Source organism: Oryza glaberrima, chromosome 6 (assembly GCF_000147395.1).
Source record: "Oryza glaberrima chromosome 6, OglaRS2, whole genome shotgun sequence".
Lineage (NCBI taxonomy): Eukaryota > Viridiplantae > Streptophyta > Magnoliopsida > Poales > Poaceae > Oryza > Oryza glaberrima.
Window position 1 is genome coordinate 14,003,308 of NC_068331.1, and position 72,089 is coordinate 14,075,396.

The window sequence follows — 72,089 nt, forward strand, 5'->3', positions numbered from 1 at the left end:
GTCCGTTGTTCCTCCGCCGCTATTTTGGTCACCTGTGAGTTCGCCGTGTCTTCCGCAACGCGTAGGTGTCCTCCGTTTGTGCTGCCACGCCGTCGATCGCCGGCGAGCACGTGAGGCCGAGCCGTCGCCGGTGATGACGTCATCGCCGACGTCATCGTTGCCATCCGCCGTGGTCCGGTCGTGGACCGATCGATCTCGGCCGTCCGTTGTGGATAGGATAGATCTCGACCGTCCAATCTCGTGAACCGCCGCCGTGCACCCGGTCCACCGTGAACCCTAGATGCTGACGCAATAAATCCCTTTTTCTTTTCAAAAATAATTCATTATTGCGTTATAATTCAATTAAAAACCATATAAATGATTTAATCCGATTTAATCTTTGAAAATTCATAACTAATTCATCTTAGCTCGGATTTAGTTGGTTCAAGTCTCTACACTTTTCTAAAATTAATATCTACATGTTAAAAATATCCACATGTACTGTTCATGCTTGTTTATGTACTGTTTTGGTGATTTTGTTCTTTTCTCTTTAGATTCCGACGTTCCGGGAGAGTCCGAATTTGCAGGAGAAGATTTTGAGGAATTCCAAGGCCAGCAAGGCAAGTCACACAGATCCCAAACAACCCTTTGAGAGTGTTGATCCCGTTTAAAGCTATTGTTTCTATTCAAAGTCTGCATTTATTTTCGAATGTAATTGGGTGGAATTAACCTATTGATTGTTATGGCTCTTTTGTTCTTGATTACCTTATTCCTTGATACCTTGGGTTATTATAACTTGACTAGTTGAGCTTTATATAATGGTTCAGCTAGATATTAGATATTATTGCTTAGCCATGCTTAGAAACATTAGCTCACTATTGGGATAACTGATGAATCATTATTATTTAATGATGGCTTAATGATAGCTCATGATGGTTAATCATGATTGGTTAATTAATTAATTTGCCAACTAAAACCTGATAATGGTGGGTTGTGAGCATATGGTTTTGATGGTTGTGCTCATGATAATTAAGGACCGGTTCACGATTTTCGGTTGTGAAACATTTACCGTGCCAACCACAAGCCAGCGTGGGCAACGGCTTTACTTTCTGTATAGTATGGTTCATAGTAGAGCACCAGACTGTGAAGTGGTGGAGATAAGTCCACGGGGGTCGCTGGGGAGTCCATACCTTGTTTAAGGGGGTGATTATGATCCGGGAACGGTGCACTGCTTTGAATTGTATTATATAGAGGGTATTGTCACAATCTCTATTCGGATACTTGTCAAGTATCGCGACGCATGGTTGACATGATGTTGAGGTTGTGTCTTGTGGGTACAGTGGTACACCTCTGGCCAGAGTTTAAACTATTCGAATAGCCGTGCCCGCGGTTATGGGCGGGTCTAACAATATCTTTTGTGATTAGTCTCACACTTCTCACTTTATTAAATGATGATGTTAGTGACTTGTTTAACTCCTGGTTTGGAATGGTTAATTCCTGGTTTGGAGATAGCACTGTGTAGCCGGGATTGGTTGTTCAGAATGGTTGGGCCTATGCAACAGGGTATGTTGTATAGCGTTGGATTAATACTGTTTATTTAATACTCTGCTGTTTTATTAAATTCTGAAATATTTATTAAATGCTGTTTATGCAAATGAGACTATACTATGCCATCCTTTGTTATCCTGTGCACTTGCATATTTGCTGCGTGGCTTGCTGAGTATGTTATATACTCACCTTGCAATCATTCATCACAGGTGGAGTTCTACAGTGATGCCGATGGAGTGGATGATTAGGCGTAGCCCTGGTCAAGCTGCCTGTGGAGAGGAGTCGCCTGCGCTGTTTCTTTTATTTTTCCGCCGCTTAGAACTTTATTGATTGAGAGGAACTATCTACCTCTGTAATGACATTTTATTCGAATATTTATTAGAGTAATAATTGTACTCTATTATCAATTTGTTATTGTGTGCCTCGGCTGATTCCTGGACGAGGGTTTATACACATGTAAGCGTTTGAATTTTGGATAGAAATTCCGGGCGTGACACTAGCTCAAGTGATTCTCCATGCTAGAAATGTCTTTTCACCCGGATGAATGTCTTAGTGATAAGAGAGTTAGGTCCCGATCTTCCGATAGGTATTGATAAACAGTCGATTTGGATGGAGTCACGACACAACTCGATCCGGCTTTTGAACGAACACACTACTGAGCCCCGCAATTGTATCACCACGTCTCCTCTGGTTATCAACCGTGCCGAAACCCGGTTGACCTTACCGAGAAGGCTAATCCCTGTATGCGAATCGAAGAACACAAGCAAGAACAAGATAGCTTGCAACCAAATTGCATATGAAGGATTAAGCACAAGAATTTGGGGTTCCACAAACCGATCTAGCGGCGAAACTGTTCTTGACAGATTAATCTAAGCAAAACCCCACTCTAAACGATGACGGCTACTGATTAAGTATGATTAGGGACGTCCTAGGGTTGCCCTAGGGTGCACACCCCCATGGGCTAAGCCCATGACACAATTAAGGCCCAAAACCCAAATCAGATTCGGACTAGATGAGATACGTGGCTTGTTTTGCAGATTCTCGGCAGCTCGGTAGGAATTTTGACGTGGGACCAAAACCATCTGAAAGTAGACTCCATAAGATCTCCAACAAGTACTTATAGGCCCCGAAATTCCTTCTAGATCACCAGGTAGGTCCGTTTGAAGTTGATGCTGTCAGGAGGCCCGAATCCGAATCCAAAATGTATAGAACTTCATCTCATGTCTTCTATGGACCAAAAGTGACGTGGTGAGGTAGAAGCAGACTTGGAGAAGGTCTTAGTTTGGTCCCCAATCAACTTCTTTGATTATCCATGCATTCGTTACGTTCGGTCTCTTTTCCTTCGCCCAAGCAAGTACCTCTACAAACAAAAACACACGAAACTCATTGTATAGGAACGTTTGTTCACATATATAACAAGTAAATCTAATATATAACATATACACCTTTAGTTGATTAATACATAAGGTAGTCATGGTTATATCTGAGCTAATCGTATCCTCATCATCTGTCTTAGCCTGTTCTCCAACAAAAAAAAAATATTCACGAAAGCACCACTATGCTGGTCAATTAAAGACTTGGATTTTTACATCAGGGCTCTTAAAAGTTCTTGGTCCATACCATACATACTTGGTTAACTTCAACCCACTATATAGTAAAACTAAATCCTAAAGATTTTAGGGATAATTTTGTTTCTGCCCCTACTTTGATATCTAATATTGATTTTACCCCTACTTTTTAGGGTTTTCATTTTTACCCTCACTTTTTTGAACTGAACGCTTGTTTTGCCCCTACTTTGGATGGTGTAGTTAACGGTGTTAAGTAATTGACAAAATGACATTTATACCCTCTCATGTATATTCATTAATTGTGTTTTTGTCCCCATTTTATGCATATAGCTTTAGAACTTTATTTTTTATGTATATTTAAAATTAAATGAAGCACATTGACTAATATCTAAAGGGAACAGATAATTACATTTTACAAAATGTTGTCAAAATTTTGTTTAAGTTCTATCAAAATGCTGAAATTTTGTCAAAATTCCATCAAATTCATAATTTGTCCAAATTGTTATATTAGTCAATGTGCGTCATCTAATTTTAAATATACTCCCAAAAATAAAGTTCCAAAGCTACATGTATAAAATGGGTAAAAAACATATTTAATGTACATACATGAGAGGGTATAAATGTCATTTTATCAATTACTTAACACCGTTAACTTCACCATCCAAAGTAGGGGCAAAACAAGCATTCAGTTCAAAAAAGTGAGGGTAAAAATGAAAACTCTAAAAAATAGGGGTAAAATCAATATTAGACATCAAAGTAGGGGTAGAAACGAAATAGCCCCAAGATTTTACAACATTATATGTCCTGAAGTAGGAGTAGCACTCAACAACGTTTATGGGTTAAAGTAATAGCATTTATTCACAGGCAAAAAATTAACCTGTGCGCCAACCGGTGTGCCCATTATCTAGTATATTTATAACACCTTCATGTTTGCTTAGCATGGCCAGAGATTACTCTGTTCCCTTACTCGCCTAAAATTGTTGCAAGGTGCCTGTGAGTTTCAACACGATAATCTACTACATTTTTCTTTTGAATGTAATCACACTGCAAGTCCTACTGTAATCAGGACAATAAAATTATTGCCCAAGATTTCATTGTTGCCCATAGTCAGGAGACCTAAGATGCCTATATGAAATCCATGTATACATTTGCTTCCATATGACTTGAAAACTGATATGGCTACTTTGGGTAGAATTTTGTACCCAAACTAGGAGAAAAACACTGTTATAATTCATCTGGAGTACTTTTCTTCTGTGAATGATATATGCATATAACAATTTTGCAATTTCACATGGTAGAGGTGGAGAGGAGTGAGAATGAATGGAATCTACATGCAAACCAAAAATTGATGGTTTACCACAAGTATCTGCCTTTCATTCTGTATGCAAGGATTATTAGTCTGATGATACAGTTTGACACAACCGGTTGTATAGAACTGTGAGTTGCAAACTGCAAAGCCCAACTAGTTGAGTTCATAACAATATAGGTAATGTCATTGAACATGACATTATAACCTGTACAGATTGTTTCAGCACATGTGTAAGTTGATAATAATTTATTAAATAGATGCTGAGATGCATATTTGAACAGAAATTCAATAATCATCAGTGAGAACAAAATTTCCCTTCAAAAGATGTTAACACGGAAATATTGCTGGTTATGCTTTTCATCAAACACATGGTGTGCATAGCTGTATCAGATAGCAAGCCACTGACACTTAACGAACCCTAGTTGATCATACTGACAGAAATAAGCATCAAGAATTTAGTGAGAAGGTACACAAACAGTAGGAAAAAAAAGTACTAAGAATTTAGATAGTGTTCTCACCAGTTCCTGCACTGCAAATGTATCATGTCCACGTCGCATCTGCTAGTAGATGCAATTAACCTTCATGTGCTTAGCTAACTGGAGCGGCCCAAATCCACAAAAACTCGCCAGTCACCTAGAATATGAAACAGAAAAGGCAAACTAAAATAAGATGTCACCGGTGTAGAAGATAAATTACCACACACTTGATTTGCAAGGGCACAAGTGTCAGGTATAAGTGCTTGTGTGAACAGAACAACAATCGAACAGTTCAAGTGCATAATAAATAAAGTGCTAACTAATTTGCTAACCTGCCATCGTCTCCACTCAATTGCCTCGGGGTCTTTGATTTGCTGATCGCCATAGAGCGTACCGCCTACAACACGGTTTACGCGTACGTGATGGCTGATATGCTATTTCGCGAGTCATGCACGCTCTACGCGTACGCGGAGATCGCTAGGTGCCTACAAGGTTCACCCCCGCCCGTGCCTACAAGGCTTTAACGCAACTCGCAAACCACTGTACTCTAAGCGTTCACGGCGTGCGTGGATGGTTTACACACACGATGGGATTCCGCACATAAACAGGCACGCCGAACGTATGAGTAGAATCGATGTGTTTACGTCCGTAATCCGAGGACGGTGGTAGCCCGAGGACAAGACCTTGACAAAATTATAAATTATATATATCACATTTTCAATATTTTGGATAATAATAAGGTGCTAACAATAAAATCGATGTTGCAATGTTGTGTTTGACTCATAATAGTGGAAATATAAATGACTATTATATAAAACAGTTACTGCCAAAATGGGCTTCATAATGGACTGACATTGGGATTTACTCCTATCGTTATTCAGTATACAGTTGAGAGGATTACCTGCTAAATTTAGGTAGGCCTGGCCCACCATAAAATTTTTTTCCTTCTCACAACGTATACCAAAGGAGTGCTATCGATCTTACATGGCTATATACTTTGTATTTTCTATTTGTAGACCAACGTAAATCGGATGTAACCACAATCGTTTGGTTTTCGCTAGGATCTTCTACATCAGATCATTTGTACCACTATTTATGTGTGCCGATGCAATGGCTTTCTCTAAACGCGATCTACAATAGCGGCGCGGTATAAAGCGTAAACCATAAAAACTAGCACGTAATTGAACTTTCCACTCGCCTCTTAGCTTTCCGGGGATTCCTTTGTCCTCTTCGGCGAACTCTAACACTGCGTACGTTCCTCCAGTGTGGAATCACGACCAGAGTAAACTAACGATTACAGTTTGCACTGGTGTCCAAATGACCGTAATACCCCTGGGGTAAATTAACCCCATTATTTACTCAGCTGACAGGTGGCGCTCCCTCATTGGTCGCGCCTACCTTTATGCAGCTTTATGCTGACTGCACTTAAGAAAAGCTCTTTGGAGTATTGATGGAGCAAAAGTTACCTCTTAGAGGTTGTTTTAGTGGTGCGTCGTATTGTGATGTCTTTTTTCTTTTCTGGTGTCCCTTGAGGATACTTTGGCTCTCTCTCTGTTGTAAATATTTCTCTTCTTAATGAAATAAGCGCAGTATCCAGCCTTTTTTAGGGCTAAGAATATGGGCATGAATTGCTTAGCAACTATGGCATCATACATGCTGAGTAATAATATCTTTGATTGTTTTTCACCCTTCTAACCACCTGCAAGGCTATAATCTGTTGAAAGGCTTTTAATATTTGAATTTTTGAATAAAAGTTCCGACAACTATCAGTTGAAATCATTTACTGAGAAATGAGAACAATAATTCAAACAGAGCAACACCTTTGTCAACAAAGTTTCGCCAACAGGTCTAGTGATCACAATCAACATACCGGTAGGTAGCAGGTCTGGGGATGCCAAGCGGTATTCGCCGTACTAGCCATAATAATTTTAAATTCAAATATGAAATTTGAACTTTAAATTTAAGATCATACGAATTGTGTATTTTCTTGCAACTTCATGTGTAGGTATATTTTTTGTAATAGAGAAATGAGGACTCAGCAGAGGCGCATTCAATGGAAGAAAAAAAAAAAAGAAAACTATTATGACCATCAGAGTATCACACACGGCAAAATTGTCGAGAAAATCAAGAGTTTGAGCTAGAAGCAACCAACAGATAGTTGGAATAGCCTATCTGCCTTTTCCTGACCATAGTGCACGAAGATATATTCATCGATTTCACCAGTAATAGAAGGAACTGGATGGTACAAAATGACTTGTATACAGATGCAATATTTCCTCGGTTCACTTTCTTATTTAACCGAGTACATGGCATCTATCTATCACTCTAGTCCAGTCTGTTTAAAAGGAAGAAAAATATTGACAAACCTCACATCAGAAGAAGATAACATCTGCAATATAAAACCATTAACATTTTGATGTATCGCAATATTATCAGTATGCGCAAATCTTTACATTAAACGGCCAGCATAGCATGCTCGAGGGTATTTTTACTGCAGTTGGGGCCACTGCACGAAGAACTGATCAGCTATTCGTAGCTTGTACAACAGTAAACCGCTTAATGAAAGCTTCTTCACTCTTGCAATGCTTTCAATGTAGAAAATGGAGGACCATCCCAAACCAAGCACCTGCAGAAATACAACAATCAAAATATCAGTAGAAATATAAAACATTATGTTGACTTGAAAGGATTGGATGTTTGGATTTAGGCAAGATTGACCCCCTAGACACTGCTCTATAATAAATAATAAAAGGTAACACAAGTCTTATACTGCATAATGTACAAATCTTCTATTGACCAGCCAGTATAAAAGCTAGGATGTGAAGGCACCTTCAGAAGAAAAGCTGAGACACACAGAGGAATGCATGTTCCTGGACCATTGCAAAAAATCTGCAAGCGAACTTCACGCAGTCAATTCTTGTTAGAGACATTATGGACACTAATACCTTAAAAGTTGAAACAGAAAACACACCACTTGTGGTCTTATTCTTATTATTATCTAGATAGCATGCGGCGTAGCAAGCAATGTTGTTACGATGGATTAATATAAGACTAGCCTACTTCACGACTGCGTAATATCTGCACAAACTGTGCATTCTCAACAGCCTCTTCTTTATCAACTTGAAAAGGCATCAATTGGATTCATTGGTACAAATTTTAGCTACTTGGGAAAATTCCAACATATCATAACTCGACAAGCATGGTAAATTCACCTCAAGTCGAACCAGTGACTGCTCATAGACCTGTGCCTTCTGAAGGCTCATGTTGTCAGTGAGGGCAGCTACATAGTACCTTGGAGTAAATCTATCCTTCTGAAGTGTAGTTACAACGTTCATCATTTCTGCAGTATGCCCTCCTGCAAAACAAGCTAAAGAATCAATAGGTGTTCCATAATGCTGAGTCTCTTGTGGATAGTAATTGTTACACAAAGTATATAGTTAATTCTCTCAACAGTGTAGTGCACAAGAGTTTGGTAAAATAGCAATGTTGGAAGAGATATGATAATTGATACTCCCTCCATACTCGTAAAGGAAGTCGTTTTGGACAGCGACACGGTCTCCAAAACATAACTTTGATTTCTTGTTTCTATAAAAATATTTATTGAAAAGTGATATATGTATACTTTTATGAAAGTATTTTTCAAGACAAATCTATTCATATAATTTTTACATTTTCAAACTCAACAACTTGAGAGTTATTCATGACTTATATTCCCAGGTTTGACTTAAACATTGTCATAAACGACTTCCTTTACGAGTACGGAGGGAGTACTTCCAATTATGCTTATGTAAGTACAACTAAGAAAATAGAGCAGCAGACGATGAACATGTAAAGGGCCCTCTGCCCTGCTATTTTATAGATATAGATTTTGTAGGTCTCCACACTCAATAAAGGAGGGGTGTGTGGCTTAGTGGGGCATGGGAGCCCTAGGACCCGAGCTAGGGCAGGTCTCAGGCCCCCTACCTGACAGCAGTTGTTTTTCATAGCAGCAAAATACGATTTTTTCTTTATGAAGTGGGAATTTAACCTCGGGTCCCCGGGGAAAGGGGGACCTTAGTTCCCATGTCACCAACTGTAGCCTCCAGCACCGAGCCAGGGTGGAAGTTTTGCTGAAGCCGGGTACAGGGTTTCTCTTCAAAGGTATCGTCCGAGTCGGACGCTGGGGCCACAATGTCAGTCTGGATATGACGTCATAAGACTTCGACACCCCATACATCCTTTCACACATCAGGCGTGGTTTCGACACGCTCTAACGTCGCCATAACTCCCCACTACCATGCCCCATACCGAGGCTTTGCAGGTGCGAAATCGAAACGATGAGATTAAAGCCTTTTTATAGCCTTCTTCTGGCCGGTTCCTTTTTTCGCATCCCCGCCTCCTCACTATTCCCATTGCTTTCGTTCTCGCCGCGACCTTACCTCGCCGCCGCCAAAAAGTCTCTGCTGCTGTTCTTCTCCAACTCTTCTCGTCGCCGTCATACCACGTGCTAACCGCATCTCGTATTCCCTATAGGGGAGTATTCTTCCCTCCTCCCACCTGACCAGCAACTTCTCGTTGGGCGTAGCGAGGGCGTTGATGCTGGCGTCACACCACGGGCGACCGGAGATCGTTGAGGAAGCGGGAGAGGCACACCAGACCCAACCCAGGGGAAGCGGTGTATCCCACCGCCTATGCCGTCGGTTGCCGGGTGCCACCTTTCTCGAATTTCTACCTCAACATCCTAGAGGTGCACGGACTCTAGATGTTGCATCTCACCCCAACATCGTCATGACGCTCCGCATCTTCGTGTGGGTGAGGCCATCAGTAGATTTGTTCCGCCGATTCTTTATCGCGCGATACATGTCTTCGGGGAACGTGCCACCAGCGGGGTGCATCTATTTCGTTCCACGCCTCAACTCTATCTTCCTGGACATCCCGAAGAAGGACAAGTGGGAGGAGTGGCGGCAGAAGTGGGTGTACATCAACGTTGACGCCCACGACTGCCAGCTGCTGCCAGCACAAGCTGCTCCGAAACTAGGGTCCTAGAACCAGATGTTGGACCCGGACCACAGCTTGGAGCCGATCTTCGCCTACATCACCCAGCTGGTCAATAGCGGGTTGATGACGTACATGGTGGCGGCCGACTACCACCGACACCGGTTAGCACCCCTCAACCGTCGTAGCGGGGGGTGCTGGCTCTACAGCAACCATCGGGACGCGACCAGGACCCACCCCAACGATCACCCACATGGTGTCGTCGAGGTGCTGATTGGGGCCTCGTTGTGGGCCCCCAGTTTTATACACCGGAAACCCCATGGCAAAGTTGTATAACAGAAAGCAGACATCGTTATACAGGTTTTACAATACATAAATAATACATGGGTTGCTCGAGTGGGACCCAAATAGAAGCATGGTCGATTACATTACCAAGAACCAAAATAAGTAGACAAGGTAGCAGAAGCGAAGCAGTGGCGGCCCATCTTATTCCACAGGCAGCGACTGGTGAATCTAGGTCCCTACTCCCACCGTCTTTAGCACCTCTTCATCAGCATAGCACATGCACGGGTCAACTCCAACTTCTTCTAAACGGATTAATTAAGCAAGGGTGAGTACCAACCGTACTCAGCAAGCCACCACTGCATAATGCATTTAGTGCACCATGGGTTCAAGGATGGCTTGGTTTGATTGCATAAAGCTAGATTTTGCAATTGATTTCACAAACATATGACTGTTGACGAGTAATACCCATAGTCCGTATTCTAAGGGTATTGAGGTACGCTGGTACCAGAATCTATACGAGAACGCATCAAACACACAAAATATAAGGATTATATTGGTTTAAGTCCCTCGGAAGGTAATAGCCCTAATCCAGTTTATATGAGATTAAGATGAGAACCACATAAATTACAATAAAGAACAATAAAACCTATCAGATCGCCAAGTAGATCCCAGTCGAGAACAACCCGACGAGATCAATCGGCGATTTAGTTTTGAACATGGTTTTAAAAGCGTCGCCTAGGCAACACCTAGGCGTCTAAGCGCCATCAGGGAGCAGAGCATCCCACCGCTTAGGGAATTATGCATGCTGGGAAGGAAATCGCGTGAAGATAGGGTGGAAATCGCATGCGCGTCAATTTAGGGAGGGGGAAGGGTGAAAGATGGAAAGAGAATAGAGATAGCAGTGCACCAATTTAGGGAGAGGGAAGGGTGAAAGATGGAAAGAGAGTAGAGAATAGGGCGGGCAGAGATTGGAAACATGGGAAAGATGGAAAGAGAAGGGGAAAGATGGAAAGAGAAGATGGTTGTCTCCCTCCTGCTGCTCCCTTCTTCTCCAATGGATCTTCCTCGCCCCTTCATGTTCTTCCTCTCTTTTCTACGTCATATATCTCTAGTATGCCTCTTGTGCTTGTGTGTAAGGCGTCGCCTTACCCTCGCCTTAAACGCTTAAGGCGTCACCTAGGCAATTGAGCAGGGGTGGGTCGCGTTGCCTCGCCTTGTCGCATTAAGAAAACACTGCTTTCGAAGTCCTCCGGATTGCTTCCAGCTACGGCTAGTGGCTAGGCGATGATATGATGTCCCCTACCCCCCTTGTATCTTGTATTTATACCACATGTATCTTGCTCTCCAAGTAGAACTTGAAGATACTTTCTCATATGATACCATAAAGATCGTATCCCCACTGATCAGGACTCTTAACTCCTATTCGGGTAGATAATATCCTTATGTATTTGCCGAATTCCTTAATACTAAGATTACCTTCCCGTATACTTGTGGGTATGCCATATCCGTATACTTCATGATCCCAAGGATAGGAGGTAGCCTTATCCACAAGTAGCCCCTAACTTCAATGCAAACGAGTTCAATCGTGTCTCCAATCCAAATCCCTTAGAGAACAGATGTTGTGCTTATACTATCGTTCTCGAGACTCAAGAACACGTAAAGCATGCGACTAAGCTCTTTCCTAGTAGATTCGAGAACGACGATTTGCCACGAGTTTGGTTGAAGTCAAAAGGTCCAAAGCTTCCATAAACAATCTGAGAAAATTGCGGCAATAATCTCTCTTCCTCGAAATTCGTGACACCAGATGTGACCTATAAAATCCAATTCTGAGATTCATTTGAGTTCCGTTTCCCAAATTATTCCACCACTCTTCTACACTCCCAAGCTCTTGCCGCCTCCGCTAGCCAAAAACCCTAACCCTGTTCACCTTCTTCAACCTCCAGCCAAACCAATGGATCTAGGAAAATCCAGTGTTGACACGAAGGGGTTGAAGAAGCTGCAAATCGAAGGATCTCTGCCAGGGAGGAAGACTCTGGAACGTTCGGAAGGAGGTACAACCCCTATCCCTACTCTAGGGCAGATTGTTTGTATTGAAACCTTCGAGCAATGCGGCTTTCTACCACCCCCTTCCGAATTCCTCCTTCTCCTTGGCTTCTCCTTCGCCTAAACCCTTGACTCCATAGCGTTCCTAAGCATCTTTGCCCATCTCTATGAGGCGTACATTGGGGTACCACCTTTCTTAGATCTGTTTAGGCATTTTTACAAGCTTAGTTGGATGGAGTCTCGTAGAATATCTGGTTGTTGCAGTCTCCGCCTCCGAGATGGCATGAAGGGAGAATATATCCCCTTCAACTGCTCGTCCTCTAGAGGGGCGTGGAGAGAAAGTGGTTCTACCTCCATGTTGAAGACCACGATGATTGCCTAGTAGTCCCTACCGAGAAGCCTGAGCGTTTGCCCTCATGGACGTCGAGGCCCTCCTTGACTCCCTCAAAAGTTTTGTTGATAAAATCCACGACCTTCGAGAACAAGGGTTGTTAGGGTACGCCGTCGGATCCAACCTCTTCAAGCCCACACTCACCCCGCGTACGAGTACTCAGGGGTGCACGACGAAACACGGATCTCGGTTCAAGGTATACGATCTCGTAACCCTCCTGACGATTACTAAGCTAGATGACGAAATATGATACTTACGTTCTGTATGCAGATCTTGACAATACGACAGTGGTCATGCGAGTAGGCCACGTGGTGATCAATCCACCGTCGGACACCGACAACGTCCTCACCCCGTTGTGCGACCTCCTGCCAGCGGACAAGGACGCCGCAATCAACTTAAGTGATCTCGGACTACCCTCCCTACTTTCGAGGTCGATGTCCGTGGGAATAGTAATATAAGTTTTTGTAGGCCTTGCCTCTGACTGACGTCATCGGCCCGCTCATTGATCACCAGGCTGCTGCCTCTCTCAAAGAGAAAACGGCCTCTGAATAAGCAGCTATCAAGGTTGAAACAGTATCACATTAAGAGCTAGCACGAAACTAATATTATATCATCTAAAGGAAGTTGAGCAACTAAACATCTTGCAGCTTGCGCCATACCACTGCATCAGCTTGGAATGTTCTCGCTCAGGGTACTGATGATTGTTTCACTTGTTTCATTATCCTTAAGTCTTGAAGTACTCAAACTTACTTTTGATATCTGTCAACACTCCAGTAAAGTTGAATACTGCATCTGGTTCTTCAAAAGTGTACAAATGAAGTTCCCAGTCACCTACACCGCTGGCAAAAAGAATACACCCAAAGAGTTGCTTAAATCAATAGAGAAAAAGCCTTCTAATAACTCAATCTTCTGCTACATCCAAGATGAATCTCTGCCTGAATATATGACTAAGGTAATGTATAAGGCATTTTTTTAAAAAAGTTCTCATGGGATTCATTTCCCTCGATGCTGTTCTCAGTTCATAATGTTTAATATCAGTCTTCCAAACAATGAAGGTTAGCTTACTCTATCTGCAGCTGTATACTTGTCCAATGCTCATACTTGTGAGTTGCAGACACCTCCCAGCTGAAAATTAATACTCCCTCCGTTTCTAAATGTTTGACACCGTTAATTTTTTAGCACATGTTTGACCGTTCGTCTTATTCAAAAAATTTTGTGAAATATATAAAACTATATGTATACATGAAGTATATTTAACAATGAATCAAATGATAGGAAAAGAATTAATAATTACTTAATTTTTTTAATAAGACGAATGGTCAAACATGTTTAAAAAAATCAACGGCGTCAAGTATTTAGAAACGGAGGGAGTAGTTCGACCATTAGCTCCGGTTATACACAAAAGAAACAATATAAAAACCAGGGTTGAAGGGGAACCTGTATCTGAAGAAGCAACAGCAGTCCTTACAAGATAAATGCCCTCTAAAGGGAAAAAAAAAGGTGTTGTCAGTGATAAATTGGGTGAAATTCTTATTGATCAGGTTACAGGATAACCTGAGTGCAGCAAGCCCATCCAACTTGTCAAACCCAATGCTTAACGTCAATCTCTTTAGCCATCCCAAGAATCTGACCAACTCCTTGTTGCAATCTACAGACGTATAGCTACAAAAATTGTTACTATAGTTATAAGAAACCACCCACACCCACACACACACACACACACACACAGAGACACACAGAAAGAGAGGGAAACCTTGGCTATCACTGACACCGTGGTACTGAAACCCCTTAAATTGTGGTACAGCTTGTGGAGGATTAGGATGCCCGGTAGTCACCGGTGAAGGGGATTCTTGATTTCGATGGCCAGACATTGTCTGAGAAGAATGTATGTTGGAGATGTATCTAGTTGTGGCGTATATAACACAAGAAAATGAGGAAGCAAGTGAAGGAGTGCAAATCATATCAAACTAAGAAAATAAGCAGCAAGCAGCTGTCACAACTACGAGCGATTCCCTCGGCTAATCGCCAAACTGGGAGAGATTTGAGTGGATCTAGAGGAAGAACAGGAAGAACAGAGAGGGAGACAGGCTTGAGGAGGAGGTTGATAGTTTGTATTTTTCTTCTTTGTTGCCTACGACCAGCGCTTCGGCAATGTTTTATACAGGTTCCAGTGAAACTCATGGATTACACTGGGCCTGTGACACCCACACTCGTTTACAGAGCCCATTGGCCCAAATGACAATCGAGAAAGAAAAGCCCAAGCAACGAATGTATTACACAGTCTAACATTCCCCCCTTCTTAAGAACCTGCTTGACCCCAAGCAGCTGCATCAGGGAAACGAACTTTGAGCTGACGCAGGTTCTCCCAGGTTGCCAAATCAGTGGGCATGCCAGTCCATTTAATCAACCCATAAGGAACAGCACTCTTGCCACGCTTGATCAAACTTCGGCGCAAGACAGCTTCAGATTGCATGGAATTATCTTCATCTGAACAATGGAGAGGCAAATCAGAACTAACCTGAATGTTGGGCTTCACTGCTCCTTTAAGTAGTGAGACATGTACCACAGGATGGATCTGACTGGAGGCAGGCAAATCCAAACGATATGCAACTACACCAATGCGTTCTAAGACAGTATAAGGTCCAAAATATCTGAAGCTAAGCTTTTGACAGGACCTTCGAGCCACTGAGAGCTGGACAAAAGGTTGCAGTTTGAGATAAACTTTGTCACCAACAGCAAACTGTCTTTCAGAACGTTTCTTATCAGCTTGGTGTTTCATACGCTGCTGAGCTCGCACCAGCTGTTGATGAAGAATTTCATTCATTTGAGCCCTCTCTTGCAACCAAAGCTGTACATCAGGGACTGTGCTGATTCCCACATCCACCAGCCCAAAATGAGTAGGCTTCCTGGCAAACAACACTTCATATGGAGATTTATTCAGGGCACTGTGAAAGGATGTGTTATACCAATGCTGAGCTTGAGACAACCAGTTGGACCATTTTGATGGAGCAGCATGAACTGTGCACCTGAGAAATCCTTCCAAGCATTGGTTCAACCTCAGTCTGTCCATCAGTTTGCGGATGATAAGAGGAGCTCATGTTTAATTTGACATCAGCCAATTTAAATAGTTCTTGCCAGAGAGCACTAGTGAATATCCTGTCTCTGTCAGAAATAATGACCTGAGGCATACCAAAAACATCATACACATGCTGAAGGAAAGCTTGTGCCACAGTGTAAGCCGTGAAAGGATGTGAAAGAGGAATAAATTTGGCAAACTTGGAAAATTTGTCCACCACAACCAAGATGGTGTCATATTTCCCAGATTTCGGCAGCCCTTCAATGAAATCCATGCTTACAGTGCTCCAGGCTTGTACAGGAACAGGTAGAGGCTGCAACAACCCTGGAGACTTGCAGTGCTCAACCTTAGCCTGCTGACAGGTGGTACACTGAGAGACATACTACTGCACATCCTTTTGTAAGCCTGGCCAAGCAAATAAATTTTTAATCCTCTGATATGTAGCAGTAATACCTGAGTGACCTCCAACTCCACTGTCATGCAGCGCAAGTAACACAGCCTGCTGAGCTTCTTTATGGTGGCCCAACCAAATTCTTCCTTTGTATCGAATTACACCATGAACTAACCGAAAGTGATCAATACCTTCTGGATGCAGAGGCAGAGTTTCCAAAAGTTGCTTAGTTTCGGTATCCTGTCCATATCCTTCGACAACAATGTCGAGCCACTTAGGTGAACTGACAGATATAGCCAAAACCTCCTCCATTGGATCATCCTTTCTTGACAGCGCATCAGCCACCCTATTTTCCACCCCCTTCTTGTACCGAATTCTATACTGTAACCCCATTAGCTTAATAAAAGCTTTTTGCTGCATTGGAGTATTGAGTTGCTGCTCACCCAAGTGTGTTAAACTTTTGTGATCTGTCTGTATGACAAATTCAGAGTGCTGCAAATAGGGCCTCCACTTACTGACAGCTAGTAGGATGGCTAGACATTCCTTTTCATATGTAGACAATGCCTGAGCTTTAACTCCTAATGCCTTGCTAATGAAAGCCAGTGGATGACCTTGCTGCATTAGGACTGCCCCAATCCCCTTATCACTTGCATCAGTTTCCACAACAAATTCCTTAGAAAAATCTGACAAGGATAAAACAGGTGCTGAACTGAGAGCTTTCTTGACAGATTCAAAGGCCTGTTGATGTGACTCCCCCCACACAAACTTCACATCCTTCTTGAGCAAATTGGTAAGTGGCTTGGTTAATAACCCATACCCTTGAATAAATTTTCTATAGTATCCTGCCAGCCCCAAAAATCCCCTGAGTTGTTTCAAATTTTTGGGAATCTGCCACAACTGAACTGCCTTTACTTTTTCAGGGTCAGTAGCAACTCCATGCACCCCAATGATGTGACCCAAATACTCCAACTCTTGCTGTGCAAATGAGCACTTGCTTGCCTTAACAAACAGCTGGTGTTGCTGAAGGAGAGTAAACACCCACCTCAGATGCTCAACATGCTCAGACAAATTCTTGCTGTAGATCAGAATATCATCAACAAATACAAGCACGAATTTCCTTATAGCAGCAGTAAAAATTGTGTTCATAAGCCCCTGAAATGTTGCTGGTGCATTTGTAAGCCCAAATGGCATGACTCTGAATTCATACAGACCTTGATGAGTCCTAAAGGCTGTTTTGTGCTCATCCTGTTCATGTAACCTTATTTGATGATAACCTGACCTTAAGTCAAGCTTGGTGAACCACCTAGCTCCAGCCAATTCGTCCAAAAGTTCATCCACCACTGGCATAGGATATTTATTCTTCACAGTGATATCATTTAATCCTCTATAGTCAACACAAAACCTCCATGTGCCATCCTTCTTTTTGACTAGCAGTACTGGGAAAGCAAAGGGACTTGTACTTGTTTGAATTATGCCTTGCTGCAGCATTTGTACCACTTGTTGCTCTATCTCATCTTTTTGTTGAGGAGCATACCGATATGGTTTCTTTGTGACTGGTTTTGCAGAAGGAATTAGTGGAATGTGATGGTCAAATTGTCTGTGTGGAGGCAATTCAGTTGGCTCCTGAAACCTATCCTGAAATTCCTTAACCACTTGTTCAACTTCTGGAGGAAGATCCTGTTTGATTTCAGGAATTTCTTCTATTGTGCACAGCTGAACCATTTGAGCAATTGCACCATCCTTGTGTAAACCCTTCAGTTGTTTTGCGGACAACATGGAAGGTTGAGATAATGTTGGTTTTACCCCTGTAAGAGACACCCTCTCACCCTTATAAGTAAATCTTATCCTCTTCCTCCTCCAGTCAATCCACATGGGGCTAAATGTCTCCAACCATTCCATTCCAAGAATCATGTCATAACCACCAAGGTTAAGTACTTTAAAATCAGTAGTGAATGTGTGTCCTTGACACCACCATTCTACTCCTGTGGCCAACTGATTGCACTGCATTTTTCCTCCATCAGCAATAGTGACCTGAGTTGTCTGCACTGTCTCACATTTGAGTCCCAACTTGTGCACCACATGCTCTGCCAAGAAATTACTGGAGCTGCCAGAGTCCAACAATATCAAGAGTTGTTGCTTCTGCAGTAACCCATTGAATCTGATGGTTTTCCTTCCCATTGTTCCAGCAGCAGCAAACTCTGACAAAACCAATTCCTCATCACTGTTGTGCTCCTCTTCTTCATCATCATGAGATGTATCTTCCTGCAATTGCAGCACCTCAAGCAGTTCTTCCAAAACATGTAACTGCACAGATTTTGGACATTTATGTCCAGGCCCATACTTTTCCCCACACTTGAAACACTCTCCCCTAGCTCTTCTTGCTGCCTTTAAGGTATCAAACCTCTCCTCCCACTTGGGTTTCTCCTCCAGCTTCTTGTTCTCCTCTGGGATTGCTCCAAGAATACCCTTGCCTTGATAAGCAGGTTTGATTGTTGGTTTGTACACCTCTTTGAATACCCCTTTTGAGTAACTCTTTTTGCTGCTTTCTTGAAGCAATTCTTCCTGCGTTTTAGCCAAAGATAACGCCAGATCAACTGTTCTAGGTTTGTGTAACTTTATAGCAGCTTTGATTTCAGTTCTCAAACCTCCCATGAACCTAGTAACAAAAAAGGTCTCATCGTAGCTTTTGTTGTACACTAACACCCTATGCATTAACTCCTCAAATTTGGTATAATACTCATCTACCCCACCAACTTGACTCAAATTTTCTAAATCCTCTAGATGCTGTTGGTATTTGTCCTTCCCAAATTTCCCATGAACAGCTACACAAAGTTCTGGCCAACTCTCTACACAGTGTAACTCCTCATAAGTTTGCAACCACAGGGCAGCATTTCCCACAAAGTGTAGTGTAGCAAAAGATGACCAGGTTTCATAGGGAACTTGATACATATTGAAATACTTTTCACTATTGGTTTTCCACAGCTTTGGGTTGTCTCCATCAAATTTTGGGAAATCTGTTTTTGGTAACCTAGACCCACTAGACCTCCCAGAGTTTTGAGAACCCCCCGTTCCCCTTTCTGAGCAATCTCCCAAATCGAAATGAACTGGGGTGTTGTGGAATGGAGGCTTACCCTTGACCAGGGCGCGCTCCTGGGCCATTGAGGTCCCAGTTGCTACCCCCTGGTAATTTTCAGCCTCGCCGTGCCCTACGGGCGTGTGTTTCACCGGCGTTGAGGTCGCCGGCAACTTGGCCTCCAACAAGGAGACCCTTGTGGTGACTTGATCCACAGCTTGACGCAAGTCCTTGATGCCCTCGTCCACTGCCGGAATCCACTTCTCCATCCCTTGAAGAGACCCAAGGATGGAGTTGAGGCTTGTCGTGAGCTCCGATACCTTCGTCGTCAACGACTCCACCTCGCTCTCCACCACCGCCATACGCTCGGTTAGGGTTGGATTCGACTTCTTCCTCGCCAGTATTCCCACGAATCCACTGCTCTGATACCAGATTTGTCACAACTACGAGCGATTCCCTCGGCTAATCGCCAAACTGGGAGAGATTTGAGTGGATCTAGAGGAAGAACAGAGAGGGAGACAGGCTTGAGGAGGAGGTTGATAGTTTGTATTTTTCTTCTTTGTTGCCTACGACCAGCGCTTCGGCAATGTTTTATACAGGTTCCAGTGAAACTCATGGATTACACTGGGCCTGTGACACCCACACTCGTTTACAGAGCCCATTGGCCCAAATGACAATCGAGAAAGAAAAGCCCAAGCAACGAATGTATTACACAGTCTAACAGCAGCATCGCTATTCAGGCAAAATCAACCAAAAAAAAAAAGGCAACTGGAACTACTGTACATCAACTATATCTGAATTGTGCAAACCCTACATGGAACCTAACATACCTACATAAAACACAACGCCAACAGCATCCTACATGGGTCGTGTACTCTAATCAAAGATAACCATGTTCCCAAGCCACTAGCAGCTAACATATAACATGTAACAACACATGACTCAACCGCTAATCAGAATACGAATTAAGGGGCACACATGAAAGGATACATAAAGGAAGCATGGAGTTAAGAATTTAGATATTAAAACATTCAAAGGGAAATATTCAAATCTTGATAATCAGCACAGAAATGCTACTGTAAAATATCCTAAAACTAACCATGAAAATAACAGAGAAGGTAATTCTGCAGGCTGCCTAAAATGAAAAAATACGCAGTCAAGTTACAGAAGGCACGTACATGATACCATGTTGTGCAAAGCAGATCAGACTACTATTTTGGATCCATGTCAATTACCAATTTCAAAAGTCCAAATAAACATTAAAAACTTCTATTTATCACAGATGCATTTTTTTGTCCATTTCGTATGGTGGGAGTAAATGAAAAAAAAATACAGCACTGGGACTACCATTGATTATTCACTTGTGTCTGGTTCCCTGACTGAACTTTACAAGGTCAGAATGTTTTCATCAACCTCCAACAGCTAGGCAAACATTGCCAACACCAAGTCAGAATCAGCACTCTCCCTCCTGTCACCACAATAGAATACCAAATCAACTGAATCACAGATCGATTTACAAAAAATCAAATTCAATATCAGTGAGAACTAACAGTTTGGCATCAAGTTGAATCCATCAGGAAAGCCCACCTAGCAAACATATCGAAGCATAGTACTTTGAATGCTTCAGCTGACAAACTGGACTATTCCAAGTTTGCAACTATTTATTTCTGCACACCACACTCAGTTTGGATTGGCCTCCATTTTGGATTAAGGATATTTGTCAGCCAGCCTTGTGACAAAGCTTGTGATGATCTCGACATAATCTCATCCTAGAAAACACTGGGTCTATTTACCAACCTCTATCCAGATGACAGCACTGTGATGCTCTTGATTTAACTTTTAAGCATTAAAAATGATCTAAGGGCCCATTCGAAGGTGAGTTTTGGTTTGGCATATTAGCGACACGCAAAATGAGACAAGCTATTAGCGTATGATTAATTGAGTATTAATTGTTGCAGACTTTGAAAATGGGTTTATTTGATTTAGAGTTGTAGTTTAGAACTCAGCCTAAAATGGCATAAAGGCATCACTAAGCAAGCTCCTATACATCAAGAATAAATACAAAATCATAGGCAAATGCAAAACAATTATTAATGGTGCAGTACAGAATCTAGTGGATTGGCAAAAGGATCTGTCATGGGTAGTTGAATGTACATAAATCATTACACAAACATGGAATTGTCATAGATCCTTTATATCTAATCTGAATCTTGGACTGAATGTGAAAAGGGATGTAATCAACAGAGTGCAAAATCCTCATAAATATGACAACAAAATTTCTACACAGGAAAGATGTTGAAATGGATCATCAGTCTGGAAAAAAAAAAAGATGGTCTTGTATTTTTTGTTGTTGACTAATCTTTATTCGTAAAAGTAGACATGTTCAGCTCTTGGTTCCTTTTGATTTTTCATCCTCACCAATAACAGGAGCAATATACTCCCACAGAAAAATTCTGTCTGTCATTACTTGATCACAAGGATAGTTGCATCTGCAACTGGGCAAATAATAGCTGAGGAAGGGCAGAACGCTTAGAATTTCACCATTTCCCAGCTTTCCTTTTGCTCTAGTTAACTATATACGAGCCAGGTCAAGATAAAACGGCCTTAACATTGTTTTTCGAAAAAGAAATTTGCATTAATTGATAATCAGCGATATGCTAGGCAGCAAGACGTGAATAACTTCAATGAGCAAATGGGAGAATTGTCCACATGTTGCAGTTGTAGTGATCTAAGTAATAAAAATAACTAAAATTTTACCTGTTTCAGAGGGTAAAGGCAATGGCAAAACACTAGTCACCAACAGAGGCAAATTAAAAACCTGCTAATGGGAATGATAACACAATCCTTACTACCAAATGATGGATCAGAGTGCAGACCATGCACTAGTCACCAAACAAGAAAGTACAAAGCAACAAGTTTCAATTTTGGCATGGAATGACACCTTCTGATCGATCAGGTATTCCTTCCATTCTCCATGGCGGAATTGATAAACCTAGCATGTTTGCTAGGTGTGAGCTTTGGATGTATGTGGTGATCACCTAGTATACTCCAGCTGGCAGCACACCTTCTCTGACTCTGGCACTTGCCATCCTCTATAATTTATCATGCTTAGGGTGATTGATGCATGGACCACTTAACATGTGCTTGCGGTCAACATAACAGATGAGATACTCATCGACATTACAGGGCTGTGCACAGGGAACAGCCTTTCCATCTTCGTTCATATCAAACTTGTACGGCGGCTCAGTCCTTGTCTTCTTTCCACTGTCGACATATGTCATTAGTGATCCACTCCTACTCCGACGATTGTTGATATGGTAGATGCTGAAGTTGTGATGGAACTGCATCATGTAGCTCAGGTAGACGGCATCAGCAGCAATGGAGGGGAACATCTTGGTGGAGACAACAACACAGTGCGTTGTGCCAAGGAACACCGCGTGGCACCCGAGGCCACTCATGGGGACTAACCTTCTCCTGGCTATGTCAACCTCCAACACCTCGATACGGCCTGTGACAGGACCAGCAAAGTCCCGCACTGTGTGTAGCTGTGTTCGTTTGTAGGCTGCCCTGCCACCAAAGTTCTCAATGTTTACCCAGTACCGCACCATCAGCATCCTCTGGTGACCACCGTGGTGGCCATGGCAATCACCAAATGTGGCGAGGAAGGAGCGCACAAATGATAGATGTCTATACCTGTACGGGCACACATCATACTGCTCTAGGATTATCTTCGCCAGGCGAGGCATCGGCGACAGCTGCACCACGTAGACAGATCCCTCTGGCGTGGTGACGTAGCAGTGGCCTTGGAAGGACTGCAAGGAGTGATAGTGGACCTTGCCTTCCCTTTCGTACTGCGGGAAGAACGCATCGCCCTGGCTCACCAGAGTCCAGTGCTCGTCGCCGGGCTTGGCGAAGATGATATTGGACAGCGAGTTCCTCAGGCAGAGCAGGAGGGTCGGCGGGGATGTGGAGTCATCGATGCCAGCGCCATCAATCGCATTCGGGTTGGTGCCACCCCATGGAAGATTCCGGAACACTGCGGAGATGTACTCCGGCTTCACAGGGGGCACGGCGGCAATGACGTTTGATATGGTGAAGGCGGGGAAGTCGGTTAGGACGCCGGTGAGGGGGTCGAGGAGGCGAATGGCCCTCGTTGTCCTGTCGAAGAGGACAAGGAGGCCATCGGTGGAGCACATGTAGCAGTGGGCAGAGAGCGCCGGGAGGTAGACGCCGATGGAGGCCGCGGTGGCCAGGTTGAGGAGGCGGCGGCGGGGCCCAGCCTCGGGGGTGATGGCGAGCACCATCCAGTCGCGGGGGCGGAAGCGGCTATCGAGAGCACCGCTGGCGCGGGGGTCGTCGGTGAGGTCGCGCCAGGGCTTGCACACAGCGCGGAAGCGGAGGTACTCGGCCACGTCGAGGGAGAGCAGCCGGCCGGAGATCTCCAGGACGAGGTCAGGGAACAGGTTGGGCCAGTCCCTCCATTCCTGAGGGCCGAAGGCCGGATCAGCCCGTGCTCTCTTCTCTAATCGCCCAGATTCGGCAACGCTGCGCCGCTGCGCCCGCGCTCGCGTCGTCATCCCCTGAGATCCAGGGAGACGGGCTGCCTTCACCGTGGGCATTGGATCCTAAGATCTCGCCTAGCCTCAGACAGATCTGGATACGGGATGAGCAAAGAACGGTATGGGGGTGGGTGCCGGTGGAGGTGCGCGGCGGCGGCGGCGAAACGTATGCCTAGAGCTAGGACGACGGGTCCATTTGGATGGGGAAGTTTTGAGGAGAGGGAGTGCCGGTGGAGGTGCGCGGCGGCGGCGGCGGCGAGGATAGGGAAGTTTTGAGGGGGAATGGGATTTGGGAGTTTAGAGCATCTCTAAGGGCTTTTAACTGGAGTATTTGTCATTCTTGCAAATGGTCCTTATTCCACTCTCGGAGCTAAATGTGATAATTCTACATTAAATACGCACTCCAAAGTCATCCTCGTGCTACCCGCCAGCCAAAAGGCCTAGCCAATCGTGGGCCCCACTACATGTCCCCACGCTTTCCCTCTTGTACTCTCTCTCCCTCCCGTCCTGTAGTCTCTCACCGCTCACACATACGCGATTCCTCCTCTCCTCCTCCCAGATCGTGTTTTCTCTCCACTCCCAGATCCAGCGCGTCGGCGCCGCTCCTTCGCGTCGCCCCTCCGCCGTCGTCTTCTGCTCCCGGGGCCCACCTCTATCCGCTGCAGTGGGCATCGCCCCCTGCTTTGCCGAAGCCATCGTCGACCGCTACCGAGACCACCTGCCGAGGCCGCCGCCGTCCTTGCCGAGACCACCGCCGTCCCTTGCCGACACCCACAGCCTACAGGTAAAACCCCCATCCACCACTCATTTCCCCTATATATTTGCTTTGTACCATGTGCAACTCTCGAAAGAAATTTGCTCCTGAGTATGCAAGGTTCTGGAAACTATGACTATACCCCTAGCAAAATGCATATAAAAAAATGCATGTCAATTGGTTCAGGATTATATATGTAGGTAGGATGGATTACATTCTGTGTGAACTGGGTTAGTTTCTGACGCGGTGTGGAGATGTCATGTTTCTGATGAGTAAGACGCTGGTGTTTTAGTTGGCTAGCATGTTATTGTTTCCTATGTTCAGATTAGCACTATAGATTAAGGTGAAAATGTGATGACTTACGATCCTAGAAAAGTAGAGTTCAGCTAGTTTGTTCCCCCCATAGGTGGTCTTTACTGGAATGAACCGGGCTACCTTGGTTAGTCGATCCACTACTACCCATATAGAATCATATCCGCCTTGGGTTTTTGGAAGTCCGGTGATAAAATCCATCCCAATTTCATCCCATTTCCATTCTGGTACTTGTAGAGGTTGGAGAAGTCCGGCTGGTCGTTGGTGCTCTGCTTTGACACGCTGGCACACATCACAAAGGGCTACGAACTCTGCAATTTCCCGCTTCATACTGACCCACCAATATTTCTCTTTCAAGTCCAAGTACATCTTCGTGCTGCCAGGATGGATGGAATAGGGACTTTCGTGAGCTTCTTGAAGTATCAACTGTTTAAGTTCCCTGTTGTCTGGAACGCATACCCGATTTCCGTTCCATAGGGTTCCGTGTTCATCCTCTGTGAAACCAGCGGCTTTACCCTGTTTCATATTCTTGAGGCGCCCATGCATATCCGGATCATTCTTCTGAGCCTCACGGATTTGATCGAGCAGGGTAGGCTTGGCTTCCAGCGTAGCCAAGAATCCACGACCAACTATGTTTAGATTCAGGGCTTCCATCTGTTGATTAAGTTCCGGTGGAATGCCACGGACGCCAAGAGTGTTGCAATGGCTTTTTTGACTTAAGGCGTCGGCGACCACATTGGCCTTGCCAGGATGATAGTGAATTCCCACATCATAATCCTTGATGAGTTCTAACCAGCGCCTCTGCCGAAGATTCAGATCCGACTGAGTGAAGATGTATTTCAAACTCTTATGATCAGTATATATTTCACAGCGATTCCCAATAAGATAGTGCCGCCAGATCTTTAGAGCATGAACCATAGCGGCCAACTCCAAATCATGGGTAGGGTAGTTGCCTTCATGAGGCCGAAGCTGACGAGAGGCATAGGCTACCACGTGGCCTTCCTGCATGAGCACGCACCCCAATCCTTGGCACGAAGCGTCACAGTACACCAGGAAGTCCTTACGAGTATCCGGTAGAATTAATACTGGCGAGGAAACCAGCTTCTCTTTAAGAGTTTGGAACGCCTTCTCGCATTGCGGGCTCCACACAAATTTTTCTTCTTTCTTCAACAACTGTGTCATGGGTCGAGCGATCTTGGAGAAGTTCTCGATGAACCTCCGGTAGTACCCGGCCAAACCCAGAAAGCTGCGGACTTGAGTGACTATTTTGGGTTGCTTCCAATCAGTGACGGCAGTCACTGTTTCGGGATCCACGGCAACTCCTTTTGCAGATATCACGTGCCCTAAGAACTTGACTTCGGACAACCAGAACTCACACTTGCTAAGCTTGGCATACAATTGATGTTCCTGCAGCTTTCCCAACACTAGACGAAGATGCTGCTGATGGTCTTCCTCTGATTGTGAGTACACCAGTATGTCGTCAATGAATACCACAACGAACTTATCCAAGTATTCCATGAACACTTTGTTCATTAAGTTCATGAAGAAGGCAGGAGCATTGGTCAGACCGAACGACATCACCGTGAATTCATACAGTCCATAACGCGTGGTGAACGCGGTCTTCGGGATATCTTCTTCACGAATACGCAATTGGTGATATCCGGAGCGAAGATCGATTTTAGAAAAGACAGTGGCACCTTTAAGCTGGTCGAACAGATCATCGATCCGGGGAAGAGGGTACTTGTTTTTGATAGTGACTTCATTGAGAGCTCTGTAGTCAACGCACATCCTCTTCGTCTTATCCTTCTTCTCCACAAAAATCACGGGAGCACCCCAGGGGGAAGTGCTCGGCCGTATGTACCCCTTTTCCTTCAGCTCTTCCAACTGCTTCTTGACTTCGGCCAGCTCATTCGCGGCCATACGGTAGGGCCGCTTGTATAGAGGAGTTGTTCCTGGAGCAAGATCTATCCGGAACTCGATCTCCCGCTTGGGCGGCATGCCGGGTAGTTCTTCCGGAAATACGTCACCGAATTCACTGACGATGGGGATTTCTGACAGTCCTATCTGATGAAGTTCTGAACTGCCAACAGAGGTTGGGGGTGCAAAGAACACAACCAGTTGTTCCGGCCCTCGGTACAGAGTGACAGTGCGCCTTGCGCAATCCACTACACCTTGGAATTGAGCCAACCAATTCATCCCAAGGATCACATCCAAGTTCTTGGTGTCCAGAAGAATCAAATCCGAGGGAAAAGGGATTCCCTGGATTTCTATAGGAACGGCCGGGCTGTAATACTTTGCTGTCATGTCCCCCCCAGGGGTGGTGATGAGCAGAGGGTTCCTAAGCCGTTCTACCCCCAGTTGATTTCTTCCCATGAAAGGCACAGATATAAACGAGTGGGAGGCTCCAGAGTCGAACAAAATGGTAGCAGGGATAGAATGAATGAGGAACGTACCAACGATGACGTCCGGAGTCGTCAGCACATCCTCGGCAGTCACGTGGTTCACACGACCCCGAGCGACGTCCTTACCACCGTTGTTGGGGCGGGGAGGCGCTTGGCCTTGCTGGCGCCGCGGCTTCGGGCATTTGTCCGCAAAGTGCCCGGGCTCGAAGCAGTTGAAGCATAGACGCTGCTGTCCTTGAGCGTCCCTGCGGCCTTGACCAGGCTGCACCGCTGGCGCAGGAGGACGGGGCGCACGGGTCCCTTGCTGACTCTGCTGCTGCTGCGGCTGTGGGACGTGCACCACGAATTGGGGTCGGGGCGCGGAGCGAGGTTGCTGCTGCTGCTGCTGCTGCGAGGAGGATCCCCCTGGGTAGGGATTGGTGTAGCGGACCCTTTGGTTAGCCCCCTGTTGATTGCGGAAATTCGCCAAGCGATGCTTGTGCGATTCCAGTTCCTTGTGCTTAGCTTCCAAGCGGATGCTCTTGTCCACCAGATGCTGGAAATCCGAATAATCCCCGAAGACCAGACGCACAGACAGCTCAGGGTCCATTCCTGCCAAGAACTTCTCCTGCTTTTCCTCATCTTCCCGAACATCCTCCGGGGCGTACCGGGCCAGGTTGTTAAACTCATGCAAATACTCCATCACAGAGCGATTGCCTTGCTTCAACTCCCGGAATTCCCTTTTCTTAAGGGCCATGACTCCGGCGGGCACATGGGTCCTCCGGAAAGCGACGGTGAAGCGGACCCAGGTAATAGGCTGCCCCTCTGGCTGCGTAGCCTGGAAATGGTCCCACCATAGAGATGCGGGCCCCTGCAGCTGGTGGGTGGCAAAGATGACTTTCTCCTCATCGTTGCACTGCACGGTGTCTAACTTCTTCCCGACGGCATGCAACCAATCCAAGGCATCCACGGGGTTATTGGAGCTGGAGAAGGTAGGCGGGCGGATGCGGAGGAACTCGGCGAGCTTAGAATGTTGCGGGGGCGGTGGTGGAGGTGGAGCATTATGCTGTGGCGGATTTTGGATATGGTGGAGGAAAGCGGCCATCATGTTGGCCTGCTGGGCAAGGATTTGGGTGAGGATGGGGTTGGTGTCTGGTGGTGGTGGTGGAGGTGGAGGAGGAGGTGGAGGTGGGCCGCCTTGGGTGTTGGGGTTGCTACCTTCGGGTTGGTTGCCATCACCGGTAACAGCAGTTCTCCTGGTTGTCACCATCTGAAATATCCCATACAAAACCAGCCAACAGAGAGAGCAGACTATTAAAACTAACCACCCACGACTACCAGAATTATTGAACTTATTACTGCTATTAAATTGGTTCATTAAGGTTCAGGTTGCTTAAGCCAATAAAATAAAGACAGGCTCCGACACAGTCATACCACACACCGGTATAACCAGGCCCCACACGACTCCAACAAGAAGACAAACGAAAAGAACACACGCGCAAGCCTACTAACTGCTCGTCTACTTCTGCGACGGGCCAGGGCGGAAGGTGAGCAGCAGCGCATCCTCCGTGCTACCAACTCCGGAGGCTTCCCCCTCCTGAGGAACCACGGGCGCGGGTTCGACGCGAGGGGTCTCCACGAAACAGGTCCACGCCAGGGACTGACGAACAAGCTCAGGCCTGGAGGTGCTCTTGCGGGCGGTGATCTTCTGGCTGCGGCAGACGCGGCGGCGCTTGGGACGGCAGACCTCTCCCTGGGCGACCTTGAGCTGACACAGCTGCGCCTCCACTGCGTCTAGGTCCTTCTTCAGCTGCAGATTCTCCTGACGCAGCTCCAGGATCTTCATATTGTTCTCGACCATCCCACGGCGCACCATATGATGGAAGTCGATACGGGCCGCGTCGTACGCCTCCACCATGCGCGCCAGGTGCATGATGGTAGCGTCATCCTCCGAGCTAGCATCCCTGAAGGTGGCGTAGTCGCGGGCTCCTTCGCGACGAGGGTGGTAGCGGTAGGGCGAGTGCTGCAACTGTCACGACCGGAAATAACCCAACGGGCGTTCCTTACGTGCGTGTATTATTCCTTGTCCCAGGAGGCAAGGTACACCAAAAGTTGATACAATTCAGAGTTTAACAAGCGGAAGCGTAAATAGTTAATTATTACATGGGCAACGACGGCCCAGCACACTCAAAGACAACGAAAAACAGCGGAAGACTAGGGCGACGACCACAGGCGCTTGACGGCAGGCACGAGCTAAACACCAAAGCCTTCATCATCCAGGAGCTCCTCTTCTGGGTTTGGGAAAAATTGAGCAAGACTGAGTACAACCACCGTACTCAACAAGACACACCCACAAGTGCAATATAAATGCAAAGGAGTACAATGGAATTATAATATAGGGGGTTAGGGTTTGCAGTAAACAGCATTTAAAAGACTCTTAGTTGCTCAAAGCTAAATTTAAAACACGATCCTAGAACTATTTAATATTATTAAACAAGGCCGTGAACCCACACGAACCTGCCTTAACCCAAGGCCTACGATGATTCAGACCGAACTGGCAACCCGACCCTGGGTCCCAGCTCGTCCCAAGCCAACCCAGGCCAACCATTCCACTTTTTAGTTGTTTAAGCAGGTTTTAAGAATTATAAACACTAACTTGGGTACATTGCTAGGCTTGCCCATAACCGAGGGCGCGGCTATTCGAATAGGTTTTACTCTGATCAGAGGTGTACATCTTTACCCACAAGACACGTCTTCCTCACGTGCAACCACGTGCCACATACCACCACGGCATATGGACGGAAGACATGACATAGTTTCCAACCCATCCTAGCCATAGACAAGAATACCGACCCAATCCACCTACGGCCGGAACCCCCGGACAGGCAGGCAGAATTGAGCCCCTAGCAGCAGGACACCAGCCCTGTGCCATGACATCTCGACTACCGGGCCGCAGCTCGTGTAGCCTTCATTTGTCCTAGAGATGTCCATCGACCCCCGACTTCGTCCATCTCCATCCGTGTACTTTTGTTTATAACCAGACTGAGCCACAAACTAAGCCTTACCCACTAGACATGTGGAAGTACGGTAGTGCTTTGCAACAGAGGCCCGAAGACCGGTCCTTATGTCGCCGAGGTGCTACTATCAAAACCATGCACCCCGAGCCCAGCCTAAAACCATTTTGAGGGTTTTGAATAGAGGGGGAGGTGTACATCCAATTTCACGATAATCCAACCATTCCATAGTGTCCAAGTGATATGAATATTCCCAAAGTCTAAAGTTATAAAAACCACCTAATGTTGTCCTATTAATCAGCGAAGCATCTACCCTAATTCATACTAGGGGAACCATGAATAGAGTACCCACTAGTTGGGGTTTTGTTTATTCTAGGGTGAACAAGGTAATAATAACAATAGCAATAATAAGGTCATAACAAAGGTAAATAGGCATGGCTAAATAAAACAGTGATAACGCGGGAATTTAAATAAAGCGATAATGCAATAATTTTAAATCAAAATAATTTCACAAAGTGGGATCCAATATGTTCAAAGATGATGTGACTTGCCTTGCTCGCTTTCCCAAACGTCGGCTTCAACCTCCACGAAGAGCGGATCTTCCGAAGCTGCAGCGTCTACACGACCAACGGAAAAGAAAAAGGCTTTTACTCTAATAAACTCCATATAACAAGCAGGAACAAAGCACAAAAATGGGTTCTTGACTTCTTAAGGAAAACTTAGAGACTTGAACGGTCCAATTCCGAGTTCAAATGGCCAAGTTATGGCCATTTGAAGTTTATGTGCTCTTTAAATGAATATTTACGAATTTCTTCATTTAAATTTTAATTAAAAAGAGATTTATTGCGTCAGCCGGGGTAGAGGGCACGCGGACCGGGTCCACGGGAGTGGGGCCCACGTGGCAGCCTCACGGTCCACGGTGGACCGGGTGCACCCGGCTCGCACCGGCCGGCGCCGTGGGCCCCACGCGTCAGCCGCACCCGCCGCTAGGCGCGCCCGGAGGCGGCCACGTCGGTGCGGCCGGCGGGAGGCGGCGCCCGCGCCCCGATGGTCACCGCCGGCGACCACCGGCGCGGCGGAGCGGCAGCCGAGAGAGGGGAGGGAAACGGGGAAACGAAGCGGCGGTCCACGGCTCACCTCGGGTCGACGGCGACGACGGAAACGGCGACCGGAGCGGAGGAAGGCGGCGGCGCGGCTCGGGTGGACGGGGTCGACGGCGTTCCGGCGGTCGGCGACCGAAACGGAGGGGTGGACGAGGTCGGCGAGGATGTGGCGAAGCCGAAGGAGGCGGCGCCGAGGTGGGAGGCGGCGACGGCGGAGAGAGAGGAGAGCGGCGCGGGCTCGATTCCGGCGGGGAGAGAGGGCGGTGAGTGGCGGAAACGGTGGTGGGGAGCTCGTGTCACGCCCAGAAATTCACAAGCAATTTCCGAACTAATTTGTGCATTAAAACCCTCGTCCAGGAATCAGCCGAGGTACACAAACTGACAATTTAATATACAGATTCATCAAATTAACTAAAACGATAAATACTTACTTAAGAGGCACTTAGTCCTCACCATGAAGAAAACTGTAGCGGAAAAATAAAACCTAGCGAGCTTCAGCTCCACTCCCACAGGCAGCTCAACTGGGGTATAAGCCAAACGTCTTCTCCTTCTGGATCATTTTTCTTCAACTGAGGTTTGATGATTATTGCAAGAATGAGCATATGACATACTCAACAAGCCACATAGCAAATATGCAAATGCACAAGGATACCAAAGGATGGCATAATATGAGGTTCATTTGCGAAAGCAGCATTTGGCAAAGAGTTGAGAATTTGTAAAACAGTAGAGTAATTAATCATCAATATTAATCAACACTGAACAACACACCCATGCTGCACAGGCCCAACCAAACCTGTACAACCAACCCTGGTCATACAGATCAAACCTCCAAACCAGGAATTATCCATTCCAAACCAGGAGTCAAATTAATTATCACATTATCATCATTAATGAGTAGTGTGAGACTAATCACGAAAGACATTGTTAGACCCGCCCATAACCGTGGGCACGGCTATTCGAATAGTTTTACTCTGGCCAGAGGTGTACCAATGTACCCACAAGACACAGCCCCACAACATGTTACCATGCGCCTCGATACCACCACGGTACCTCAGAAAGAAGCTGTGACAGTACCCCTCGCACAACACAATCCACCACAGTGCACCGTTCCTGGATCATAATCACCCCCTTATAAACAAGGCATGGACTCCCCAGCGACCCCCGTGGGCTTATCTCCGCCACTTCTCAGTCTGGTGCTCCGCAATGAACCATGCTATACAAGAGGTAAAGCCGTTGCCCATGCTGGCTTGTGGTTGGCACGGTTAATGTTTCACAACCGAAAATCGTGAACCGGTCCTTAATTGTTATGAGCACGACCATCAAAACCATGCGCTCACAACCCACCATTATCATATTTTAGTTGGCAAATTAATTAATTAACCAATCACGATTAACCATCGTGAGCTACCATTAAATATCCATAAGTGATAGTGAAGCATGATTTATCCCATTAGTGAGCTATTGTTTCTAAGCATGGCTAAGCATCTATTATAAGCATCTAGCTGAACCAAACCAATATATAAGGTTCTAGCTAATCAAATTATAACCCATAGGAAAATAAAGTCATCTTCGGCCATAATTAAATGGGAAAGGCTCACCGCCCAATGACATTCTAAGATAATGCATAAGTTGAAATAAAACAATAGCTTTAAATGGGTTCAACGTGCTCAAAGGGTTATTTGGGATCTGTGTGACTTGCCTTGCAAGAAAGCGTCTTCAATTCGTCTTCAGGAACTTCTCCAACGAACGAACGATCCTCCGAAACAACGGAAAACTAAACCTAGAACGCAAAACGAGGAAAAACACTAATAAAAACCAAATGAAAAGTACAATTAAAGTTCATAAATAGGTAGAGCTTGAATTTAAATGAGTTATGAGACTTGAACGACATCATTCCGAGTTCGTATGAATTAGTTATGAATTTTACAAGATTTAATTCCAATTAAACCTATTAAAGAAAAGACTATTCCAAATTGATTAAACAATTTACAAATGATTTATAACTGAGACAAAAGATTAAACATCCTCCGGAAATAGATTGGATCATACTTGGTAGATGACATATATTAAAAAGGAATAATATGTCATTGAAAAGAGATGACAAATTTATATTAATTTTGGATGGCCAAGATGGCGCTGATGTCAGCGATGACATGGCTGCCACGCAGGATCGATGACGGCAAGCACGGGAACGGCAGTTACCAGCGAACCACGGTACAATGATGCAAACGGAGGGCACCGGGAGAGAGAGGAGATCAAGGCGACCCTTACCACAACTTACGCGACGACAGACGGCGAGGGAGATGGCCGGCGACGAGCTCCAAAGGGCGGTGACCTTGAGTTGACAATGGCGACGGCTTTCCGGCGACGAGCGGCGGCAACGGAGGGGTGGACGGGCTTCTCCTCACAGCTGCGAATCCAATGGAAGCAACGGCGACCGAAGGCGACGATGGACGACGACGAACGGCGCGGCTGAAGATGGAACAGATCGGCTTCACGATGACGACGGTGCCCCGATGGCTTGCGTCTTCGCGGAGATGGCTGCCGGGCTTGCTGTTGTCGCTGCGATGCCAACGGAGGAGACGGCGGGGTTCGGCGACCACGGAGTCGACGGCAAAGCTTCGCCGGAGATCAAAACATGGCGATGGTTCGGCCTTCACGGTGACGGCGAATTCCGGCGGGATTTGGCGCAAAGGAACGGGTGGCCGAGGTGGAGCTCTTCACTGTGAAGCCGAGGGAAGCGACGGCGCAGATCGGGGATGACCAGGGAGGCAGCACGGGGCGGCTGGAGGGTCACCGACGTCGGCGGCGGCTAGGGCAAGGCGGCGGCGGCGCTACAAGCGACGGCTCGGCTTGGGACTTGAGGCAAACGGAAGAGGACGGCTATGGGATGCTATTTATAGCCGGAAGAGGGAGAGATCGGCTCGGGAACGGATGGAATCGGCGACGGATTAGGTAGGGTTCGCCGGAAAAAGGAAACTCAAAATCGCGTCGAATCCACGCGATATACCACCGGATTCAAGGGGATTTCTTGGGGATAAGATAGAGAAGATCGAGAGGAATCCATTCCCACAACTAATTTGGAAAGAGGAGCAACGAAGAGGACGAATTTGGTGTGGAGGCGGCGCTGTACACGGGCACGGCAGGGAGGAGATCGGCCGGCTGGAGGTTAGGGGCGACACTGTAGCATAGGGAGGCAAAACAGACTTCTTGCCGGGCTTTTCTTTTCTCAGCCTGATTAGAAGAGGGAGCATAACTGGACTTTGGCTGAGAGAAGAAGAGAGGATGCAGGCTCAGGTTGGGCCGGCGGAAGAGAGAGGAAGGAAGGGAATGGGCCAGATTCAGCCCAAGACAAGGGAGGAGAATTTAATTAACTTTTTAATTTAAATAATTGCTGAAATGATCTTTCATTTATTAAAAATACTTCCAATACTCAAATAATTCTGAAAAAAAATCCAGAAAATACTTGGGCATACAAAGTATTTAATAAAATTTTATCTAGCTCAAGTTTAAGTTCAAATTTTTCATAGATTCTATTCACACACTTTCTTTAGTTATTAAACAATTTCTAAAAATTCCTTTTTCACAACAATTTATAATTTAGCGATTTTCAGGGTGTGACAAATCGGGGAAGGTTTATATAGGGTTGGGAGTGAGAGAGGGCGGTCGGAGGAGGGGGAAACAGGCGCGGGAGACCCGGTCGCCATCAATGGCGCCGGCGGGATTAGGGGGGGGGGCAAATCCGCCCGTTTGAATGCGAGAGAGAGAGGGAAAAATGGGGGGAAAGGGAGAGGGGATCATGGGGGAGTGATTCCCCCCACTTTATTGCATGCGGGGACGGCGGGAGGCGGCGGGATTCGCGGCGGCGGCGGCGCTAGGCGCGGGGGAGGCGGCGGGAGCGGCGGGAGGAAGGGGATGACGGGTGGGCCCCACCCGTCAGCGAGAGTGGCGGGCGGGCCCGCCCGTCAGCGGCGCGCGCGCGGGGAGGGCCGAGTGGGCCGTGGGGGAGAGGAGAGAGGGGGAGAGAGATGGGCCGAATTCGGCCCATTAGAGAGAAGGAGGGATTTTAGGGTTTTTCTTTTTATAAAATCATTTTAACTTTGTTTATTTCTTAATAATTATTATTTGTGCTCTGAAAATTCCACTAAAATTTATTTACACATTTTAGGCTTTTAGGAAATATACAAAAATCCTCCAAGCCTTAATTGACTTTTAACTTTGCACATTTTAATTTTTGAAGGCTTTCTCAAAGATTTTAATTATTCTAGGCATAATTTAAAGGGTATATTTTAGGGTCGTTTTGGGACGCGACAGCAACTCGTCCGGGTAGCGCTGGTGAAGAGTGCCGATGGCGAGGAGTGCGGCGTTCTGGCAAGCGGCGGAGAAGGAATCTCCACCCGCGATGACTGCCAACGAAGTCCTCTCAGGAGAGCTAGTGAGGATCACTGCAGTGACCTCCCAAGCAGCGTGGGGCTCTGCATCGTCACCCTCCTGCTCCGGGAGCTACTTGCCCTGGTAGTCCACTCCATGCGGATACCCCAGGACAACGCACATGCCCCGCAGCTCCAAAACAAAGCCAGCCAGGTCCAGGCCACGACGGTTGATGCTGCCGGCCATCTACAAGCAAGGACAAAAGAGAAAAAATATTTTAGAGATCAGCTTTTGATGATAAATGAAGCAGCAAGACAGAGAGAGACTAGAGGATTTTCACAAATAAGAAAGGATTTTTATTACGAAAATATTGCTAAGGCTTGGGATCTAAGGCTCGTCCTAGGGTCAAGGAGGCTCTGATACCAACTTGTCACGACCGGAAATAACCCAACGGGCGTTCCTTACGTGCGTGTATTAATCCTTGTCCCAGGAGGCAAGGTACACCAAAAGTTGATACAATTCAGAGTTTAACAAGCGGAAGCGTAAATAGTTAATTATTACATGGGCAACGACGGCCCAGCACACTCAAAGACAACGAAAAACAGCGGAAGACTAGGGCGACCACCACAGGCGCTTGACGGCAGGCACGAGCTAAACACCAAAGCCTTCATCATCCAGGAGCTCCTCTTCTGGGTTTGGGAAAAATTGAGCAAGACTGAGTACAACCACCGTACTCAACAAGACACACCCACAAGTGCAATATAAATGCAAAGGAGTACAATGGAATTATAATATAGGGGGTTAGGGTTTGCAGTAAACAGCATTTAAAAGACTCTTAGTTGCTCAAAGCTAAATTTAAAACACGATCCTAGAACTATTTAATATTATTAAACAAGGCCGTGAACCCACACGAACCTGCCTTAACCCAAGGCCTACGATGATTCAGACCGAACTGGCAACCCGACCCTGGGTTCCAGCTCGTCCCAAGCCAACCCAGGCCAACCATTCCACATTTTAGTTGTTAAGCAGGTTTTAAGAATTTAAAACACTAACTTGGGTACATTGCTAGGCTTGCCCACAACCGAGGGCGCGGCTATTCGAATAGGTTTTACTCTGATCAGAGGTGTACATCTTTACCCACAAGACACGTCTTCCTCACGTGCAACCACGTGCCACATACCACCACGGCATATGGACGGAAGACATGACATAGTTTCCAACCCATCCTAGCCATAGACAAGAGTACCGACCCAATCCACCTACGGCTGGAACCCCCGGACAGACAGGCAGAATTGAGCCCCTAGCAGCAGGACACCAGCCCTGTGCCATGACATCTCGACTACCGGGCCGCAGCCCGTGTAGCCTTCATTTGTCCTAGAGATGTCCATCGACCCCCGACTTCGTCCATCTCCATCCGTGTACTTTTGTTTATAACCAGACTGAGCCACAAACTAAGCCTTACCCACTAGACATGTGGAAGTACGGTAGTGCTTTGCAACAGAGGCCCGAAGACCGGTCCTTATGTGGCCGAGGTGCTACTATCAAAACCATGCACCCCGAGCCCAGCCTAAAACCATTTTGAGGGTTTTGAATAGAGGGGGAGGTGTACATCCAATTCCACAATAATCCGACCATTCCAATATGTCCAAGTGATATGAATATTCCCAAAGTCTAGAGTTATAAAACCACCTAATGTTGCCTAATTTATCAGCGAAGCATCTACCTAAATTCATACTAGTGGAACCATGAATAGAGTACCCACTAGTTGGTGGTTTTGTTTATTCTAGGGTGAACAAGGTAATAATAACAATAACAATAATAATAAGGTCATAACAAAGGTAAATAGGCATGGCTAAATAAAACAGTGATAACGCGGGAATTTAAATAAAGCGATAATGCAATAATTTAAATCAAAATAATTTCACAAAGTGGGATCCAATATGTTCAAAGATGATGTGACTTGCCTTGCTCGCTTTCCCAAACGTCGGCTTCAACCTCCACGAAGAGCGGATCTTCCGAAGCTGCAGCGTCTACACGACCAACGGAAAAGAAAAAGGCTTTTACTCTAATAAACTCCATATAACAAGCAGGAACAAAGCACAAAAATGGGTTCTTGACTTCTTAAGGAAAAATTAGAGACATGAACGGTCCAATTCCGAGTTCAAATGGCCAAGTTATGGCCATTTGAAGTTTATATGCTCTTTAAATGAATATTTACGAATTTCTTCATTTAAATTTTAATTAAAAAGAGATTTATTGCGTCAGCCGGGGAAGAGGGGCGCGCGGACCGGGTCCACGGGAGTGGGGCCCACGCGGCAGCCTCACGGTCCACGGTGGACCAAGTGCACCCGGCTCACACCGGCCGGCGCTGTGGGCCCCACGCGTCAGCCGCACCCGAGGGTGCGGGCGGCTAACGGCCGGGCCCCACGCGGCAGCTGCTAGGCGTGCCCGGAGGCGGCCACGTCGGCGCGGCCGGCGGGAGGCGGCGCCCGCGCCCCGATGGTCACCGCCGGCGACCACCGGCGCGGCGGAGCGGCAGCCGAGAGAGGGGAGGGAAAGGGGGAAACGAAGCGGCGGTCCACGGCTCACCCCGGGTCGACGGCGACGACGGAAACGGCGACCGGAGCGGAGGAAGGCGGCGGCGCGGCTCGGGTGGACGGGGTCGTCGGTGCTCCGGCGGTCGGCGACCGAAACGGAGAGGTGGACGAGGTCAGCGAGGATGCGGCGAAGCCGAAGGAGGCGGCGCCGAGGTGGGAGGCGGTCCGGGGCGACGACGGCGGCGGACCGGAGCTCGGCGGCGGCAGCGGAGAGAGAGGAGAGCGGCGCGGGCTCGATTCTGGCGGGGAGAGAAGGCGGTGAGTGGCGGAAGCGGTGGTGGGGAGCTCGGGGAGGGTTTATATAGGGTTGGAAGGGAGAGAGGGTGGCCGGCGGGGAAGGAATAGGCGCGGGAGGTCCGGCCTCCATCAATGGCGCCGGCGAGATTTGTGGGGGCAAATCCGCCCGTTTGAATTCGAGAGAGAGAGGGAAAAATGGGGGGAAAGGGAGAGGGGATCACGGGGAGTGATTCCCCCCACTTTATTGCACGCGGGGACGGCGGGAGGCGGCGGGATTCGCGGCAGCGGCGGCGCTAGGCGCGGGGGAGGCGGCGGGAGCGGCGGGAGGAAGGGGATGACGGGTGGGCCCCACCCGTCAGCGAGAGTGGCGGGCGGGCCCGCCCGTCAGCGGCGCGCGCGCGGGGAGGGCCGAGTGGGCCGCGGAGAGAGGAGAGAGAGGGGGAGGGAGATGGGCCGAGCTGGCCCATTAGAGGGAGGGAGGGTTTTTAGGGTTTTTCTTTTTATAAAATCATTTTAACTTTGTTTATTTCTTAATAATTATTATTTGTGCTCTGAAAATTCCACTAAAATTTATTTACACATTTTAGGCTTTTAGGAAATATACAAAAATCCTCCAAGCCGTAATTGACTTTTAACTGAAGGCTTTCTCAAAGATTTTAATTATTCTAGGCATAATTTAAAGGGTATATTTTAGGGTCGTTTTGGGACGCGACAGGAAGAGTGTGCCTTCCTGCTCTTCTTCATCGGTGGGGGTTCATGAATCGCCTTGCTGTCGGCCTCCATTCGGTCCTCCCCAAAATCCGTGTTGTACTGCAACTGCACATCGTAAGATTGTGCATGACGATCTTGAGCAGGAGGGGCTGAAGGAGCAGAGGCGGGCCTCTTTGGTGGACGACCGCCTGGTGCAGTGGTTGGCCTCGCTGTAACCCTGATCTCAATGAGGTCCTTCGGCCATTGGATGAAGGTACCACGGGCATTTCCTAGTGAGAGGACCTCGTCGTTCGGTGGATACTTCAGAGGGAACAGCTCGTATTCGGGCTTCACCGAGTCGACTTGAACTTTTGCATAGTCGGCCCTGAGTTGTGCTCCATGCACTCTTGTCTCTGGGGTCGGCTTGTACGCAAGTCCCTCGGCTGCTGGAACCGTGAAGGTCGGCATCACCCTAACTGTGAGGGTGCAGCTCGTTGGTTCCTGCGATAGATTAATCAATTTTTTTAGAATATTATATATCATATGGATTCGTTAAGTCTTTCATGTATTGAGTAAGTTCACTTTTACCGTTATGTGGTCGACGGCGCTATCGACCGATGTTGGATTTTCCGCCAACTCAGTTGATGCGCAACTCCTGCGTTTTTGGGTGTGACAAGTTGACAAGCACAATTGCAGCACCTAAACGCCTTGCTGTGACTGTAGAGTCGTCAACCACCTCGATCTAGCCAAAGGGCCAAATCAAGATGGGTTTTGTAGAAAAACAGCTAAACCGGCTAGCGGAGCCGATTTAGAGATCAAAATCAGCCTCTAGGCCGATTTAGATCAATACGAGGATAACTACCCGTCTCGTGGGCAAAACGGAAGGTTTTCAGGACCAACCTATAAAGAGGTGTCGCACTCTCGCAGCGGCGGCGGACGGTTTACGGCGCAAACCGACAAAGATGGACTAAACTAGGGTAAAATAGAAAACATAGTAAAAGAACGATTCAAGTAGATTGTATTCGGGGGTTTTACATTTAACCGGCCTTGTCCCTTAAATAGGGGTTGGTCTTGCCCTCTATAGGCCCTTCTCCACGTCCAACTCGGGATAGAAACTAAAGGAAACGCGAAACATGCCTTCCTGAGCAAGGAAACCCGAGATCCGACGAAAACAGAGTCGGACTAGGACCCTGACGGTCTGACCGCCCACATACCTGTGGTCAGACCGGCCCTACTAGCCGGTCAGACCGCCCACATACATGTGGTCTGACCGGCCCTAGTGAAGGAAACCCGGCACTTTCCAAACTTTGGCAATTTTTCCCTATTTCGTCCATAGGTGCCAAATTTGGGTGTAAACACATGCCCCCCTGCCTTTTTAGTGAACATACGTGAACCTAAAAGCATAGAACATGTTATCTTAGGGCGATAATCCAATCACCGGCCATAGGACTTCCTAAGTATCTTGCCAAATGCTCGGGAAGTATTTCTTCAAGTATTTCCCATTAATTGCTCTCTGAAAACACCTTCTTGAAGTGTCTCCATCTCCTTTAAAGTCTTCAAACGCTTGTCGATGACGTCTTCAAAATTGCTTCCCATCAAGGTCTTGTAATCTTCAACTGACAAGTCGTCTTGCTTGAAATACCGAAGAGAGCCAAGATTTACCTCAACTGGCAAAACGGCAATTTCAACGATATTTTATTACTCGACTCGGCTTATCCATTAGCCTGAGCGTAGTAAAGAGAAGAACTCAACAACTTAATATCATAAGATTCGGCAATACTTCTCACTTCCTTGGACATAAAAGAAGCTCCTTTAACGTTTAAGGAATACCGAATCTATGAACAATATGCTTCAAAATAAAGTCAATTACCTCCGTACAAGTAATATTCTTGAGCGGCACGGCTTTGGCCCACTTAGTGAAGTAATCCATTGCAACTAGCACGAACCAATGCCCTTTTGATAATGAAGGATAAATTTGACCAATGAAATCCAAAACCCAACCTCAGAACGGCCATAGTTTAATGATAGGATTCAACACAGCGGTAGGTGCTAATTGAACATTGCCGATCCGTTAACAAACTTCACTCCCTCTATAACATTTGAAACAATCATCAATTATTTTCGGGCAATGAAACTCCACTCTCCTAAGCAACCAATTTATCTTACGGGCCGATTGATGAATTTCACAAATCCCTTCATGTACTATTCTCCTAGCAACTTTAGATTGATCATTATCTAAGTAATACTCCATCTATTTTTCGGCGATACAATATTTGAGCGCTTGCCGTCGAATCTTCCGATCAACCTTAAGTGTAGGATCTTTCAAATATCTAATCAAAGGAATTCTCCAAGCTATTTCTAACTCATGGGCACAAATGTCCGAATTCACAATTAATTCGGCCTTTTAATCAATTGTAACGTGCCCCCCAGCCTCCTGTCTGGGATCGGTCAGACCGGCCACGTAATGTCGGTCAGACCACCCTGTCTGCCCGGTCAGACCGGTCATGCAAAGCCGGTCAGACCGCTGGCTACCACCGGTCAGACCGGCCGTGCAATGCCGGTCAGACCGCCCCTGGTCTATGACTTTGCCAATTTCATCCAAACTTTTGAAATCAAGCATTGGCTTTTAGTATATAAATTTTTCTTCACATAATAGCTAGTTGCTTGGTGTATCAAATTATTGAACCAAAACTCCTTCTCTCTAGACATATGAAAAAAATCATAATATCCAACTAATATGTCTAGATGAATACTAATTCAATTGGCTTTTGAAACAATAATCATCATGGCATCACAACACTTAGCCAATTGAAGTATGATCAATAATAAATCACCAAAGTCATATGTGTCACATGCATAGATTCCAATAAACTAAAAATGTAAGTAATTGGCTTGAGCATGTATGCAAAATATTAACAATGCCAATGTTCCTAAAGAAAACCACTCTAGAGCAAATCATCACATTGACCATTGACATTAGCCGAATTACTAGTAAGCAAAACTTTCATGGTGCAATAAATATGAAATCTATATCTTATATGGTGATCCATAAAAACACATACGATTTGGCTTTAAATAAATATCAAAAAGTCATGAGCCAAATCATACTTCAAACAAATTATATGCCAATCTACCAATAACACTACTTAGAACTAGCATTCGCAACATGTATGTATAATATCAATTTGATAAACAAAAACACACATGTGCTAGATAGCAAGCAATGTTCTAATAACATGGCATAGGCATATAATATAATGGTAAACACAATAAACTCATATCTTGCCTTAACATCCAACAAACGGTGGCTCAAAGATGTGATGTTGTATCCATCGCCGTTCATCTTCTCTTGGTTCCCTCATGAGCGTATTAATGTCTTGCCCCCCAAGCAAAATCGGCTTTCTAGATTGCGCGATTTCGAAGGCAAGATGGATACCGCACTAACACCCATATCATCATGTGGAGGAGACTTATCTCTAATGACCGATGATTCTTCTCTCATCAAATTGCATCCATCACTACTCCGTGAAATCACCGATCTTTTAACTTTAACTTCTTTAGGTCTCCACACTCGCTTAGGTGTCGTTCGAAGCTCTAAATTGTTACATGTTTTGTTCTCCACATCTTCGGCCTCCTTTTCTTTTTGACCTATGGCCCGAAGACGCTGTAGCCTCCTCTTTTGAGAGCGAGATAAGCCAGAAGGTATCCACTTCGGCTGTGGTTGTTTTCCAGGAGCTAAGCAATGATTCTTCATATTTTTGGTCGAAGTGGAAGCTCCTGTGTTGCTCTCAATTTTCTCACTCTTCTCCAATGCCCCCCGGTCATATGGGCCTTTGGGCCAAGTCAGACCGGCTGCAAGCCGTCGGTCAGACCGGCCAGGAGGGTCGGTCAGACCGGCCATTGTCTGGCGATTAGACCGGCCAGCTGGCTCGGTCAGACCGCCGATGTCGACAGCAACGGCGTCGGCTTTAGTCTTCTCTGCTTGTATAGTTTTTGCCGCATCTCTAGTAGGTACATGAACATCTTGATATTCCTCATTGATAGCAACGACCTCCGGAGCTTTGGCTTCTTTCCTCACCCACACCTTCTTAAACTTTTTCACCTTTGATCCACCGGACCGATTCTTTTGTGGGAAACGGTCTTGTCTTGAGTTAGAATGACTTGGTACTGTCCTAGGTGATTGCTTCCATTCTTGATGACACGGCATAGGTGGTTGAGGCATCCATGGCATATAATACATAAAAGGATAACCATATAGTGACATTGGATATGGATACCATGGCATCACAACCGGAGGTTTGTATGGAGTTGGTATGGTTGATGGCTCCGATTGCTTTGATGTTTGACCAAATCTCTTCCTACGAGATGATCTTGGTCTTTTTGAATCACTAGTTTGATTATCAAATCGTTGACCGGCTAATCCTTTTTTATACATAGCTATAAGCATCTCAAAAGTGAGCTTCGGCTTTTTGGTCTTTATGGAACTAGATAATTCATCCTTTGCAACCTTTCGACCTTCGGCGTTTGCATTACTGATTCTAATTGCCTCGGGCCGAGGATCCCCAATTATAACACTTTTCCCTTTCTTTTTGTCAACATCAATAGGACTAACAGGGAGATGATTACTAACAATTCCGGTCTTAGGCATAGGTGTAACCGAAATAGTATCACAAATGACCGATGAATTATCAATCGGTCTTTGCTTCATCAAGCTTGCATCTTTAAAATAATCATGAAACTCATACTCCATTTGTGACCATGTAGAAATTGAACTAGGAGCAAGCAAACTATACCATGTAGATGCAAAGTTTGACAAAGAAAGGGGAAACAACTTCAACTTAAGCAAATCATCACTACCGGCCTTACCACATTGATCAATAAAGCGGCTGATATGCTCTATTGTAGTCATAGCATTCTCACCTGTGAATTTCGTGAAGTTGGGCACCTCAAATCCTTGCGGGTATGGGACCGAATCTACGTACTCAGGATACGGCCTTTGATATGTATGCATAGCTTCTTTGGATCCTATTTCACTACTATCCTGCAAGACATTATCATCATCTTTTTCAACATCCACATAACTGATTTGTGATTCGGTCTTAGGTGATAATGCTATTTTACTTTCGCTTGTGATGCAATCCGAACCGTCATTTAGTTCGGCTATATCTTCAATGGCATTATTCTCTAAGCTAGCAACACAATCCGAACCATTACTTGGTTCGACTATTCCATCATTGTCTAAACTATTAACACAATCCGAACCAACACTTGGTTCGGCTATATTGGTTATTGCGTTATCATCCAAACTAGTAAGACAATCCGAATCAACATTTGGTTCGGCTATACTCATTACGGCATCATTGCACAAGTTATTACCACAATCCGAACCATCGCTTGGTTCGGCTACACATGATATTGCACTATCATCTAAACTAGTATTTAAGCTATTATCATCCAATCGGCTTTCCTGAGCCAGAGCTTCATGCAACACATGATCAACATTAAGAAATATTTGGCCATTCAACCTCTCTTTATTAGAATCAAGCAATCCATCATATGCAATGTTGGCCAAATCTTTGTCAGTTATTTTCAAACTAAAACATCGGCTTTTAATATCTCTAAACATTTCAATATAATCAACGACAAATTCATTGTATTTTTGCCTAACCGATGTTAAATTAGACAACCTAAGCTCAGTTTTACCAGTACAAAAATGATCATGAAATTTTTGTTCTAATTGAACCCAAGTATAAATAGAATTTGCCGGTAAAGAAGTAAACCATGTAAAAGCAGTACCGGACAAAGATAAAGAAAACAAGCGCAATTTAAAAGTATCATTATTAGCCTCACCACATTGCGCTAAAAATTGACCTACATGCTCCCATGTGGTCCTACTATCTTCACCACTAAACTTGGTAAATTCGGGAACTCTATAATTACGAGGAAACGGCACATTATCATAATAGTCAGGATACGGCTTTTGGTAAACCTTAGCACGATTCCTAGTTTCAATCCCGAATCTATTCCTAATAATCTCACTAATTATATCCTCCATATTATTAGGCCCATGTTGATTTGGCGGTGGATTAGGTGGCCTAATAGGTTGTGTTTGTGGCGCAATATGATTATATTGGCCTTGTCTAGTATCGGAAGTATACCCCCTAGCAACGTCATTATAAGCATTAGAAACATGTGGGGGAACTTGGGGATGTTCTAAGATGATACAAATAACCAGCATTAGCCATTGGATCTATTCCCTGTATCGGAACAATTGCGCCGGTCTGATCGGCCCAGGGCCTGGTCTGACCGCCGGGGTAATACCCGGTCTGACCGGTCGTTTGGCCGGTCGGACCGACGGCTAAGTCCCGGTCGTCAGGCCCGGTCAAACCGGCCGTGTGTGCCGCTCCATCGGTTTTACTACCCGTTTGATCTATAGGAGGTTGGTTAGCAGTGGTAGAGGCTTTATTCTTTAACGTGTAATCGTCCATAAGAGGGCCAAATTTAATCCTTAAAAACTCATCAAATTTACCCTTAAAAGTTGCATCTAACTTTTTTTTTAAAAATCAATCATAGATGAATCTATTGTAGATGCTATTTGTTGTTGGGTAGATTGTATTACCTCATCATTACTTACCAAGTCGGGGGCGAGCTTAGGACGTGGCCCGGGCTTGATGATCACGCCTTGACGAGTCCTAGTGCACGCTCTCATCAACGCCTCCCGTGTGAGTTCGTTGATGTACTCCTCCATAGCTTTACGATCCTCTCCTTCGAAATCCTCCAATGTGACTGGCATGATCTCGTTCCCGCTGATCATGGTTGATGAAGAAATTCCTTGATTAATGTCGGCCATATAGCTCATAGCCGAAATATTCAACCGAATAGATTAATATACGGTCTTGATTTTTCTTCTTATGTTACTGTATGCTACTGCTTAGCCAATTTTGTCAAAACTAGCTTTATTGATTTTCTGAACGTAACAGTTTATTCGGTACTGTAGCAAAATATACCAAAGATCAACCGATCTTAGATTAGATCGGCAGCTATGTTTTTTTTCTTTTCTTTTCTTTTTACCGAACAGTAGTAGATCGGCTTGGATAGCCTGATCTTTTTTTTTAAAATTTTCAGAACACGTATACACGGTAGATCGAATTGGATTGAGTTTCAAATCTTCCTGCCGTGTACAGCAATGCTTGCTGCTCCTGCTGTTGTGCCGTGTACAGTACTGCTGCCTCCTGTTGAATTGACTTCGGTTGATTGGCTTCAAAGGAGAGTGCTACTCCGATTAGTTTCCTTAATCGGCGAAAATCAGACGCGTACTGCAGATCAGCTTGGCGAATTGAAACGAATACGTAGGCGACGGCGTGATGCGTAGATTAATTTCGGCCGCTTGGCCGAAACTATTAATTCGACGAAACGACTAGGTTAAAGCAAATTCGGCCGTAATATGTCCGAATAGATCGATTCCCCAGTGGAGTCGCCAAAAATCGTGTTGGCAACTTTTTGTGACATGTTGACAAGCATGATCGCAGCACCTAAACGCCTTGCGGTGATCCTAGAGTCGCCAACCACCTCGATCTAGCCAAAGGGCCAAATCAAGATGGGTTTTGTAGAAAAACAGCTAAACCGGATAGCGGAGCCGATTTCGAGGTCAAAATCAGCCTCTAGGCCGATTTAGATCAATATGAGAATAACTACCCGTCTCGTGGGCAAAACGGAAGGTTTTCAGGACAAACCTACAAAGAGGTGTCGCACTCTCGCAGCGGCAGCGGACGGTTTATGGCGCAAACCGATAAAGATGGACTAAACTAGGGTAAAATAGAAAACATAGTAAAAGAACGATTCAAGTAGATTGTATTCAGGGGTTTTACAATGAACCGGCCCGGTCCCTTAAATAGGGGTTGGTCTTGCCCTCTACAGGCCCTTCTCCACGTCCAACTCGGGATAGAAACTAAAGGAAACATGAAACATGCCTTCCCGAGCAAGGAAACCCGAGACCCGACGAAAACAGAGTCGGACTCGGACCCTGACGGTCTGACCGCCCACATACCTGCGGTCAGACTGGCCCAACTAGCCGTCAGATCGCCCACATACCTGTGGTCTGACCGGCCCTAGTGAAGGAAACCCGGCACTTTCCAAACTTTGGCAATTTTTCCCTATTTCGTCCATAGGTGCCAAATTTGGGTGTAAACAACTTCCTAACTCTTCTTGCACAGCAGCAGCGGCGGCCCGTTCTGTTGCTCTTCTCGGATCTCTTGCCTAATCTTGGCCCTCATCGACTCGAGCTTTTCGTCGAATTCAGATGTCGGCTCAGCTCTTATCGACGCCCGGATCTTGGCTTCAAGGCGTGCATCTTTCTCCGCCTTGTTGGAAGTCTGCTTCTTGTACTGCCACGCGTAGTCTGGAAATCCGTACTTACAGGGAATAGAAGACCCAACGCCCCGTATCCGTCCACAGTGTTCCTTGTTGCCCAACGTTTTCGTGAGGAGGTCGTCCTCGCGTCTTTGAGAGCAGGCCTCTTGCAAGGCTTGTTGCTCGGCAACCAACTCCTTCTGCATTACAATTTAGTGGGGTTAAATAAACTGCACGATGGGAAACAATGCGAACATCTAGTTTGACTAGACACTTACTATAGCTTCGTATACTCGTTGATCTTCTGCATTTGGCATGAAGATTGTGCCATCATCATTCTTCTGGTACCTGGCCCTGGCCCAGTTCCTAGCCCGAGGGTGTGGGATATCGCCAAACACGAGCGGTGTGCACGATTCCTCCGTTTCTTCATCCTCACGCTGCCATTCCTCTTCCTTACCGGCATATCCGGCGGTGCCAAACCGGTGCGGATGCTGGTTCCTGGTCTGGAGCAAGCGATATGCCTCGCTTCTAGCTCTGGACTCGGGGGTCGACTTCTTCGCATGGAATTCCTCCCAGACCTGTTCCGTGATCCAAGGAAATTTCTCTCTTGGATCTGGATTTGCCGGGTTGTAGACGAACTCGCCGACTAACTTAGCCTTGAAGTTCTTCCAAGCATTGCCCATAACCTTGAAAGCAGCCCGCCTGAGACGGTCCTCATGCTCCGCAGGATAATCAAAGCTCTCCTTGAACGTTAGCCAAGCAATGTCCTTCTCTGCGGCCGGCACGAGCTTGATGTCATCTTGCAGAATACTGAATTTCTGCCTCCCTATGACCCCGCAGATAGACCTAAATCGGCTCAATATTTTCCTTGGAGATGTCGGCAACCCTACGGCGTCCACCGCTGTTATGCGGAACCGTTCCTTAGGGATTTTGTAACCTGTCCTAGGAGTACGTGCCCTTGAGGACCCACTAGTTGTCGTCGACATTGGTTCACCTTGCTGAGACATCGTCTACTTTTCATCCCAACATAAATAAACCACATTTCATCCCAACATGAACCGCATTGCATATAAATAAAGTTAAATGAACCACATTTCATCAATCACTACAATCATCTATCACAAAATTCATAAATGCACCACATTTCATCGCAACATCGACATGTCTCACTCACAGTTCAATAACATATCATCCACATCCACATTTCAATGACATGTCTTTCACAGTTAGCAGAGGGCGGCGCGATGGAGGACTCACCTGAGGATGGCCGATGGGGCTCGGTGCGGCGGCGCCGGGCTCGGTGGAGGGCGTCGCCGGTCGGTGGAGGCGGCGCCGGGCTCGGTGGAGGCAGCGGTCTTGGTGGCGGCGGCGGCGGGCTCGGCGAAGGAGGAGTTCGCGGCGGCGGCGCCGGGCTCAGTGGCGGCGGCCGCGGGCTCAGCGTCGGTGGCGACGGCGGCAGGCTTGGCGAGGGAGGACGACGGCGGTGGCAGCGGGCTCGGTGGCAGCGGCGCCGGGCTTGGTGGAGGGCGTTGCCGGTTGGTGGAGGCGGCGCTGGGCTTGGTGGCGGTGGCGGTCTCGGTGGCGGTGGCGGCGAGGGAGGACGACGGCGGCGAAGTAGGAGTTGGCGGCGGCGCTAGGGTTCTAAGGAGGCGGGAAACTGTAGCAGGACTTAGAAAAATTTTCGATCCGATCTGAGAAACCCTAGTTATAGTGGAGTGATGAGTCATCTCAATTGGGCTTTGCCGTAGGGCCCGTCACAGATGAGTCATCCGTGACGGGCCTGAATGTCGCCCGTCACGGATGACTCATCTGTGACGGGCCCTAAGATAATGCCCGATAGAGATAGATTAATCTCTATCGGGCTTTAACTAAGGCTCGTCACCGATGCCTATTTTTCCATTTTTCCAGACAAGTCTTTATATTTGTGAGTACAACAAATATAGCTGGTGTATAATAATTCATTTTATTAGTCATAATACATTTTCGGTTACTAAATGATTTCAAATGGAAATATGGTCAAAAACAAAGTTGATCCTCTCATCAGGATCTACAACTTTTATTTTGGTCATTTGTCTATATAACTTTGTTTCCAATAGCTTGAAATTGATTTTGACAATATGACAAATCTAAACAGCATTTGTAAATACTAAATGATTTCAAATGGGAAAGCCATAAAAAGCTAACTTGTACAGCTTATCAAGATCTACAACTTTTATTTTGGTCACTTCTTCATCCGACAAAGTGATAGTACCAATGTTTACAAAATTGACATATCTGTGTCGATATTTATAAACCAGATGAGAGAAATGTGATTTTTGTGAATAGTATAACTATCGCTTTGTCGGATGAACAAGTGACCAAAATAAAAGTTGTAGATCTTGATGAGAGGATCAAGTTTGTTGTTGATCATATTTCCGTTTGAAATCATGTAGTATTTACAAATGCTGTTTAGATTTGTCATATTGTCAAAATCAATTTCAAGCTATTGGAAACAAAGTTATATAGACAAATGACCAAAATAAAAGTTGTAGATCTTGATGATAGGATCAACTTTGTTTTTGACCATTTTTCCATTTGAACTCATTTAGTATTTACAAATGCTATTTAGATTTGTCATATTGTCAAAATCAATTTCAAGCTATTGGAAACAAAGTTATATAGACAAATGACCAAAACAAAAGTTGTAAATCTTGATAACCTCTACAATTTTGTTGTTGACCATATTTCGATTTGAAATCATTTACTATCCGAACATGTATTATGACTAATAAAATAAATTATTATATAACAGCTATATATTTTGTACTCACAAATATAAAGACTTGTCTGGAAAAATGGAAAAATAGTCATCGGTGACGGGCCTTAGTTCAAGCCCGATAGAGATTAATCTATCTCTATCGGGCATTATCTTAGGGCCCGTCACAGATGACTCATCGGTGACGGGCTGGCCCGTCACCGATGAGTCATCTGTGACGGGCCCTACGGCAAAGCCCGATTGAGATAGATTAATCTCTATCGGCCGTAAACTAAGGCCCGTCACCGATTACTCATTTTCCATCTTTCATTTGTTGTGAGTGCAAAATATGTAGCTGTTGTGTAATAATTCATTTTATTAGTCATAATACATTTTCGGATAGTAAATGATTTCAAATGGAAATATGGTCAACAACAAAGTTGTAGAGCCTTTCAAGATCTACTAGTTTTATTTTGGTCATTTTTCTATATAATTTTTTTCCCAACAGCTTGAAATTGATTTTGACAATATGACAAATCTAATTAACAGCATTTGTAAATACTAAATGATTTCAAATTGAAATATGGTCAACAACAAAGTTGATCCTCTCATCAGGATCTACAACTTTTATTTTGGTCATTTGTAATAAAACAAAATTAGCCATATTAATGACTACACATATCAAGTGTTTGCAATAAAACAAAATACTTCATTCATTACAATAGATAAGTACAAATGCATCAGTCACAAGGTTATGCCTTCCGTATGATCTGAACGAGCATATGCCATAGGCTCTTGAGGATCATCGTCAAGGTCAATGTGAGGTCTTACATGAAGATTATGGTTGTATTCTTCTTCATCGACGACGTTGTCAACTCCTATAATTCGGCGCTTTCCATCCCTCACGATGTGCATCTTCTTCTTTGAAGGGTCTTTTATGTAGAATATCTGCTCGACCTGTTTCGCAAGTACAAATGGTTCATCGGCGTATCCCACCTTAGATAGATCTACTAAAGTGAAACCTTCCTTGTCGGCTTTGACACCAGTGCGTAGATTCACCCAACGGCAGTGGAACAAAGGAATCTTGAACTTGACGTAGTTTAGCTCCTAGATCTCCTCAATGCGGCCGTAGTATGTGTTTGACCCAACTTGATCCTAGAATGCATCTATACGGACGCCGCTGTTTTGAACTGTGCTTTTGTCATCTTGTTTGATGGTGTAAAATGTGTATCCATTTATATCGTATCCTTGCCATGTGTCTAAGGTCCAAGACGGTCCCATCCCCAACAACTGTACTGTCTCATTTGGGACATCCGTGGACATTGTCACACGATTCTTGAACCCTTCGTTGAACCGAGAATTATGTTCTCTGTTAATCCATGCATTAGATCGCCCCAAGTTCTCATCTCGGATTTTCGCTAAGTGCTCCTCAAAGTATGGGTCAACTTCTGCCATATGTTGGAGCACAACGTAATGAGCCTGCGCGTACGACGCTTGATCGGGCCTAATTTTTTTCCTTCCGATTGTGCCAACACCTGACAACCTTCCCTCGTGACGAGACGCAGGAACTCCGATAGGATCGGCATCGGACATGTAATTGACACAGAACTCAATAGCCTCCTCGGTCGTGTAACCTTCAATGATGCTCCCCTCGGGTTTAGCTCTGTTACGAACGTACGACTTCAGAACTCCCATGTACCTTTCAAACGGCCACATTTCCCTTAGAAAAGCCGGGCCACATAATTTTGTTTGCTTCACCAGATGAACAGGGAGATAACCATTATATCAAAGAAAGACAATGGGAAAAACATCTCCAGGTGACAGAGGGTATTCACAATATCGGTCTGCAGCCCATCTAGATCTTCTGGATCTATAACCTTCTGTCCAATTGCATTGAAGAAGGCGCACAGACGTTGGATCGTGTGACGCACTTTCGGTGGAAGAATGCCTCTGATAGCAACTGGCAAGATTTGTGTGATTAGCACGTGGCAATTGTGAGACTTCATTCCAACAAGTTTTGGATCATCCAATTTAACATACTTACTTATCCTCGCTGAATAGCCCGATGGAACTTTAATATCCTTCAAGGATGATAACATTGCGATCTTCTCATCCTTCGACAGTGTGTGGCAGGCAGGAGGGAGGTACACTTTACCTGTCTCTGCATCTCGTATGGGCTGGAGTTCACTGCGAATATTCATGTCCTGTAGATCAAGGCACGCGTTCAACCCGTCCTTTGTCTTCCCGGGAATATTCAACATCAGGCTAACCAAACTCTCACACACATTCTTTTCTACATGCATGAGATCAATGCAATGACGGACATCAATATCTTTCCAGTAAGGTAGCCGCCAAAATATGGATTTTTTCTTCCACATATCCTTCTCCTTTGTCTTGCTACGTTTTCTTTTCTTCCCAAACTCATTGCTTATGTCCTTGACCATATTGTGGATCTCATCTCCGGACAAATCTTTGGGAGCAGGCTAAAGTTCTCTCTTACCGCTAAATGCGTGACGTAGCGGGAGCCACCTCCGGTGACCCATGTATACCATCTTTCGTGATTTCTTCAGCCACCGGCTTCGTGTATGTTCCTTGCAATCAGAGCATGCCTTCTTTCCATTTATAGTTTGTCCGGAAAGATTACCGAGTGCAGGGTAGTCATTAATGCTGCAGAACAATAGAACTCTTAGCTTGAAGTTCTCCTGACCATATGCATCCCAAGTTTCCACACCTTCTTTCCAAAGAATCTCCAGATCGTCGATAACAGGCTCCAGGAATACATCGATATCATTGCCGGGTTGCCTCGGACCTTGGATTAACAAGCACAACATAATATATTTCCGTTTAAAGCATAACCATGGCGGGAGGTTATAGTTCGCAATAAGAACTGGCCAAGTGCTATGAGTACTACTCATGTCACCGAAAGGATTCATGCCATCCGTACACAGACATATCCTCATGTTTCTAGGGTCGGCAGCAAAGTCTTTGTGTTTTCGATCGATATTCCTCCATTCAATCGAATCCGCTGGGTGTCTAAGCATACCGTCATTCATTCTCTCCGTGGCGTGCCAACGTACTAACTTCGCTTCGTTCGGGTTGGCAAAGATTCTCTTGAAACGATCAATGATAGGTAGATACCACACAACCTTTGCCGGGCCACCCCTCTTTGACTTATTTCCTTCGTCAGCACTTTTCTTTCGCTTGTATCGAGAAGCCTTGCAGACAGGACAAGCATCCAAGTCCGCATATTGCTTGTGGTACAATATGCAGTCATTGGGACAAGCGTGAATTCTACGGACCTCTAACCCTAGTGGACACAGAACCTGCTTTGCTTTGTATGTCGTCTCGAGCAATGTGTTCTCAACAGGAAGCATAGCCTTCAAAATTCCTAAAAGATCTGTGAAACTCTTGTCTGTCCATCCACTACTTGCCTTCAGCTTCATTAGGTCCAAGGTAACTGACAACTTAGTGTGTTTTGCTTTGCATCCAGCGTACAGAGACGTCTCGGAATCACTGACCAACCTGCTGAACTTCATTCCATCTCTCTCATTCTGGGCTGGGTCCTTAACGTCACGTAACATGTCTTGCAGCAGATCGTGATCCACATCAACCATTTCACCGCCCAATGGAGAAGGTATAAACATGTCATGCTCATCTTCATCTTCCTGATTATGCGCACCACTTCTGTCTGCTGCTGCTCCACTTCCTGATTCTTGCTCTCCATGCTTCACCCAACATGTATAGCCCTCCATGAATCCTCGTTGTATCAGATGACCGTGTACGTCCTCTCCGCTATCAAACATATTCTCATTCTTGCAATCTGCACATGGACAACACATGTAATCACTATTTTTTCTTATCCGATCCTCCTCCGCGGCGTTCATAAAATTTATTACGCCCTTTCTGTACTCTGTAGAATGACGTTTCAAATTTTTCGCATACATTCAACTTTGATCAATTGCTACAAAATAAAAAAAAACAAATTAGAGGCACATATTATAAGATCAGTATTGCAAAAGTAAGACGTGATGAAATTGCTCAATTAATGATTAATATTACTCACTTGATTGATCCATTTTGATCACTTTTGGGAATTTAATTTCTATTTTCCTTGGAAAAAGGACAAAAAATCGCCCCCTACAGCCTCCCACCAAAATAGTGAACAGTGGGGTACAGTTACACTAGGTGGTGGGGGGTATTTATACTGTGCAACAAATATCTGTAACGGCCCTAAAACAATCAACCGTGACGGGTATACAAGTAATCTCTATCGGGCCTTAATAAAAGGCCGTCAAAAAAGAGTGTCATCTGTGACGGGCACTAAACTTATCTCAATCGGGCCTCTAGTTGGAGCCCGACACAGATGACCCTCATCTGTGACGGGCTTCTTTTAGGGCCCGATTGAGATATGGAACCATAATCTCAATCGGGCCTCAACTATAACTTCGGCCCGATTGAGATTACTTCCTTGTGACGGCCCGCAAATTCCAGTCTTGTTATAGGCCGTCACAGATGGAAGGATCTGTACTAGTGAGCACAAACAAATAATATGCATCAAGATATTGTGCAGCAGACAGAATGGTAAAAGTATCTCTCAAATAAAGAGAAAGAAGCTTGCAACATGGCAGGAGATACCTGGAGGTGACTCTTCGTGTTGTGGGTCGTAAGGCCTGTGACACCCATATAGCTTGCATTGTCTCCTTCATTGCAGATTTGCAGTTGGTTTAGCTTCTGCAGGTTGCAACAATTGTATAAGACGGCATCTGTTTTTTTAGCAATAACATAGCATCAGTTTCGTCAATGAGTATTTGAGATCCAAGCTGTGATCCACAGCATGATTTTGAAGGCCAAGAAGCCAAACCATACTGTCGAAACAAGATTTCGGCAATACTAAAAGAGGGTGGCTATCAAGCTGAAAAAGTGGATGGGTTTAAAGACAGGGAATTTTATACAGATTCAGGCCTTCTTAATCAAGAAGTAATACCCTACTCCTGTCCGGGGATTGATCCACCGAGTGTATTATTAATCGTATGATCTGGGAGAAAATCGTGCCGCTAGAGGCACCCAGACCCCTCCTTATATAGGGGAAGGGGTCCGTATTACAAAATACAATCCATATCCCTAACGGAATAGGTAGTTACAGATAAAATACAATCGTAACCGACTAAGATCTTGGATATTTCCTTGACATACAAGTTTAAAACTTAACCCGAGTCTTCTTAAAGATATTCTATCTATACATGGCATCCCATACCCAGTCGGACTATACATGCCGTGTAGGTATGGGGTATCCATAATCTCCACAGTAGCCCCTGAGACCTTTACAGTCGACGAAATAGCCTTCTCTCGAAACATAAAGTGATAATCCGAGTGCTTCAATTTCTTCTGTACTGATCTCCCGAGCACCAAAATCAAAGACTGTGAAGGTCTATAAATAGAAAAAAACGGGTGCATCGACTAGATGCACCTAATTAGGTGTAACCCCCGACTATGTGATTAGTTAAAAAAACTAAACATATTGTTAAGATGCAAACTACATCCAACCGAGTGGTTTGACAACCGAATATCATATAGCAAAGCATATGCGGCGTTCAATAAAACAGCCAGCCGACTGCTTTAGCTTTAATATACCAAAGATGAAGATATGGAAAGGCCTGAGTGAAAAACACTCTAAAGATCCATAAATTCACACATTTGAGAAGAATCCGAGTAAAAACTCTCAAAAAGATCCATCAAATGTGATATAAATGTGATAACATAACAAGTGATAAGTCTAAACAGCCTAGGCTATGACTCACACAAGAAAAATAGGCATATAACACGCCGAGTAAATAACTGTTCGAAAACCAGTCATCTCAACAAAACCCGAACAGCTTTTGCAGCCTAAAAAGATTTACAAAACTAGTATAACACTTTTCTGTTGGGCACCTTTTTATTTGCATCGTAGTAATTCCAAAGAATCATCTAACTGCATCAAAAAGGATTTTAACGGCATTGAGCCATACTGTTGTGAGCAAAAATTGCCAAAGCAAAAATGCCTAAGTCCCCAAGGATCACAACTAGCCACGCTGGTAATAGAATTGGGCTGAATCCTGAAACCCTAGCAAAATAAACGCCGAAGTCAAAGCGTTGTTTCGTCTTCCCCGCCGAATCTCTCGCCACTTTCCCCACTCTCTTGCTACAGTGCAAAACCACACCGGCGAAAGCTAGGGTTAATAAATCCACTCCGATCTAGCCTCCTGAGCTCCACAAAAACCTTCCGTGCGACCACCGCATCGATTCCCCATCCATTTCCAGCCATACCCCGGACCAAATCACATCACCCAGTTCGTATTCATGGCGGAAGAGAGAGAAAGCTTCGAGAGTCAATGGGTGCCCTCCGATGTAACAGAGGAGAACCTGAAGGAGATGGTGGCGCACGGCGTTCTTCCGGCGAAGGAGATCATTGGATGGCGTCCGGCGTTCGGCGAAGCATTCCCGACCTTCTATGGCGGATTTTCTCTTCCAACCTGAAGTTTCTTCCGAGGAATTTTGGATTTCTATGGAATTAGCTTGCATCACCTAAACCCCAATTCCATAGTCCACATCGCCAATTTCATCCACGCTTGTGAAGCTTTTCTGGGGATTAGGCCGCATTTCGCTCTCTTCCGCCGCATCTTCTTCCTCAAGCCCCAGCCAAACAAAAGGAAACCATGCGTAGTTGGGGGAGCTAGATTTCAACTGAGGGGGACTTTGAGCCAAAAATATTTCTCCATGCCATTCAAAACATCGAACAAAGGTTGGCATGCGAACTGGTTCTACGTGCAAAACCCCGAGCCAGCGCTTCCTGGATACTCCTGTCTTCCCCCAGTTTATCGCGATACTTGGAACTCACTGCCGATGGGAGAAGAAGCCGCCCAAGCGCTCAACTTGTTGGATCGCATGCTGAAGCTAAAAGAACAAGGTCTGTAGGGGGAACAAATCACTCGGCACTTCATCAAGACCCGGCTGGCACCAATCAAGGAAAGATCCAGGACAACCTTTGAGTTTGACGGCACGCATGACCCCAACCGAGAGAACCCAGAATCTCTTGAGTTTAAAATTATGCAAGAGAGAATGTACAAAATCTTCTCGAATGCCATCGTGGTCAGCTATTCACACTTATTGCCAGTTGTGCCATACAATGCCTTCAACCCTTCTCCACCGGTATGTATTATACAACTCAGCTTCTCCCAAAGCATGCTTTCATCTTCTGTAAAGTCAACTGAAAACTTAGACTATCATGCACAAGAATTTGCTTTAATGAAATCAGATCCTCCAATTGCTCAATGCCGATCACCTCGCCGGCATACAGGTCAGGCGAGTGGAGGACCAAAAATTCGGTCTGATACTCAACCAAACACCTCGAAACCAGCCAGCCAGTCAGACTCCCGCAAGAGGAAATTGGTTCTGAGTGATGATGAGGGCGATGATGCTGGAAAATCTGGCGATAAAGAGGTGACCGGTAAACAACCAAAGCAGACCAATCCGAAGAAGAAAACATCTGGTCGTCCCATGCCGAAAATCAGGAAATCTTCCAGGTACAAATCATTTGGCCATCTTTCTTGCATCGCTGCTCACCCACTGTTGAAATAGCACTGATGGCATAACTCGAATTCGTAGGAAGCCGTCTAACATAGATCCTTCTGGAAAAGACCCCGAGCCGACTGACATGGAGACGAGCCCCTGAAAAGAAACCGGGCCAACTGCAGAGGATCGCCCGAGTGACAAACAACTGGCAACCGACAATATAGAACCCAGCAACAAGCCCCCGACTAGAAACCAGTCGGCCGAAGCTGGAGTTAATGCTAATTAGGAGCCCCCGATTGGAAATCAGTCGTGTACATAACCAAACAAAAATATCCCTAAAGTAGAAGCTCAATCGGACAGTGTAGACCCCCGATTTTGGAAATCGGAAATCTTCTGTGTTTATCCGTACCAATCCCTGGATCAGTAGTTGGTACACACATACATAGTTGGATCACAACATATCACGAATGAATTCAGGCTAAAAGAGTTAAATACTTACATTAGGGCCAGGTAGGCCAACAACTATCAGAGAACAACAGCGGAAGACAAAATAATATAAGGGCCCGGTTAACATGCCACAGGCAGTCGACTGGGGAACGAGACCTAGAACAAGACCGCACTCCGATCATCTTGTTGGATACGCAAGCGTACCGTCAAGGGCTTCTTTTCAACACTCCCCTAAAAGATATATAAATAGCAAGGGTGAGTACCAACCGTACTCAGCAAGCCACCACAACAACAATGCATATGATAGAGGGTATTCAAGGAATGGCTTCAGGTTCTTTTGCATAAAGCTGCGTTTTGCAAATATTTTCACAAGCCTAAGACCTATCATAGACTGATCAAATTTTAGTTCCAGTGTTCACATTAAACAACGACGGTTCTGTCCACCATCCATTGTGATCCCAAGGATAGCTTCCCGCCATTGAGTCGTCATGGTTTTCTGAGAACGTCCACCTTCCCTCCTCTCAGGAAGTGGCTCCATCAGCATAAAAATCATCATGCAATATCCCATCCCACATAAGTTAAGAATTTAGAGTCTAGCCAAGTGTAATACATGTCCCGGTGCTCAATAACCGCGAGCACGGCTATTCGAATAGATTTGGTTTACTCACACTGCAGTGGATGTACACTTTACCCACACTCCGCAACTGCCCAACACATGAGCCTCGTCCCAACACATGAGACGCGTCACGGCAAAGCTTTTCGATAACCTCGCATTGGCAGTACCCGCTCCATGAACTTAAATCCTCATGCACTCTAGGCGTCCATGTTTCTAGCAGTGAGAGGAGTTCTGGCGCTCCCGGGAAAGAGAAGTCTCACACACATATTAAATTAGGGTTCAAGTTAAGTTCTCTCTCTCACATACTCATGGCAGTCCTACCAATGGCGACACCGATGTAGGGCACGCCTCTCGGCCCTACCTCAACGGCTGTCCCATCGTAGCGCACCTGCCTCACTCAGGGGTGAACCATCTATGCAGGGATACTGCCTCCGCTCGGCTATCTAATCCGCTAGGTCTATACCCATTCGAGAAGTACGGTTGTACGGGGGTCGTTTCATGCTTAACTTCATGGCTCGGTCCTTAATTGACCGGGGACGGTACTAGCCTTTTCCAGATACCACCCAAATCCTCCATCCGCCCCAGTCGAAAACAGTTGTTTAGTTTTATTTTTCCTTTCACAAATCATGTCATCAATATCATGGCAATGTGGCGCTCATGTCTCCACATGCCGCATCTCAATTACCTTCCCAAAGGTAATTGCCCAAGCATATAGCATTTGATAAATATGAGTATGCATAATTCTAGAATAGCATTTCTAAGCAATTGTCATAATTGACTAGGGACTCATACGTAAACATGGTTACGAAGGAATAAGGGCAAACAATAATCAAGGCATGGCATAATCACAAGTAGGATGTTCATCATTGCATGCAATTTTATTTGTAAACAAAATAATTTCGCAATTGGGATCAACATGTTCAAGGAATAGTGATGACTTGCCTTGCTCAAAGTAGTCCTTATTCCTGATATAATCTTGATCAACCTTCACCTCCTGGAAGCTGCATACGTTGCCTCACGACTAACCGATACACAGTCTAGAATACGCGAGAAAAACCAATATTCAAGCAACAATCAAATATGCACAAACAAAATATATTTGTTGAGGTCGAACCTAAGGTTGCTCATATTATTCGCGCTTGCTAATGGACCCTAATCAAGCTAAGAGCTAAGGTTTCTTAGTCTTTCTGTTGTCATGGTGGTTCAGTCTAGCTAATGGCTAAGGAAGGATTATGGTTACACATGCATCTATCTAAATAGAACGGTTATACCCTAGAGGTTCTGTTGCCGGATGGATTTTGGATCGGTCAAATAATTACTGTGAATCATTTGTATTATTATTTTATTAATGGAGGCTTTATTTTAATTATGTACATATTTTACTTGTCAAAATAAATTATAAAAGGTTAACAATTACCCATGCTTTGTATGTTAGAATTGTTTAGGTTAATCATATTATGGTTACGGATTATCCCATCACATAATTTTACAATGAATATTCCAAATTTACAGTTGATCTGTAATTATACGAGGACAAGATGTATAACTAGTATTTATCTAATATTCATGTTTGTCATATACTCCCTCTAAATTAATATATGCAACAAGCAAATTAATACGATACCATATATCTATAATGGGATGTACAATATATGTGTGTGCACAATATCTTAATATATATTGAATCATTTATTTGAATAGTTGCTATTTACTGCTTGGTTAACTAAGGGTTGCTCACCTCTCCTTCTACATGCTATTATATGGGATATGTCGTTGATTAATTTCATATAGGTGATTTAATCACACTAACTCTGTTATTATTTGCCATAAACAAACTTAGGACCGATCTATGTGTATCCATATTTTACTTACCTAATAATTATAAGGCTAACTTTATTTAAATAACTAATAAGTCATGGGTTTTAATTATATTTGGACATAGTTTAATAAATGGCGCTAATATTTTCCTATATATCCATTAATTTCAAACAGTGATTATAATTAATTTATGTGGCTGCTACACTGACAAAACATATTAAAGGTAATTATTCTACTGTACAATATCCATTTTTATTTATTGGCACATTTTTAAGTTAACTATTATGCATCATCTTGATATTAATTATTTAATATTTGTAAATATATTTTATTATCATAAGTTTTTAATTTAATCTACCCGAGCATTATATCCATATAATAGGTTAGAAATTTCTATCGCGAACTAAATATCGGACGGAATCTTAAAATTATCTTATAATGTTATACGATTTAGTTTAGTCTATGAATAAACGATTAAATATAATATACGTCTAAAATTCCTAGTGATTAAATCTAAATTTCTACCGTGAATCGATTACTTATAGAGATTACCCAAAAATAATCTATAATAGTCTATAAAAATTCATCTAATTGTTTAGTTGTTAATTACATCTAAATTACTACCGCGGATTGGTTTCTTGTAGAAATTATCAAGAATAATCCATAATTTATATTAAATTTCGCAATTCTACGACTATAATTAATCTATAACTAAGTTCTAATTATTTTAAATTTTCTAAACTCCCCTAATCTCCCTCTAATTTCCTATTTATTTCCCTTTTCTTTTTCTCCCTTTCCTTTTCTTTTCTTTTTCTCTTTTTCTTTCTCCTTTCTTTTCTTTCTTCTCTCCCGGCTCCTTTCTCCTTTCCTCTCTTTTCTTTTTCTCTCCTCCCTCCCGGCTTCTTTCTATCTCTCTCTCTCTCGGCTCTTTGCTTCCCCGGGCGGCGACGGCGGTGGGCGCGAGGTGGAGGGGGGGGAGACGGCTCACCGGCGGCGGCGGTGGCGGCGACGACAGCGACGGCGGCGCAAGGCGGCGACGCACGGCGCGGCGGCTCTGGAGCGACGGCGCGGCGGCTTCGAAGGTGGCGGCGCGGCGGCACGACAACGGCGGCGCGACGACGGCGGTGCGTGGAGAAGGGGAAGAGGGAGAGGAGGAGGGAATGGAGTGGGGTGGAGAAGGGGATTGGGCCGGGGTTTTTATAGGGGAGAGGGGAAGAAAGAGAGGGGAAGGAGGGGGAAGGGTGAAACGACGGCGGCGCGGCGGCGTGGGGCGCGAGGCGGCGGGCTCGCGGCACGAGGCGACGAGACGGCGCGCGGCGCGGCAGCGGCGATGGGACGCGCGCGGCGCGGCAGGGGCTCAGCGCGGCTTGGCGAGGGGACGGGCGAGCGGCGCTCGCAGGCGCGGGGCGCGAGGCGGCGCGAGGCTCGGCGCGCGGTGAGGGCGACGGGCGACGCGACGACGACGACGGAGCGTCGACGGGACGGCGACGCGGCGACGGGACGGGGCTCGGCGCGCGGCGATAGTGACAGGGCGGCGCGGGGCTCGAGACGACGGCGACACGACGGACGCGACGCGCGGGCGCAGGACGGCGTGACAGCGGCGGCGCGCGGCGCGAGGCAGTGACGGCGACGGCGCGCGGCGCTGCAGCGGCGACGCGACGGGCATGCGGCGCGGCGTGGGGCACGGGCGCGGAGCGGCGTGGCAGCGGCGGCGCACGGCGCGAGGCAGTGACGGCGACGGCAGCGCGGGGCAGGGACGGCGATGGCGACGTCGGCGCGGTGGCAGGCGACAGGGAGAGAGGGAAAGAGGAGGGGCTGGGTTAGGGGACCACGTCGAATACCTGGCGGCCGATGAATAGTGTCTTTTCCTATTTAATCCCCATTTTAGCCTATTTCCCATATAAATTTGATTCCACAATTCCTAATTTTTCAATATATGCATTTGGCTCAATATTTGTGTTATCTCCACTAATGAATTCACCCTAGATTAATATTACTCATATTTTATTTATATTATATATTTTTTCTAATTTTTCCTATTTTCCTACGTTTAGGGCTTTGATTGATTTATAAATTGAGAAAAGTTGCAAATTAAATTTGTATTTTCACTAGTGCATTTGAGTGCTCCTATTATGTATCCAAGTGTGAATTTTTCCAAAATTAATATTGTCCAATATTTACGACTTATTAAAGATTCTATAATTTCCTAATGAGACCATTATTAACATAGTAGCACATTAGCTCAACTTATTTAGATGTTAATTTATTTTGTATGGAGGGGTTTAATCTATTTATTCTATAAATAGTAAATTGAGACTCGGCACAATACTAATCTAATTGTTTAATTAAACACTCACATATTCTTATGAAGCTTAATATGACTATTATTTTATATGAGTGATTTTCATGTCATGAGGAACTCGGCGAAATGTTCTAAGTATCCATCTATACATCCTGGTGAATTACTTATTTATAGACACGATCATTATAGTGGTGATCATCATTTCATGTGTTCTTATATTTCATGTGAGATTGGATTCAAATGAATTAGATTTGATTTTACTATTTCTTTTAGCTAATTATGGCATCAAGCCATCAGCATGGTTCGAATATTTAATATTTGATCTGTGATTTATAATAGAAATTAATATTTGACTTATGCTTGATTTGGCTTGCTTTCTTGTGCACTAATATTTGCAGGGTTAGTAACAAATAACATATTCTCGTAAATTATATCTATTGCTTAGATTTTAGATCTTTTCTTTACTTTCTTTGTGATCATTTACGGTTTGGCAAGCAATAGCAATCAACCAACATGATGCAAATGTTTTTAAAATAAAAGTTCAAGATTTTAGTGATTTTTATTACTGGGAATTTTCAGGATGTTACAGACAGCCCTCCTACAAGGGATGCTAGTGCCGGTCCAGGGTCCAGCTCCCCTGTTAAAGTACAAGGGCCTGCTCATCCCCGATCGAAAATTATTACAGGTAAAACATCCTTCAAGCCCATTTTGATCTGACAGACTTTCTTCAATTGCTTCACCTTTATCCATAAATGCCTAAGGCCCAATGATCGGCGACGAAGAAGAGGTCCTCCGGATACAGTCAGCTGAGGATTTTCACCCACCCATTTTAGTCAAGTGGTGGGATGACGACATGCAACCTCAAGGAATTGTAATAAACAAGCAAAAGGAAAATGAGGAAGTATGCCTGCTAAAAAAGGCACTCGGCCAAGCCACTTGCATCGTAAATGTAAGTCTCCTCATGCACAGCTTCAACTATCCTGTTTGCTACTTTGCTCAAATACCGACAAATTCATATTGCAGAGAATCCATCTTAGGAACGAAGCGAAGACTGCGACTCTTGAGTGGTTAGTCCCCTATCTTGGAACCCTTGAGGCCACCAGAAATCAGCTGCACGAAGCTAAGGAGCTTGCCAGGAAAACTGAGCATGATCTAAGTGACCGAATCGCCGAGCTTCAAGATTCCAACTTTGAGCTGAGCGGTTCGTCAAAAGGTAAATACAATCTTTGTCTAGCTTACTTATGCTGCCAACCTTGTAATATCAATTAATCAAGAAGCAATACTGTCATACCCTAAAAATCCCAAATATATAAATTGTTGTTTAATCGGAATTATTAGAATTGACTTTTTAAAAGCCTAGAAGAGAAGATCTAATTTTAAATAATAAATTCCAATATAAAATGGGGCCAGATAAAATTTTATTAAATACTTTACTTGATTCTATAGTTCCTAGATTTTTCAAAGATTTATTTGAGCCAAGGAAGTATTTTTAATAAATGGAATTGCATTTCATGAATAATTTAAATTGAAAAAGGTTTTAAAAAGTTCTCTGTTGGCTTTAGGCCGAAAGTCGGCCCAAAACCGCTCTCTCTCTCTCTCCCTCGGCCCAAGTCGGCCCGCAGCCGAGCGACGCCGCGCGCGCGCGCCCTCGCCCACTGACAGGTGGGGTGTCAGACTCGTCGTCTTCCTCGCGCCCGAACCCTAGCCGTGCCGCACCGCCGCCGCCCTTCCGATTTGATCGCGTCTTTCCATCTCCGGTGAAATTGATAGAGGGAAAATAATCCCCGTGATCCATTCTACCTTTTCCCTTTTGGAATCATCGGCTAATTCCGTTTGGAAATTCATGGATTCGATCTCGAATCGGATTCATCTCTCTCTCCCCGAACCCTAATGTTTCCATCCCGTTGCCGGCCGCCGTGGGCCTTCGCCACCGCCCCCTAGCCCCTATATAAGGACCCCCAAGCCCTCCGCTACCCGCTGCCACCCTCGCCTTCGCCTCTCGTCGCCGGTAGAGTCCTAGCACCGTGCCGCTGTGCGCCGCCGTCGCCGCCGCGAGTCCAGCCGTGCGTCGCCGTCGCTCCGGTCGTCGTCGTTGCTCGGGAAGGTCGCCGTCGTGATCGCCAAGCCGTCACCGATCTCGTCCGCCCCTCCGTTTTCGCTGAGGACCACCGGAACATCGCCGCCGTCGTCGACCCGATCATCTCCGCCGCTTCGACCTCGCCGCTGTCGTCGACCCGATCATCTCCGCCGCTTCGACCTCGTCGCCGTCGCCGTCCGTTGATCTTCCGCCGCTGTTTTGGTCACCGGTGAGTTCGCCGTGTCGCCCGCAACGTGTTGGTGTCCTTCGTTCGCGCCGCCGCGCCGTCGTTTGCCGGCGAGCTTGCGCGCCCGAGCCGTCGCCGGTGATGACGTCATCACCGACGTCATCGTTGCCGTCCGCCGTAGACCGGCCGTGGACCGATAGATCTCGGCCGTTCGTTTTGGATAGATAGATCCCGACCGTTCGTTTCCGTGAGCCGCCGCCATGCACCCGGTCCACCGTGAACCCTAGCCGCTGACGCAATAGTCCTTTTTTCCTTTTCAAAAATAATTCATTATTGCGTCATAATTCAATTAAAATCTATACAAATGATTTAATCCGATTTAATCTTTGAAAATTCATAACTAATTCATCTTAGCTCGGATTTTGTTGGTTCAAGTCTCTAAATTTTTATAAAATTTAGAGAATGTGACAATACTGTCACACCCTAAAAATCCCAAATATATAAATTACTGTTTAATCGGAATTATTAGAATTGACTTTTTAAAAGCCTAGGAGAGAAGATCTAATTTTAAATAATAAATTCCAATATAAAATGGGGCCAGATAAAATTTTATTAAATACTTTACTTGATTCTATAGTTCCTAGATTTTTCTGGGATTTATTTGCGCCAAGGAAGTATTTTTAATAAATGGAATTGCATTTCATGAATAATTTAAATTGAAAAAGGTTTTAAAAAGTTCTCTTTTTGGCTTTGGGCCGAAAGTCGGCCCAAAACCGCTCTCTCTCTCCCTCGGCCCAAGTCGGCCCGCAGCCGAGAGCCGCTGCGCGCGCGCGCCGTCGCCCACTGACAGGTGGGGTCCACCTGTCAGACTCGTCGTCTTCCTCGCGCCCGAACCCTAGCTGCGCTGCGTCGCCGCCACCCTTCCGATTCGACCGCGTCTTTCCATCTCCGGTGAAATTGATAGAGGGAAAATGATCCCCGTGATCCATTCTACCTTTTCCCTTTTGGAATCATCGGCTAATTCCGTTTGGAAATTCGTGGATTCGATCTCGAGTCGGATTCATCTCTCTCTCCCCGAACCCAAATGTTTCCTTCCAGTCGCCGGCCGCCATGGGCCTTCGCCGCCCTCCTAGCCCCTATAAAAGGACCCCCAAGCCCTCCGCTACCCGTCGCCACCCTCGCCTTCGCCTCTCGTCGCCGGTAAAGCCCTAGCACCGTGCCGCTGTGCGCCGCCGTCGCCGCCGCGAGTCCAGCCGTGCGTCGTCGTCGCTCCGGTCGTCGTCGTTGCTCGGGAAGGTCGCCGGCGTGATCGCCAAGCCGTCACCGATCTCGTCCGCCCCTCCGTTTTTACTGAGGACCGCCGGAACATCGCCGCCGTCGTCGACCCGATCATCTCCGCCGCTTCGACCTCGTCGCCGTCGCCGTCCGTTGATCTTCCGCCGCTGTTTTGGTCACTGGTGAGTTCGTCGTGCCGCCCGCAACGTGTTGGTGTCCTCCGTTCGCGCCGCCGCGCCGTCGTTCGCCGGCGAGCTTGCGCGCCCGAGCCGCCGCCGGTGATGACGTCATCGCCGACGTCATCGTTGCCGTCCGCCGTAGACCGGCCGTGGACCGATAGATCTCGGCCGTTCGTTTTGGATAGATAGATCCCGACCGTTCGTTTCCGTGAGCCGCCGCCGTGCACCCGGTCCACCGTGAACCCTAGCCGCTGACGCAATAATCCTTTTTTCCTTTTCAAAAATAATTCATTATTGCGCCATAATTCAATTAAAATCTATACAAATGATTTAATCCGATTTAATCTTTGAAAATTCATAACTAATTCATCTTAGCTCGGATTTAGTTGGTTCAAGTCTCTAAATTTTTCTAAAATTGAGATCTACATGTTAAAAATATCCACATGTACTGTTCATGCTTGTTTATGTGCTGTTTTGGTGATTTTGCTCTTTTCTCTTTAGATTCCGACGTTCCCGGAGAGTCCGATTTTGCAGGAGAAGACTTTGAAGAGTTTCAAGGCCATCAAGGCAAGTCACACAAATCCCAAACAACCCTTTGAGCATGTTGATCCCGTTTAAAGCTATTGTTTCTAATCAATTATTGCATTTATTTTCGAATGTCATTGGGTGGAATTAACCTATTGCTTTGTTATAGCCCTTTTTGTTCTTGATTACTTTATTCCTTGATACCTTGGATTATGGTAACTTGACTAGTTGAGCTTTATATATTGGTTCAGCTGGATATTAGATATAATTGCTTAGCCATGCTTAGAAACATTAGCACACTATTGGGATAACTTATGATTCACTATTATTTAATGATGGCTTAATGATAGCTCATGATGGTTAATCATGATTGGTTAATTAATTAATTTGCCAAACTAAAATGTGATAATGGTGGGTTGTGAACATATGGTTTTGATGGTTGTGCTCGTGACAATTAAGGACCGGTTCACGATTTTCGGTTATGAAACATTAACCGTGTCAACCACAAGCCAGCGTGGGCAACGGCTTTACTTTCTGTATAGTATGGTTCATTGTAGAGCACTAGACTGTGAAGTGGCGGAGATAAGCCCACGGGGGTCGCTGGGGAGTCCATACCTTGTTTATGAGGGGGTGATTATGATCTGGGAACGGTGCACTGCTTTGAATTGTATTATATAGAGGGTATTGTCACAATCTCTATTCGGGTACTTGTCAAGTATCGCGACGCATGGTTGACATGATGTTCAGGTTGTGTCTTGTGGGTACAGTGGTACACCTCTTATCAAAGTTTAAACTATTCGAATAGCCGTGCCCGCGGTTATGGGCGGGTCTAACAATGTCTTTCGTGATTAGTCTCACACTTTTCACCCTAATAAATGATGATGTTAATAACTTGTTTAGCTCCTGGTTTGGAATGGTTAATTCCTGGTTTGGAGATAGAACTGTGCAACCGGGATTGGTTGTTCAGAATGGTTGGGCCTATGCAACAGGGTATGTTGTACAGCGTTGAATTAATATTGTTTAATTATTATTTAATTGTTTTATTAAATTCTGGAATATTTGTTAAATGCTATTTATGCAAATGAGACTATACTATGCCATCCTTTGTTATCCTGTGCACTTGCATATTTGCAGCGTGGCTTGCTGAGTATGTCATATACTCACCTTGCAATCATTCATCAGAGGAGGAGTTCTACAGTGATGCTGATGGTGTGGATGATTAGGCGTAGCCCTGGTCAAGCTGCCTGTGGTTAGGAGTCGCCTGCGCTGTTTCTTTTATTTTCCGCTGCTTAGAACTTTATTGATTGAGAGGAACTATCTACGTCTGTAATGACATTTTATTCGCTTATTAATTAGAGTAATAATTGTACTCTATTGTCAATTTGTTATTGTGTGCCTCGGCTGATTCCTGGACGAGGGTTTACACACATGTAAGCGTTTGGAATTTTGGATAGAAATTCAGGGCGTGACAAATACAGTGCAAGCTACCAAGATATCTGAACTGGAAAAGCGGATCCAAGCTCTAGAGAATGACAAGGCCGAATTGGCAAGACAGACTCGGCTCTGAAAGATGTTGAAGGTACTGGTGACTAATACTTCAAAAACGATTCCTTCCTTTATGCCCATTCGTTGATATAAATCTATTTATGCAGATCGCAAAATCAAGTCTCAGGCTCAATTCGATGTCTTAGTCAACAAAATCAAGAGGCTTGAAGGGGCTAGGGATGAAGTCGCCAACGCTGCTACCCCACTCGTCCAAGCCATGTTCTTCAATAACAATGGTCCGAGAACGTTTGATGCTTCCGAAATCTTCGACAAGCTGAGAATTGCTCCGGATACATACTTTAAGAATATCAAGGAAGCAGGAAGTATGGGAGCAAGCCTGGCGTTGGCAATGACCAAGTCTTTATACCCAAAGATTGATATTGATGCCATTGATGGCTTTGCAGACGGGACGAGCGAAGAGGCCGCTCTTGACCTCATCAATGATGCGCAGAAAGCCGCCGATAAGATAGTCGTTGATGTAGTTGAGAGATTCCAGGAAAACGACCTTCGACCGACTGGATCTGGCAATTCCGATGATGAAAAAACTGATACTGATTGAAGTTATATTATAACAGTGATTCTGATGATGATGACGATGGAGGCACAATCTGTACAATACTGATGAATTTATATTGTGCTTGATATTTCAAACTTAGCTCCTGATTTCTTAAAAGCTTTTGTCAAACCTTATTGAGCCTAAAACCCGCAAAAGTTATTAAAAACTTTCAGTCCTCATTGACTAAGCCAAAAAATCAAGCAAGGCAATGATAAATCAAGTAAGCAAATTGAATTGATAAAAATCACACTCCATTATTATTATAGTAGCCCCCGACTGATAACTCAAGGAGAAACTTGATGTTAGCAGTCAAATAGGGAAATACAAAAGTAATGCCTAAGCATAAAAACGACGAAGATGTTCAATATTCCAAGAATTGTCGATAGGAGTACCGTCTTCACGCTTGAGTCGGTAGGAACCTGGCCAAGTAACTTCGGAGATTATGAATGGTCCTTCCCATAAGGGGGATAACTTGTGCCGATCTCATGTAGTTTGAATTTTTCTCAGAACCAGGTCACCGACTAAAAAAGCTCGTGATCGAACGTTGCGATTATGATAACGGCGCAACCCTTGCAAGTACTGAGCCGATTGAATTAAGGCTGCTTCGCGGGCTTCTTCCAGTCGGTTAAGATCATCTACTCGGTCTTCTCTGTAGCGCTCCTCGCTGAAGTTGCGAAAACGTAAAGATTCAAATTCCACCTCACTGGGCAACATTGCTTCCACTCCATAGACTAGAAAGAACGGCGACTGGCCCGTAGCCCGACTAGGAGTGGTGCGCAGGGACCAGTGTACAGACGGCAGCTGTTCTACCCACTTGCCAGCATAGGGATTCAGTCTGTCGAAAACTCTTGCTTTTATTCCTTGGAGTACCATGCCGTTGGCGCGTTCGACTTGCCCATTACTCATAGGGTGCGCTACGGAGGCATAACAGATTTTGATGCCGAAGTCTTCACAAAAGTCTTTAAATACTCCGCCAGTGAATTGAGTGCCATTATCAGTGATGATCCGACTGCCTTTTTTAACGAGCCGACCATGTCGAGCCCCCAAACCGCAAACGGCCAAGACAACAGGATGGTTTGCAACTCCTGAGCTGGTAGATAAGTTTGTCGGGCGAAAAATTGACAACCTTCACATGTGCGCACAATCTTGTCGGCGTCAGACACAGCTGTGGGCCAGAAAAAACCATGCCGGTAAGCCTTGCCAACAATGGTTCGTGCGGCGGCGTGATTGCCACAGATGCCTGAAAGTATATCCTTTAACAATTGTCTCCCCTCCTCCAAAGATACACAGCGTTGCAGGATTCCTGATGGACTTTTCTTGTATAGCTCAGTCTCATGAATGATATAGAGCCTACTGCGCCTGGAGATCCGCTCGGCTTCGTCTTTATCTTGGGGGAGTTCTTGTTTGGTCAAAAATCTTATGAGGGGCTCTCTCCAGTTGGCTTCAATCATACTTACGTCCTGAGTATCCGTGGCTTCAATTGTTTCTTTCCTTGGTACGGTTGGTTCGTAAAGATGTTCAACAAACACGTCGGACGGAGCTGCTTCTCGTTTTGAACCAAAATTAGCCAGTCTGTCGGCTGCCTCATTATTATGTCGAAGAACATGGGTGAGCTCAAGTCCATCGAATTTGTCTTCCAACTTGCGTACCTCCAGCCGGTAAGCGGTCATATTATCATCAAGGCAAGACCACTCCTTCATAACTTGATTAACAACCAACTGTGAATCTCCATCAAACGCCTAATTCCCAAAGAGATTGCAATCCTTAGTCCGTGAAGAAGCGCCTCGTATTCTGCCACGTTGTGAGATGCAGAAAAATGTATCCACAACACGTAGCTCAGTCTTTCTCCAGTCGGGGAAATTAAAACAACCCCAGCATAGTCCAATACTCCATCTTCTCCTCGGGTGTATCCTCTTGGCACTCGGTCCACTCGGCGATGAAGTCGGCCAAAGCTTGGGACTTGATCGAAGTTCGCGGCTTGAACGATATATCCAAAGACATCAGTTCTAGGGCCCATTTTGCGATCCGCCCATTTGCTTCGCGATTATGAAGTATATCCCCGAGTGGAAACGATGTGACCACCGTGACCGAGTGACCTTGGAAGTAGTGAGATAGTTTCCTGATGGTAATTAAAACACCGTACAATAGCTTTTGAACCTGAGGATATCTTGTCTTGGAGTCAGCCAAAACCACGCTAACGAAGTAGATTGGTCGTTGGACTTTTTGAACATGGCCTTTTTCTTCACGATCAACAACCAGGACTGTGCTTACAACCTGGGAAGTTGCCGACACGTATAACAACAGCGGCTCTTCGACTGTGGTGAAGCTAGGACCGGTGGAGTAGTGAGAAGTTTTTTGTCACACCCTAAAAATTCCAAATTTATAAATTGTTGTTTAATTGGAATTATTAGAAATGAATTTTAAAAGCCTAGAAGAGAAGATCTAATTTTAAATAATAAATTCCAATATAAAAGTGGGCCAGATAAAATTTTATTAAATACTTTGCTTGATTCTATAGTTCCTAGATTTTTCTGGGATTTATTTGAGCCAAGGAAGTATTTTTAATAAATGGAATTGCATTTCATGAATAATTTAAATTGAAAAAGGTTTTAAAAAGTCTTCTTTTGGCTTTGGGCCGAAAGTCGGCCCAAAACCTCTCTCTCTCTCTCTCCCCGGCCCAAGTCGGCCCGCAGCCGAGCCGCCGCTCGCACGCGCGCGCGTCTACCCGCTGACAGGTGGGGCCCACCTGTCAGTCTTCATCTACCTCCAGCCGCTGCCGCAGCCGAACCCTAACCCTTTC

General features: G+C 45.4%; 2 protein-coding genes across 2 annotated transcripts; both read right to left on the reverse strand.

The window, feature by feature from the left end:
• Positions 1-7,349: 7,349 nt before the first annotated feature.
• LOC127777696 (uncharacterized) lies at positions 7,350-14,674 on the reverse strand. The gene is made up of 8 exons (XM_052304307.1): positions 14,327-14,674; positions 14,128-14,221; positions 14,011-14,055; positions 13,639-13,698; positions 13,324-13,412; positions 8,093-8,235; positions 7,710-7,769; positions 7,350-7,506 (listed from the first exon to the last, which is right to left on the reverse strand). The coding sequence occupies exons 1-8, from the start codon at positions 14,532-14,534 to the stop codon at positions 7,369-7,371; spliced, it is 837 nt and encodes a 278-aa protein (XP_052160267.1). The 5' UTR covers positions 14,535-14,674; the 3' UTR covers positions 7,350-7,368.
• A 7,264-nt stretch (positions 14,675-21,938) lies between these two features.
• Positions 21,939-24,017, reverse strand: LOC127777595 (uncharacterized). Its single transcript, XM_052304198.1, has one exon. The coding sequence runs from the start codon at positions 23,730-23,732 to the stop codon at positions 22,206-22,208; it is 1,527 nt and encodes a 508-aa protein (XP_052160158.1). The 5' UTR covers positions 23,733-24,017; the 3' UTR covers positions 21,939-22,205.
• Between the last annotated feature and the right edge of the window lie 48,072 nt (positions 24,018-72,089).

What these genes read in the sequence shown, in the direction of transcription:
- LOC127777696 (XM_052304307.1), bottom strand. Translation starts at nt 14,534, where the DNA reads ATGATTTGCACTCCTTCACTTGCTTCCTCATTTTCTTGTGTTATATAC. An exon ending in CGGTGTCAGTGATAGCCAAG is followed by an intron (nt 14,222 to 14,326) that starts GTTTCCCTCTCT and finishes ATACGTCTGTAG; the next exon opens with ATTGCAACAAGGAGTTGGTC. An exon ending in AGTGTTGACAGATATCAAAA is followed by an intron (nt 8,236 to 13,323) that starts GTAAGTTTGAGT and finishes CTTGTTTTGCAG; the next exon opens with GAGGGCATACTGCAGAAATG.
- LOC127777595 (XM_052304198.1), bottom strand. Translation starts at nt 23,732, where the DNA reads ATGCCCACGGTGAAGGCAGCCCGTCTCCCTGGATCTCAGGGGATGACG.